A 72089-nucleotide genomic window follows, 5' to 3' on the forward strand; every position below is an offset into this window, starting at 1 on the left:
GGACTGGGTAGCGGCGGCGGTCCGGACTCCGGTCCCAACCCGGGCAGGAGGCGGCGGCGGCTGGGCCGGCCTGGCTCGGCTGGGCCCTTGGCCCAGTCGGGCACGGGGTCTCTTTTTTTAAAAAACAATAACGCTGCAACTAAAAAAATTCTAGAGAAATAAATAAAATTCTAAAAATGCCAAAACAAATTTTCACTGTCTAAATAAAATATTTAGAACAGGATGAACATTTTCTTGGCCCTAAATGCAATTTTTGAAAACGTGCATTTTTTCCTAAATTCAAATAAAATAGCAGATAAAACCAAAACAAAATCTTATTTGATTTTTTTATTAAATCCTCAATATTTCTTTATTTTTGGAAAGTCATTTTATTCCCCCTCTCAAAATTTTTATAATAGAAATAATTGAAGATAAAATAAATAAAATCAAATGACCCGATTTTCCAAAATTTGAGAAAACTCAAATATGAAAATAACGAAATCCCCAACTCTCTCCGAGGGTCCTTGAGTTGCGTGAAATTTCTAGGATCGACCAAAATGCAAATAAATATGATATGCAATGATGATCTATTGTATAACATTCCAAATTGAAAATTTGGGATGTTACAAACCTACCCCCCTTAAGATGAATCTCGCCCTCGAGATTCGGGGTGGCTAGAAAATAGGTGAGGGTGGTTCTTCGACAGATCTTCCTCTCGTTCCCAGGTGGCTTCATACTCCGTGTGGTGGCTCCACTGAACTTTGCAAAACTTAATAACCTTTCCGCGGGTGACTCGGCTGGCATACTCAAGAATCTTGACTGGTTTCTCTTCATAGGTCAAATCACTATCCAACTGAATCGCTTCCAGTGGCACTGTATCTCTTAGCGGTATATCAGCCATCTCTGCGTGGCACTTGTTCAACTGGGAAACATGGAACACGTCGTGAACTCCTGACAATCCTTCGGGCAATTCCAACTTATAAGCTACTTCTCCCATACGCTCCAAAACTTTGTATGGTCCTACAAAACGTGGCGCTAACTTTCCCTTAACTCCAAAACGCCTAACTCCTCGAAGTGGAGATACTCGAAGATAAACTTGGTCTCCGACTTCGTAAACTGTCTCCTTGCGTTTTGAATCCGCGTAGCTCTTCTGTCTGGACTAGGCTACCTTGAGCCTATCGTGAATCAATTTCACCTTCTGTTCAGACTCCTTAATCAATTCCAGTCCAAACAACTGGCGGTCTCCAACTTCATCCCACGACAACGGGGTCCTGCACCTCCTTCCATACAAGGCTTCGAAAGGGGCCATCTTCAAACTGGATTGATAACTATTGCTATAGGAGAACTCTGCGTATGGCAAATTCTCGTCCCAGCTGGATCCGTAATCTAGCGCACAAGCTCTCAGCATATCCTCCAAAATTTGATTGACTCTCTCGGTCTGTCCATCTATCTGCGGATGGAAAGCTGTACTGAACTCTAGCCTGTTACCCAAAGTTTCGTGCAACTGATTCCAGAACTTTGAGGTAAACTGGGTTCCTCTATCGGATACAATGCTCCTCGGAATTACATGCAGACATACGATCCTGGTCATGTATATCTTTGCCAAATTAGCACTTGTGTAAGTGGTCTTTACTGGGATGAAATGAGCTACCTTCGTGAAGCTGGGATGACTACCTCCTTGGAACTCCATAAAGACATACGATCCTGGTCATGTATATCTTTGCCAACTTGGCACTAGTATAGGTAGTCTTTGCTGGAATAAAATGAGCTACCTTTGTCAAATGATCGACTACAGCCCAAATCAAGTCATAGCCTGAACGAGTTCTGGGCAATCCTGTAATAAAATCCATGCCTAGCTTATCCCACTTCCATTCGGGTATTGGCAATGGATGTAGCAATCCTGCTGGCTTCTGATGCTCTGCCTTTACTCTCTGACATACATCACAAACGGCTACATACTCCGCAATATCCTTCTTCATTCCGGTCCACCAGAAAATATCCTTCAAACCCAAATACATCTTGGTATTTCCTGGGTGAATCGAATATGGTGAATCATGGGCCTCTTGCAGAATTAACTTCCTGATCTCCGGGTCATTGGGCACATAAACACGGTCTTCAAACCATACGGTATCGTGCTCGTCCTCACGAAATCCTTTAGCTTTTCCTTTGCTTATTTTCTCCTTAATATAAGCAATCTCCTTATCAGTCTTCTGAGCTTCTCTGATCTTATCCATCAAAGTAGACTGAATCTCCAATGCTGCTACATAGCCTCTCGGAACTATCTCCAAACATAGCTCACGAAGATTTTCGGCTGACTCCCTTGGTAAATCTCCTGTCATTAAAGTGTTGACATGACTTTTACGGCTCAACGCATCAGCTACTACGTTAGCCTTTCCAGGGTGATAATGCAATCTCATATCATAATCCTTGATGAGTTCCAACCATCTCCTTTGTCTGAGATTCAACTCCTTCTGCGTGAAAATGTACTTCAAACTCTTGTGATCCGTGTACACCTCACAATGGTTTCCAATGAGAAAATGTCTCCAAGTCTTCAATGCATGCACTACGGCTGCTAACTCCAAATCATGCGTAGCAGAATTCAACTCATGAGGCTTAAGATGTCGTGAGGCATATGAAACAACTCTTCCTTCTTGCATAAGCACTACTCCAAGTCCTCGATGTGAAGCGTCGCAATACACCTCATAATCCTTGGTCTGATCTGGCAAAATCAACACTGGTGATGTAACCAAGCGTTTCTTCAACTCCTGGAAACTAGCCTCACATTCCTCAGTCCATATGAACTTGGTATCCTTCTTCAACAACTCCGTCATAGGTTTCGCAATCTTCGAGAAATTTTCAATGAATCTCTGGTAGTATCCTGCAAGTCCAAAAAAACTTCGGATCTCTCCAACTGTTGTTGGCGCTTCCCAATTTGTCACAGTGTGAACCTTGGTGGGATCTACTGCTATACCTTCTCCAGATATAACGTGTCCGAGGAATCCAACTTCCTTCAACCAAAACTCACATTTGCTAAACTTGGCATATAACTGATGTTCTCTGAGCTTACCGAGTACCAAACACAAATGCTCCTTATGCTCCTCTTCATCCTTCTTAATACTAGGATATCATCAATAAACACCACGACGAACTTATCCAAAAACTCCATACACACTTTGTTCATCATGTTCATAAAATATGCAGGTGCGTTAGTCAGACCAAATGACATAATGGTATACTCGTACAACCCATACCTTGTGGTAAAAGCCGTCTTAGGTATATCCTGTTCTCGAATCTTCAATTGATGGTATCCCGATCGCAGACCGATCTTGGAAAATACCTTAGCTCCTTGCAATCGATCAAACAGATCATTGATCATCGGTAGTGGGTACTTGTTCTTGATGGTTACTTCATTCAATCCTCGATAATCAACAACCATCCTTAACGATTCATCCTTCTTCTCCACTAGAAGTACCGGCGATCCCCAAGGTGAAGAACTTGGGAGGATATATCCTTTATCCAGTAACTCCTTAATCTGCTTCTTAATCTCTTCCAAATCCTTTGCGGGCATTCTATATGGTCTTTTAGATATTGGCCCTGTGCCTGGCAAAAGCTCAATCAAAAAGTCAATATCTCTATCCGGTGGCATGCCTGGCAACTCCTCTGGAAATACATCAGGGAAATCCTTCACTACTAGTACTTCCTCCTGCACAACTCCTGTTAGGCAATTTACTTGAGTCCTTTTCGGCACATGCCGGGATACATAATTGATCCTTCTCCCTTCTGGGGTGGTAAGCAAAATTGACTTACTGGCACATTCAATGTTCCCTTCATACTTTGATAACCAATCCATGCCTAATATCACATCCAATCCTTGAGATTCCAATACTATTAGGTCTGAGGGAAATACGTAGTTACCAATCCTTAATGGTAACCGATCACACCATAGACTAGCCATATACTCTGCTCAAGGCGATGTTACTAACATGGGTGACCTAAGGGCTTGGGTTGACAGCTTATACTTATCCACAAATCCCCTAGATATGTATGAATGTGATGCACCAATATAAAAAAGAACGAGTGCAATGAATGACTTAACCAAAAACTTACCTATTACTGCATCGGGCTGGGCTTCAACCTCCTCCACATTTACGTGGTTCACCTGTCCCCTGTTGAAAGGGTTCGGCTTCTTCCCAGAGCTTCCATTGCCATTTCCATTCTGGGCTTCAGGACATTCATTAGCATAATGTCCGGTCTTCTGGCACTTAAAGCAAGTGAATTGGCTCAGGTCTCTCTTGGCTGGGGTTGATGGGTTTGTATGGTTCTGGCCGTTGTTTCCTCCATTCCCATTACCATTCTTGGTGCCATTATGATTGTGCAAGCTACCTCCTCGATGGGTATGCTGAAAATGTCCTCCCGGTCTAGGGGTAAAACGTGGCTTCTGCTGAGCTCCTGAATTGTACTTCCCTTGTCCATACTTCTTCTTGCGGTTCTCAATTTGCTGCTGCTTCCTTTCAATCATGAGAGCACGGTCTACCAACTCCTGGTAGTTGTTGAAGGTTGCTACCATCAACTGCATGCGCAACTCATCATTCAGTCCTTCTAGAAAATTCTCCTGCTTAGCTGCATCTGTAGCAATGTCATCTGGGGCATAACGTGCTAGCTTACTAAAGTCCTCCCCATAGTGGCCAACCGTCCGTCCTCCTTGGCGCAAGTTGTGAAACTCTCGCTTCTTCATGGCCATAGCTCCTGCTGAAACATGGGCAGTACGGAAAGCCTGCTGAAACTGGTCCCATGTGACAGTGTCGACAGGGAAAGTGGCTGTGAAATTCTCCCACCATGATGCTGCGGGTCCTTCAAGCTGATGTGAGGCAAACTTCACCTTTTCCGCATATGTGCATCCTGCCATGGTCAACTCCCTTGCTGTCTTGTGGAGCCAATCATCCGCTACTATCGGCTCGGTGCTACTGGAAAACACCGGCGGATTTAGCCTAAGAAAACGGGCTAAGTGATCAACAGGTGGTGGTGGTGGTGGGTTGTTGTTGTTGTTGTTGTTCCCCTCATTCTGATTTTGGACTAGCAACTGCATCAATGTATTCTGCTGCTGGATCAACTGGGTGAGCTCCGGTGGGAAGGTAAATCCGGGGTCACATCTCGGAGGCATCTGAGGGTTTAGAAAAGATGAGATTTAAGAATAGAGAGGGGTCTAGAGAGAAAACACTACCCATATGCACATGAGGCAAAAACAAACAATTCACTTCATTCAATCAAACAAGGGCATACAATCAATCTAACTATCGCAAAAGTGCTCGGACTACTATATTTACATGGTGGACTACTACTACTGTTGGGGTGGTCTACTAGAAATATTCTTCGGTTGCATACTCCATGATATCTGCTCCACCATCTACATAGTCATCATCGCTATCACCTGGATCCGAGTCGGTGTCGTCGATGATGATGTAGTCTTCCGGGCGAATCTCCTTGGGTTCTTCGTCTTCTTCTACTGGTGTAGGGCCTCAATTTCCTCTTCATAATCTTCACATGTAGCCTTGAGTTCTTCCTCCAATTCCTTGATTCTTGTCTTCGCCTTCTTCAGATCTATCATGTCGGCGCACATCTGGTTCTCCTGACGTCGAATGTGCTGGTTTAACTCCTGGATAAAAGCTGCAATTGATTTATCCTTCTTGGTGCTGATCATCTCCCAGTGCTCATCTCGGCGCCCACAAATCTGGTAGATAGTATCCTTGAGATCATTGCGGTAAACTTCTCCAATGCGTCCCATGGTGATGTGAGCTGCCATGCTCTTTCCTAGACTCCATGTTGGTGCATCAAATGAAAACTCTATGGGCTCAGTGACTGGCATGAACGTCCTTCCTGGAACTTGAACTTGAATCATCCAGCGCTCCTCTTCAGGTAAAGTGGCGTTGTAGGTTCAGGTGAAGCTTGGTACTCCTATGTTCAGATATCTAGTGACTTCCTTCAAATGACGTCCAAAGGGTGTATCTTCATCCGGTTGCATGAACTTGTTCCTTGCATCCGCCATCCTAAAAGAGCAGAAAAGATGGGAGGTCAGAAAGAGAAGAGAGTGGTAATCTAGGCTTTAGCTTAGTGGTCGTGTCCTACAATCAGTGTGTGGTCTGATACCATCTTGTAGCGACCAGACCTCAAACGGTCCAATCTCTGTGCTCAGGTGTCATCCCTGGATCAGTAATGCTGACACCACACAGTACTTGAAGGATTTATAACAGAGTGGAAATCACACACTTATTACATCGAGAGTCTCAAAAGAGAACTTATTACAATAAAAATGGCTTAAGGCCATCTAATAACGATAACAACGGAAGGCTTGGAAGATAAGTGAGTCCATCAACTCCAATGGCATCACTGAGTATAGAACCACGACCTAAAGGCAACATTAATGTTGCAGCCCGATACGGGTCAGCACATGGAATATGCTGGCAATGTAACACATAGAGAGCAATAAAAGAAAAAGGCTATTCTATATGCATATTTGGCTGGTGGAAAGCTCTATGGTTACCGTTTTGCGTAAAGCCAATTTTTCCCTACTACAAAGGAATAAATTTTATTTAACTATCATGGTAGTTGTTAATCATTGAGAATGGTTGACAGCATTCTCAATCCCAATTAAGCATCATCATTAAAACCCAACAAAATTAATTAGAGTAACATGATGAGATTCACAGGATAATCCAAGAACTAGATACTCAAGATGTCCATAACCGGGGACACGACTAACCATGATTAGTTTATACACTCTGCAGAGGTTTGCGCACTTTTCCCCACAAGACTCGATCTCCTCCATTAGGATTCTCGCACTACATGGTGTTTGAGAAACGGATGACCGAGACATAGTCTTTCAGAAGCACTAGCACCTTACGAACGGGTAGACCGTACCAACCTACGTCCCCAACATCTGCTAGTCTACCACTGTAAGAGTTCGCATGACTTAGTCAACTATGCTAGAGCCCATAGTAGCTTGTGGCTGCACACGGAAGTTTCCAGTATGAATAATCTCATGATCCCTTTGAGCCTGGGTGGCAGTCCAAAAGAAAAATAGGCAATCGCTGGAATACCCAGGTGCCTCAATCCACCTAGATGTGTATTTAAGTTGCCACCTTAGATAAACCATTAATTTAACAAACTCACATCTGTCATGGATTTCACTCACCCAATCCACTTCTACTAGAATAGCATGGCATAAAAGCAAACGTAGAAGTAACTCCCAAAGGTTTGATAATAAACAGGTAATAGGTACTACCTCAACTACTTCCCAAACCCACAATTTAATTAGATCCTAATCATGCAATGTGTGAGGATTGATCTAATGCAATAAAACTGGGTAGTAGGAGGTATGATCAAAGTGTTACTTGCCTTTCTGATGATCCATGAAACCTAGCGATTCGAAGTACCAAGCGGCGCACTCCGGGTACTCTATCACAAACAAACAAGCATACAATAAGTACTCGACTAATGCACAGGTAAAACTCAAATAAGAGATATAACCAGAAAGTTCAACTTAAGAAGTCCGGTTGGCAAAAAGAACCAAATTGAACGAAGCAACGAAAGACAAATGGCAAAAGAAACAGGCTTCATTTAATATTCTCGATTCTAGGGCAATTTTTACAGAGGCAAAAACTTGTTTGAGTTGGTTAAACCGAAATAGGGTTTTGAGACGAAACTCCGGGCGCTTGAATCGCCTAATAACGATAAACGAGCGAAAAGTTAAACTAAAACGAACATCGGATCAGAAATCGCGATCAGAAAAATCGGGGATTTAATCCGAGAAAAAGAAAAACGACGAACAGGTTAACGAAGAACGTTCGTTAACTGGAACTAAAAGATGAACGTGTTCGGTAAAAGGAACGAACGAGCGAACGCTCGCTAAATAAATAAACCAGAGAAAAACCGATTTATTATTAAAAAACGAAAACTAGGGTTTTCAAAAAAACCGAAACGGCTTTTCTCAGAAAACCGGCGGCGGCTACCTCGGCTCGGGGCTCCGGCGAAGCTCCGGCGGGGCTTCGAGCGGCGGCGGGTGGTGCGGGGCGGCGGCTCCGAGCGACGGCGGCGGCGGCAGGCGGTGCGGGCGGCGGCTGCAGTGACGCGGGCGGCGTGGGCAAGCGGCGGTGGTGTGGGGCTCCAGGGGGCTCGGCGGGGTTATTAAGGGGGGAGGCGAACTTGGGGACGCGGGTGGTCTTGGGATGCGTGTCCTCCCCGGACTCGGTGGCGGCGGCGGTCGGGACTCCGGTCCGATCCGGGCGGGAGGCGGCAGCGGCTGGGCCGGCCTAGCTCGGATGGGCCCTTGGCCCAGTCGGGCGCGAGGTCTCTTTTTTTTAACAGTAACGCTGCAACTAAAAACAATTCTAGAGAAATAAATAAAATCCTAAAAATGCCAAAACAAATTTTCACCGTCTAAATAAAATATTTAGAACAGGATGAACATTTTCTTGGCCCTAAATGCAATTTTTGAAAACGTGCAATTTTTCCTAAATTCAAATAAAATAGCAAATAAATCCAAAACAAAATCTTATTTGATCTTTTTATTAAATCCTCAATATTTCTTTATTTTGGGAAAGTCATTTTATTCCCTCTCTCAAAATTCTTATAATAGAAATAATTGAAGATAAAATAAATAAAATCAAATGACCCTAGTTTCCAAAATTTGAGAAAACTCAAATATGAAAATAACAAAATCCTCAACTCTCTCCGAGGGTCCTTGAGTTGCGTGAAATTTATAGGATCAACCAAAATGCAAATAAATATGATATGCAATGATGATCTATTGTATAAATTTCAAATTGAAAATTTGGGATGTTACTGTAACATCCCAAAATTCTAAATTTTGGAATGTTATAAACAAATAGATAGATTGATTGATTGTTTGTTTGATTGCGTGAAATTGAGTGAAATTGAGTGAAATTTGAATTCTTTTTGAAAGTTAAATGAGAGGGAATAAAAGGACTTTCCCAAACTTTCATATTTGTTTTCTGATCTTCGTGAATTCAAATTCTTTTCAAATACAAAACCCTAGAGAGAAGATGACATGACTTCTTCCATTTAAAATGAAAAGGGTGTTTGAAAAATATTTGAATTCCATTGGGAAATATTTCCAATTCAGAAACTTTAAGCAACTCAATGATTTTCATGAGAGAAGATAAAATGACTTCTTCAAATTATGAAATATGAGTTGGGAGTTTCAAAGAATTAAATTCAAAGCTCTTTTGAATTTATTTTCAATTTGGAATGTTATACATTAGATCATCATGCATATCTTATTTTCTTGCTTTTTGGTCGATCCTAGAAATTTCACGCAACTCAAGGACCCTCGGAGAGAGTTGGAGATTTCGTTATTTTCATATTTGAGAGTTTTCTCGAATTTGGAAAAGAGGATCATTTGATTTATTTATTTCATCTTCAATAATTTTTCCGGTGTCAAAATATATGAGAGAGGGAATAATATGACTTTCCCAAAATATAGGAAAAATGAAGATTTAATAAATAGATCAAATTTTTGTTTTCCGGTGTTTGTTTGCATTTTATTTGGATAGGGAAAAATGCGCGTTTTTGAAAAATTTATTTTAGGTCCGGAGAAAAGTTCATTTTGTTCGACTCATTTTTAGGAGTCGGGGAAAATTTACTTTAGTGATTTTGGAGCCCGTTTAGATTTTCTTTTCTGAGTTTTTCTGCGCGCGAAATCTGTTAAAAAAAATCCTCAGCGCCTTGGGCCAAAGGCCCAAGCCGCCGCCGGCCAATGCCAGGAGGCCATCGCGCGAGCGCCCAGGCTCCAGGGAGCCGCCGCCGTTGTCTTTTGGAAGTCCTAGTAGGACTTTTGTCCTACTCCCGTTTATTCCGTTTCTTTTTCTAGATCTTTCCTACTCCTATTCCAATTCCTTGATCCCTCCTCCAAGTAAACCCCCCCTTCCCAATATAAATACCCAAGCACCCCCACCTCTAAATCATCAAACCCAAAGCCTAGAGCTCCACCACACCCCGCGCCACGCCACCCCTCACCCGCGCGCCGCCCTAAGCCGCCGCCCGTGCCCTGCGTCACCGCCGCCGCCGCACCTTGCCGCCGCCGCCGGAGCCCCTCGCCGGAGACCTCGCCAGAGGTAGCCCCATGCCGCATCTCTTCTTTTCATCGGATCGTTTTCTTCTAATCGTTCTGATTCTTTTCCTCTCTTCTGATTCGTTTTCTAGATCGGTTTTTCGTTTCGGTTTCTTTTCCGAAACCCTAGATCGGATTCGTTTTCTGTTCCGATTTAGTTGCCTTGGACCGTTCGCCGGACCGTTCGTCCTAACGAACGCGATCACCGGATTCTTCTAGGTCAACGAACGTCCGTTCGTTTAACCGTTCTTCTTTTTCTTCTCTTCGGATTTATTCCGCGATCGCAATCGCGATCTCAGATCCGATCTTCGTTCTAGTTTTTCTTCTCGCTCGTTTATCGGAATCAGGTGATTCAAGCGCCTGGAGTTTCGTTTCGAAACCGCCGTTCCGTCTAATCAACTTAAACAAGTTTTTTCCCCTATAAAAATTTGACCTAGTTTCAACTTGCTAGAACCGAGTTGTTTTCTTCCGCCGTTTGTTTTCCGTCGTTTGTTCGGTTCGTTCTTTCTTTGCAACCAGAGTTCTTAAGTTGAACTTTCTGGTTCGTTCTCTCGTTCGAGTTTTACTTGTGCATTAGATGAGTACTTATTGTGTGGTTACTATTGTTTGCTTATGATAGATTGACCGGAGTGTGACGAGTAGATCTATCACGAGTTTTGAGTGCGAATCATCTTCATCAACATTGCAGGCAAGTTCACACTTTGATCATACCTTTTCTACAACCCAGTTTTATTGCATTAGATCAATCCTCTCACATTGCATGATTAGGATCTAATTAAATTGTGGGATGGGAAGTAGATGAGGTAGTACCTATCACCTGTATTATTATGAAACCTTTGGGAGTTACTTCTACGTTTGCTATTTATGCCATGCTATGCTTGTAGACGTGGATTGGGTGAGTGATATCCATGACAGATGTGAGTTGATAATTTTAAATGGTTTATCTAAGGTGGCAACTTAAACACACATCTGGGTGGATTGAGGCACCTGATGTCTATCAGGACTTGCCTGTTTTTTTTGGACCGCCACCCAGGCTCAAAGGGATCATAAGATCTTTCATGCTAGAAACTTCCGTGTGCAGCCACAAGCCATTATGGGCTCTGGCATAGTTGACTAAGTCGTGCGAACTCTTATAGGGGTAGACTAGCAGATGTAGGGTTGTAGGTGGTACGGTCTACTCCATCGTAAGGTGCTAGCGCTTCTGAAAGACTATGTCTCGGTCATCCGTCTTCTCAAACAACATGCAGTGCGAGAAACCAAACGGAGGTGATCGAGTCTTGTGGGGAAAAGTGCGCAAACCTCTGCAGAGTGTACAAACTAATCATGATTAGCCGTGTCCCCGGTTATGGACATCTTGAGTCTCTAGTACTTGAATATCATGTGAATCTCAACATGTTACTTCTAACTAATGTTGATGGGTTTTAATTATTTTTAATTGGGATTGAGAATGCTGTCAACCATTCTCAATGTTTCACAACCACCATGATAGTTAAATAAATTTATTCCTTTGCAGTAGGGAAAAATTGGCTTTATGCAAAAACCTTATAACCATAGAGCTTTTCCACCAGCCAAATATGCATGTAGCGATAGCCATTGTTCATCATTCTCTATGGTGTGAATTTGCCAGTACATTCAATGTACTGACCCGTTTCGGGCTGCAACGTCTCATGTTGCAGGATTATCTTACGACGAGTAAGTGATACGTTAGGGTTTCGATTTCTACACTCAACTTTGCCGTTGGTGTTGATGGGAATCCACAACCTTGTTGCTTCCGCTATTTGGACTGAGGTAATAGTATTTACGTTACTTTATACATGTGATTTACTCTGTTATAAATCCTTCGAGTACTGTGTGTGTCAGCATACCGATCCAGGGATGACACGTAAGCACAGAGAGTTGACCCATTCGGGTCGGGTCGCTACAAGATGGTATCAGAGCACATGTTGACTGTAGGACGTGACCCTAGAAACTGGCAAGCCCATAGCAAAGATTTTTTCTCTACAACTTCCCCTTTCAAAAAGATCTTTTACCTCTCTTCTCTTCTGAGCTTATTCAAAAATTCTTTTTAGTGAGACCATATCCCTTTTCCCCTTTTGACCACACGATGATTCGACTGATGAGACCACCCCAAGATGTACAAGATATCGGACAACCGAGACCATTCGGAATGAAGAGGATTTTACCATACATTATGATAATGGAAACTACAATGGTTGAAGACCGAAGACAAGTAGAATTGGAGGCTCTGAAGAATCCCCAGATTTGTATGACCTAGGAAGGCTACCCTTATGGAACTTGGCAGACTATGGAAGTTGTCAATACCCGAGATCAAGGTGTGTTGGAGAAAGACCAGAGCATGTAGAGTTGAGAACTCGAAGTTTTGTCAAAGAAACCCCAATGCAGGAGATATCAACTATGGAGAGATAGCTCATGGAAATGACAAGAGCAGAAACACGGCTATCCATGAGGTTATCGCCCGCTTATGCTATTGTCACCATGCGGAGTTAAGCATGCATATGCATGGAAGGATTGGATGGTAGAAGGCGGATGGAGCACCTATCAGCAAGAGATGAAGTTTTAACTTTAGATGGTGTATCACCAGGATCTGGAGTGTTACATCAAGAAGTTAAGATGGACATGCAGGAAGTTGTATTTGACGAGAAAGCATTTCGTGAAGAACTTAGGACCCAGAAGTTGAAGTAGCCAAGCTGGAGGAGCAGAACCTCGAGATAACGGAGATTCGTCAGGAACTAAAGGACATTAGGACATGGTTCATGCCAAGGATGTTGAAACCCAGAAGTTTGAAATGCATCTCCGGAATATTAAAGGATGTCACGAGAGATTTCACGTCAACAGAGATTGATCTGGCAAAGGAACTTGAGAAAGACAAGCATGATCGGAAGAAGCCATTGGAGGCATGAATAAGACTTGAAGAGTTTGGCGACGTTGACCTTTAGAAGACCAAACCCCTGTTATATATCTACGTTAGATGCGACGTTTGTGAGCTGTCATTTGTTTGATGTTTTTCGATAGCCACAACAAAAATCTGTCTTTTCAAAACTTTTGTTTGTATTGTTTGCATCCCTCTTCCTCTCTCATGATCTCTCTTATCTCACCCCAAAACCCATGGACCCAATAGATGATGAATGGAGATAAGCTTGTATTTTCTGGACTGATGAGTCAATTGGATACAGACCGATGGATTCAGAACATGGAGGATCATATGGAGAACAAGCCTATAGTCGGAAAGGATATGGCCCAGCATGCTCTTCAGTGCTTTGAACGAGGTGCTGCTACTTGGTGGAGGATGTACCAAACCATGAATGGATGGCAAGGAGTAACCACTTGGAAAGAATTTAAGTTGACTTTGCCAAAGTCTCAGTTTGTGTCCCAAAAAATGAAGCCTTATGGAAAGGATATGAAGAAAACTTATGCATACAAGCTTTATGGAGAAATAGGACACAACCCTAAAGAAAACAAGGATGAATGCCCTAATTGTGAAGGAAGTCACCCAGCTGAAGAATGCCCAACTAGGCAGATCACTTGTTTCTTGTGTGAAGGGACTACCCACTACCCTGCACAGTGTCACATTTACACCATGGTACAAGGAACCATCCAGCAGAAGAAAGAAGCAATGAAAGGAGCCCTTATGGAAAGTTTAGAAGAACCTGTGATGAAGGAAGATGTGGAGGACACGCCCAAAGAGGAACCAATTAAACCTTGCACCAAGTCTTGCTATTCATGTGGAGAAGAAGGACACATCTCCCAGAATTGTATGAATGGGGATCTAGTAGAATTCCCGATGGAGGAAGTAGATTATGACCCACAGGAAATAGAAGCCCTGATTGGAATGGAAGGGTCCAGAAAGAGAAACCGATTGGATTCCAGGAAGGACCTAAGTCATATCACCTGTTATAGGTGCAAGGAGTCCGGGCACTACCTCCACAGTTGCCCAAAAAGGAAGCCAAGAACCCCAGGAGGCTATATAATCACAAGGAAACCTCGAAACTTGTCAGAAGTAATATGTTTTCGTTGTAATGAAGCAGGGCACTTTGCCAGAGAATGCCCCAAGGAGAAGGAAACTTGTGCTAGATAGTTGAGTTTGCAACAAAAGAAGTGGAGTAGTAGAAGTGAGGACATTTTCCTTTATATTGAGGTGTTGAGTTGAGGCATGTAATGGAAAAACAGGAGATTGTAATCATTTGAGAATGAATAAAGTAGCATCGTTGGTACCGATATGGATTTTATGAGTTGTTACTCTATGAGGAAAGATGTTGACCATTTTTGAGGATATGAGAAATATGGTCTATAAAATATTGGAGCATTTTAAGGGTGGTAGTACCCTGTAAGAACACTTGACCCCTGGAAAAGATAAGGATACTCCACTAAGTGGATTTCGGACAAAATGAATACGAGTTTTGTCTCGATATGTGTGATACCCCAAGAGTGTGTGGGATGAAGTTGGAGACCGACAGTTGTTTGGACCAAAGGTGATCAAAGGAGTCAGAAGAGAATGTTAAGTTGATTCGAGATAGACTGAAGGTAGCTCAGTCCAGGCAGAAGAGTTATGTAGACTCGCAAACTCAAGGAGGTAGTCTATGATATTGGAGACAAAGCATGTCTTCATGTATTTCCTCTGCAAGGAGTTAAACGATTTGGAGTTAAGGTAAAGATAGCCCCGAGATTTGTAGGACCATACCGAGTTTTGGAGCGTATGAGAGAAGTGGCCTACAAGTTGGAGTTACCCGAAGGACTGTCAGGAGTTCAAGATGTGTTTCACGTTTCCCTGTTGAAGAAGTGCCATGCAGAGATGGCCAATATTCCCCTGTAAGGATGCTTGACCGCGGAAAGGATAATGATGTTCCACGAAGTGGAATACGGACTTCATAATTATAAGTTTTTACCTCGGTATGAGGGACATCCCACGAGGATGAAGAGACGAAGTACTATTGGATATAAAGGAGGTATGATGTTGGAAATATGGATCAATGGAAAACTCCATGATGAGTCTGAGTAAACATGTCCTAGTTTGGAGCCAATAGAAGGAAGGAAGACAGTACAATTGGATGGATTTAAGTATACTGGGAAAGCTAGAAGTTGGATGTTGGATTAGAGATCCGCTGCCCCGATGAAGAGTTCAAGGTTTGCAAGTGATGAGATGGGCCATAACCCACAGGCCCCAAGACCTGCCAAGAAGCAAGCACACTCTTGCTGAAGGAAAAACCCTGGAAGTGGATATACCTTTATCGATACACGATCTTATAGGAGTACCGCAAAACCTGAGAGTTGTGAAGGAACGATAGATGTTTGTCTAGCTTGCAGAATCTATGGATATATCCGAACTTGGTTCGTCAACAAGAGAAATTCTGCAATGCTTGTGAGGATGACCGAGTGTTAGAATGCGAGATTCGCTAAACCGTATACAAGGGAATGATTTGGGTGCGGGATGGATTGATCACCATACCGACTTACTCTTATTATTCGCCTTGCTATATGGGATGGTAAATCTGAGTGACTTGCCTATAGTAGAGAGACGACGATATTAAACCTTGTTTAAACCTTAGAATGGTATAAGTATTTTTTTCCCTTGTACACGGCAGTTGTTGCCAACCGTAGGTTATACGGTGAGGATCAACCCAGACCATTTCCTGCTGGAGAAACCATAAATTGTTGACCACCATGAGATATCGATAGTTGTTTAGTTTTGGCGCCAGACCCGTCAGCTAAGAAGACCCAATCTCGGAATAACCTTACCAAGAGGAAAGGACAGAAGAAATGAGGAAAAGGTTATGCCACTACTGGAAGAGCCCAGAGAAGGAATTTGCCGAGAATCTGAGAAGACCGGCCCCGTCAAGAATAAGGATGGAGTCTAAGAGTAATGATGGGACCATAACCATGTTTCCAAGGGTGGTAGCACCCCAGACCCCTTTGATGATCGATGGATTTTGAGGAGACCCCCAAACCCTAACCTATTTCTTGCTAGCCTCTCCGAATCTCGAGGACGAGATTCATTTTAAGGGTGGTAGGTTTGTAACATCCCAAAATTCTAAATTTTGGAATGTTATAAACAAATAGATAGATTGATTGATTGTTTGTTTGATTGCGTGAAATTGAGTGAAATTCGAATTCTTTTTGAAAGTTAAATGAGAGGGAATAAAAGGACTTTCCCAAACTTTCATATTTGTTTTCTGATCTTCGTGAATTCAAATTCTTTTCAAATACAAAACCCTAGAGAGAAGATGACATGACTTCTTCCATTTAAAATGAAAAGGGTGTTTGAAAAATATTTGAATTCCATTGGGAAATATTTCCAATTCAGAAATTTTAAGCAACTCAATGATTTTCACGAGAGAAGATAAAATGACTTCTTCAAATTATGAAATATGAGTTGGGAGTTTCAAAGAATTAAATTCAAAGCTCTTTTGAATTTATTTTCAATTTGGAATGTTATACATTAGATCATCATGCATATCTTATTTTCTTGCTTTTTGGTCGATCCTAGAAATTTCACGCAACTCAAGGACCCTCGGAGAGAGTTGGAGATTTCGTTATTTTCATATTTGAGAGTTTTCTCGAATTTGGAAAAGAGGATCATTTGATTTATTTATTTCATCTTCAATAATTTTTCCGGTGTCAAAATATATGAGAGAGGGAATAATATGACTTTCCCAAAATATAGGAAAAATGAAGATTTAATAAATAGATCAAATTTTTGTTTTCCGGTGTTTGTTTGCGTTTTATTTGGATAGGGAAAAATGCGCGTTTTTGAAAAATTTATTTTAGGTCCGGAGAAAAGTTCATTTTGTTCGACTCATTTTTAGGAGTCGGGGAAAATTTACTTTAGTGATTTTGGAGCCCGTTTAGATTTTCTTTTCTGAGTTTTTCTGCGCGCAAAATCTGTTAAAAAAAATCCTCAGCGCCTTGGGCCAAAGGTCCAAGACGCCGCCGGCCAAGGCCAGGAGGCCATCGCGCGAGCGCCCAGGCTCCAGGGAGCTGCCGCCGTTGTCTTTTGGAAGTCCTAGTAGGACTTTTGTCCTACTCCCGTTTATTCCGTTTCTTTTTCTAGATCTTTCCTACTCCTATTCCAATTCCTTGATCCCTCCTCCAAGTAAACCCCCCCTCCCCAATATAAATACCCAAGCACCCCCCCCTCTAAATCATCAAACCCAAAGCCTAGAGCTCCACCACACCCCGCGCCGCGCCACCCCTCACCCGCGCGCCGCCCTAAGCCGCCGCCCGTGCCCTGCGTCACCGCCGCCGCCGCACCTTGCCGCCGCCGCCGGAGCCCCTCGCCGGAGACCTCGCCGGAGGTAGCCCCGCGCCGCATCTCTTCTTTCAATCGGATCGTTTTCTTCTAATCTTTCTGATTCTTTTCCTCTCTTCTGATTCGTTTTCTAGATCGGTTTTTCGTTTCGGTTTCTTTTCCGAAACCCTAGATCGGATTCGTTTTCTATTCCGATTTAGTTGCCTTGGACCGTTCGCTGGACCGTTCGTCCTAACGAACGTGATCACTGGATTCTTCTAGGTTAACGAACGTCCATTCGTTTAACCGTTCTTCTTTTTCTTCTCGTCGGATTTATTCCGCGATCGCGATCTCAGAACCGATCTTCGTTCTAGTTTTTCTTCTCGCTCGTTTATCGGAATCAGGTGATTCAAGCGCCTGGAGTTTCGTTTCGAAACCGCCGTTCCGTCTAATCAACTTAAACAAGTTTTTGCCCCTGTAAAATTTGACCTAGTTTCAACTTGCTAGAACCGAGTTGTTTTCTTCCGCCGTTTGTTTTCCGTCGTTTGTTCGGTTCATTCTTTCTTTGCAACCAGAGTTCTTAAGTTGAACTTTCTGGTTCGTTCTCTCGTTCGAGTTTTACTTGTGCATTAGATGAGTACTTATTGTGTGGTTACTATTGTTTGCTTACGATAGATTGACCGGAGTGTGACGAGTAGATCTATCACGAGTTTTGAGTGCGAATCATCTTCATCAACATTGCAGGCAAGTTCACACTTTGATCATACCTTTTCTACAACCCAGTTTTATTGCATTAGATCAATCCTCTCACATTGCATGATTAGGATCTAATTAAATTGTGGGATGGGAAGTAGATGAGGTAGTACCTATCACCTGTATTATTATGAAACCTTTGGGAGTTACTTCTACGTTTGCTATTTATGCCATGCTATGCTAGTAGACGTGGATTGGGTGAGTGATATCCATGACAGATGTGAGTTGATAATTTTAAATGGTTTATCAAAGGTGGCAACTTAAACACACATCTGGGTGGATTGAGGCACCTGATGTCTATCAGGACTTGCCTGTTTTTTTTGGACCGCCACCCAGGCTCAAAGGGATCATAAGATCTTTCATGCTAGAAACTTCCGTGTGCAGCCACAAGCCATTATGGGCTCTGGCATAGTTGACTAAGTCGTGCGAACTCTTATAGGGGTAGACTAGCAGATGTAGGGGTTGTAGGTGGTACGGTCTACTCCATCGTAAGGTGCTAGCACTTCTGAAAGACTATGTCTCGGTCATCCGTCTTCTCAAACAACATGCAGTGCGAGAAACCAAACGGAGGTGATCGAGTCTTGTGGGGAAAAGTGCGCAAACCTCTGCAGAGTGTACAAACTAATCATGATTAGCCGTGTCCCCGGTTATGGACATCTTGAGTCTCTAGTACTTGAATATCATGTGAATCTCAACATGTTACTTCTAATTAATGTTGATGGGTTTTAATTATTTTTAATTGGGATTGAGAATGCTGTCAACCATTCTCAATGTTTCACAACCACCATGATAGTTAAATAAATTTATTCCTTTGCAGTAGGGAAAAATTGGCTTTACGCAAAAACCTTATAACCATAGAGCTTTTCCACCAGCCAAATATGCATGTAGTGATAGCCATTATTCATCATTCTCTATGGTGTGAATTTGCTAGTACATTCAATGTACTGACCCGTTTCGGGCTGCAACGTCTCATGTTGCAGGATTATCTTACGACGAGTAAGTGATACGTTAGGGTTTCGATTTCTACACTCAACTTTGCCGTTGGTGTTGATGGGAATCCACAAACTTGTTGCTTCCGCTATTTGGATTGAGGTAATAGTATTTATGTTACTTTATACATGTGATTTACCTCTGTTATAAATCCTTCGAGTACTATGTGTGTCAGCATACCGATCCAGGGATGACACGTAAGCACAGAGAGTTGACCCGTTCGGGTCGGGTCGCTACAGTTACACTGGCGCAGCAGTTTATATAGCAATGGTGGGCGGGCGGAGGGACGGACATGTGGCGTCGGAGTAGCCGCCTCAGCAACCACGTATCATTTATGTGGGCAGCAGATGGACGGACGGACAACACTTGTGTCGTTTGAAGGCGTAGCAATCGCCTGCACCGGGAAGCGGGGCGGACGGCACTGACTGTTTCGAGCGGATAGCGCGCGGAGGCGAGGAGATGACTTTACTTGGAGAGGATGACAATGGGGACCCACCAGGTCCATAGCCTCACATACGCAAGTGCCTCCTTATTATATATATATATATAAAACTATACTCCCTCCGTCTAGGTGAATAAGTCGTATTAGAAGGTGCATCACGACCTAGGTGCAAGCAGATTGGTGGAAAAGAAGAATATTTCTCTCTTCTAAACACAACATTTAATCACAGCAGTTAAGAGGATGTCTTATTAGCTACCCATGCAGGCCATCGTAATTCATAGCATGCAAAGCGCTTTTATTTCTTGCCTAATAACTGCATGGACGTGCTGCATGCATTGGTCCTTGCCCGAGCAAAAAAAAGGGAGGAAAGGGGTTTCCACTGGAGACAATGAGGCAGAGGTGGAAGCGCTCGCTGGAGTTATTTATTTTGCTTCCCCCTGGTTTCCTGACATCACGGTCCCACACCATTGTCAACCTATGTAGTACTAGTTAACAAACGAGAGAATTGCACAAGAAGCGGCCGACAGCTGGGACCAAGCAGCTCGAGCAGTATTTGTGTTTTTGAGGTGTGAGCATTAGAGAGTTTTTTGATGTTTAGCCCAGATATTAATTTTTCTCCTCTCAGCAACAACGAAAACATCGCTGCAGGTATTAACTGGGTGGGCTGTGGCCCGTCTAGCCCAGGCCAGATATCCAGCCCAGATATTAATTTTTTTCAAGCTGAAAATGGCTAGCCCGGCTATACTTTTTTTAGGAATACCCAGGCAAGGTCAAGTTGTTATTCTCCGCCCCGCTGGGCTGCAAATCTTTCCTAGGAGGGATGCATTAGGCTTAACAAGAAAATGGGCTTTAAGATATAATAAATGGGATGTAATTATAAAAACTGGGCAGTAACTATAAAAAAATGCACCAAACACGTGATTACTTTATAAAATATTATTTTTGGATACTGAAATTTTTAATTTCATTAATTGTTGTGAGCGCAATGTTTCATTAGATTTTTACGTAATATAAATTTATATTGAAATTGTATTTAATCTGACTAGAAATTTCGGGATAAAAATATTTCGGGTCCCATCAAAATGTGGGAAATTTTATTGAATTCTGTTTTGAACGGTTGGTTGAAATGGGTTGTACTTTTAACAAACTATAAATGGGTTGTAGTAAATTCCATTAGAATTCAAAAATGGGCTACACATTCGTACAAATCTCAAATGGGCTATAAGTTCTCTGCCACACACTTCTGGCCTTACTAAGTTGACGCGTCCCTAAAAAAACAGAGTTGACGCGTATGCAAGGCTTTGTCAACTTATAGTCAACACACGGTTCTAGCAGAAGTGGCCGTTGGATGTCCATCCAACGGATGCCGTGCTTCTTCTTCAATCTCAGATATTCTAGCTTCACCCGCCCAAAAAATGATTCCTCCCCCTGACATCTGGGGCGCACCATTTGGAAGCTGACCTGTGGGCCTACTAAGTTGACGTACCAAGGGCTTTGTCAACTTAGTCAATATAAACGATTCTAGGTGCAGTGACCGTACGATGTCCATCCAATGGCCGTAGTGCTTCTTCAACCTCTGGTATTCTTGCTCTAGCCGCCCAAAGCAACGCCGGTCGTGCCACCTGCTCCTGCCTCCCGTGGCCGGCTGTGGTGCGGTGGAGGCCTCACTGCCCCCTACTATTCCCACCGCTGGCCAGGCCCTGCGGCAACGGCAGCCTCACACCGCAGCCGAACGAGTGAACCCTCATACTCCTCTCCGTGTGGGCATCCACTGCCGCGTCTTCACCGGCTCCGTGTCGTCCCCTTCCTAGGCCTCGCCGTCGTCCACCGCCCTGGTGCTCTCGGCGCGGCATGGTCAACGTGGAAGGAACGACTTCCATCGGACGTGGACTGTACGTGGAGAGGCTAACAGCTGGGTCCACGGCGGCAGCAAGGTAGTGCTTCTTCAACCTCTGGTCTTCTTGCTCCAGCCGCCCGAAGCAGCACCGGTCGTGTCGCTTGCTCCTGCCTCCCGTGGCCGGCTGTGCTGCCATGGAGGCCTCACCGCTCCCATACTACTCCCACCACTGGCCAGGCCATCCCTCCACTCCACTCACCCACACCCATGTTATTTTGCGGTGACGGCAGCGCAGCCGAACCAGTGAACCCTCGTACTCCTCTCTGCATGGGCATCCACTGCCGCGTCTTCCCCGGCTCCGCGTCGTCCCCTTCCTAGGCCTCGCCGTCGTCCACCGCCGTGGTGCTCTCACCGCGGCGTGGTCAATGTGGTCAACGACCGAATTCCATCGGAAGAACACTGTACATGGAGAGTCTGACAGCTGGGTCCACGGCAGCCGCAAGGAAGTGCCTCCTTATTACGCGGAAAATAATGATTCCTCCACCGGGCAGTAGGGACCCACCGGACGGGCCACCAGTATTTTGCGAAAAAAATCGTTTCCCCCTGACTGCTGGGACCCACTGGACGGGCCACCGTATTTCGCGAAAAAAACGTTACCCCTGCTGCCAGCTCGGACCCACCGGAAGTGCCTCCTTATTACGTAGAAAAAAATGAATACTCCCCCGGCTAGCTGGGACCCACCTTGCTGGGAGGCTGACTTGTGGCCCTACTAAGTTGACGGGGACGAAGGGCTTTGTCAACTTAGTCAATATGAACGATTCTAGCTCCAGTGACCGTATGATATCCATCCAACGGCCGTAGTGCTTCTTCAACCTCTGGTCTTCTTGCTCCAACTGCCCAAAGCAGCGTCGGTCGTGTCGCATGCTCCTGCCTCCCGTGGCCGGCTGTGCTGCCGCAGAGGCCCCACCGCCCCCTACTATTCCCACCGCTGGCCAGGCCCTGCGGCGACGGTAGCCTCACACCGCAGCCGAACCAGTGAACCCTCGTAGTCCTCTCCGTGCGGGCTTCCACTGCCACGTCGTCCCCTTCCTAGGCCTTGCCGTCGTCCACCGCCATGGTGCTCTCCGCGCGGCATGGTCAACATGGTCAGGGAACGACTTCCATTGGAAGAGTACTGTACGTGGAGAGGCTGACAGCTGGGTCCACGGCCACAGCCCAGTTTTTTTGTGATTTGCCAAGTAAGTCGCTTTGTCAGGCCTGTTGGGCTGCAAATCTTTCAAGACGAGGAAAGCTTTCATTCGGCTGGCCGAGAAAATGGCCCATCAGTAATGAGAAATGGGTTGTACATTTTTAAAACACATCAAACCGGCAATTAGTTTCAAATATTTTTTTTCATTTCAAGATTTTAAATTACATTAATTTTTATGCGTGGAGAATTTGTTGGATTTTATATTGATATACATTTATTTTTAAAATCAGTTTGAATGTGAGTCGAAATTTCGGGATTAAAAACAGTTCGGACCGCACCGAAATATGCAATTTTTCGTATAATTTTTTAACTGTTGCCACAATATGGGTTGTAATGCTAACAAAAAGAATATGGGCTCCAAAGAAAACCTTAAGAATTAGCAAATGGGCTGTAAATTATTAGAAATAATGGCAGATGGGCTGTATGTTGTTTTCCACAGATTTGAGGCTTTCCTAAAAAAAAGGTTGATGCACAAGCACTGACTGTTGGATGTCCATCCAACGGCTGTCGTGCTTCTTTAATCTCTGCTCTTCCTGCTCCAGCCGCTCAAACAAGCGCCGGTGGGACTGCCTGCTCCCTCCTCCTTGTGACCGGCTGTGCTACCGCGCAGGCCTCACCGCCCGACCGTACTCCCATCGCTGGCCTAGCCATCCCTCTACTCACCCACGCCTGCTGTTATTCTCTGGCGACGGCAGACGAACTAGTAAACCCTCGTACAGTCGTACTCCCCTCCACGTGGGAAACAACTGGCGAGTCTTCCCTGCCTCCGTGTCGTCCCCTTCCTAGGCCTCGCCGTCGTCCACCGCCCTGGTGCTCTCGGCGCGGCGTGGTCAACGTGGTCAAGGAACGACTTCCATCGGACATGGACTGTACATGGAGAGGCTGACAGCTGGGTCCACGGCCGCAGCAAGGAAGTGCCTCCTTATTACGCGGAAAATAATGATTCCTCCACCTGACAGCTGGGACCCACCGGACAGGCCACTGTATTTCACGAAAAAAACGTTTCCCCCTGACTGTTGGGACCCACCAGCTACATCTTCGCACGCAAAGAAGTGCATCCAGGCAAAAAAAATGATTCGCCCCCTGACTGCTGGGACCCACCAGCTACATCTTCGCAGGCAAGGAAGTGCCTGACAGTCGGGACCCACCTGGTCGAAGCGTACATAGCGTTGTCATTCTGGTCGCGAACGTGTACGTACATACTGGTCGATGTAGAGGCGCGCACGTGTCGTAGTAGAGGCGCGCATGTGTCGTAGTAGAGGCGCGCACGTAGCATGTACACGTACGTACAGCGGCTAGGGTGCAAGAAAGAAAATACGGCCACGTATGTGTACAGACTAGCGGAGTCTCAAACGCCTACTCGCGCATACGTACGGCCAGGGCTCGTGTACATGGCTGGGTCAGAACGGAGAAACAACATCGTCGTCGTGTTCATGGGGAGGCAACGGAATGCGTCGTGTTCATGGGGAGGCAACGGAATGCGTCGTGTTCATGGGGAGGGAACGGAACGCGTGGGAGCCAACCGGCTGGGTCGGAACGGAATGCGTGGTCGTGCTCATCGGGAGGGCTTGGATGGAACAGGCGATGGAAACGAGGCCTGGCGTACCGCACAACGGAGGAAACGGACCTCCTACGTTCGGAACGGGGTCCTGTTCATCTAGAGGGGTCTGGCATACCGCAAAACAAAGGAAACGGACCTCCTACGGTCGAAACGGGGGTCCTGTTCATCGGGAGGGGTGTGGCGTACCGCAAAACGGACGAAACGGACTTGTGTTGGAGCGCTACGGTCAAAACAGGGGTCCTGTTCATCGGGAGGGGTGTGGCGTACCGCAAAAACGGGACTCCACGGGATACTGTTCATCTCCACCGTCGACCCCCTCCAGCCTCCACGAGCTACTGTTCATCCACCGTCAACCTCCTCCAGCCTCGACCTGCGACTGTTCATCCACGGGCTCCTGTTCATCCAGCCTCCACCGCGCGCTACTCCACCAGCTACTGTTCAACCAGCCCTCTCCATGGGCTCCTGTTCAACCACCCCTCCACGGGCTACTGTTCATCCTGCCCTCCACCGTCTACTGTTCATCCTGCCCTCCACGGGGTGGTCCTGTTCATCCAGCCCTCCACGGGGTCCTGTTCATCCAGCCCCAACCGGCTCAATCGATCGGGGTCCTATTCATCCACCCCCACTGTGAACTGTTCATCCACCCCCCCCCCCGCAACACTCACTATTCATCCAAAGGCAGCATCAATCGGCTTCAGTTAGCAGCAGTAGCGAAGGAATCGCTCGATCGGGTTCAGTTAACAGCCATCGATCGATCGCTCATGTTCAGAACGTGTTGCCTGCAGTGCAATCGCTCGGGTTCAGTTAGAGCCCAATGCCTCGCTCGGGTTTAGTTAGAGCCAACGCCTCGCACACACGTGCGTACATGTACAAGAGAAACGCGCATCGCTCGGCCCCCGACCTCCCACCGTAACCGGGAACTCCCCGAAATTTTCCTCGCCCTTGCTTCTACCACGGTTTTTTCCTTCATGGACGGCCCAAAGAATGTCACGCAGCTGCGTCTCCAGCCCGCCCAGGACGAAAAGCCCATTTTCTGTCATGATTTTTTGTCATAGAAGTAGGAGCCCACCACATCTATGATGATACCGGGTTTTCTCACAATTATCGTCATAGAAGTGTCATATGTATGACAGAAAAAAATTCGTTCGGCCCAAAATGTCACGGATGTGTCTTTTTTTGTAGTGTTGGTTGATTAGGACGACGCCAAATCGAGCCACCGGCCAGACACCTTTTGCCCTAGTATAAGGGGCAGAAGCAGTTCTCCCCACGGAACTCATATACGGGTCACCTCGAGTGCTCGCTTATGACGAGCTTGAGCAAGAGCAGTTGCGGCAAGACGACGCGATGCTCCTTGAGGAAGATCGTCTTCGGGCGGCTATGAGAGCATCACGCTACCCGCAAGCCTTGCGCTGCTACCATAGTCGCAAGGATCATGCCTGAAGCTTTGAGGAAGGCGACCTTTTTTTCAGCATGTTCAGTCAGCCAAGAATTCCAACAAGTTGACGCCAAAGTGGGAAGGCCCTTATCGGGTAATACGAGTCACCAGGACCGGGGAAGTCCGCTTGGAGACCGAAGATGCCATCCCAGTGAGCAACTCCTGGAACATCAAGCATCTTCGCAAGTTTTACCCATAACGCGCGGCTTGTCGGGCTCCCGGTAAGCGACCTTTTGTACAAGCTTTGCCGGCAAGGCATGTAACCCTCTGTACAGAGCCAGGCGCAAACCATGAGCATAAATAAATGAAGTGTTGGCGCCCCAAGTTATAGCATGCATGCTAGGTTAAGTCTCTTCCTCGGTTAGGGTCGGTAGTGCTTAGCAGCGACTAACCCCTAGCCTAGAGGTCGAGTGTGCGTCTTTTTGTTCTCTTTGGTTCGCAGGGCACATCTGCTGACCCGCTTGGGAAAAGGAGAATGAATCGGCGCTCCGACCCTGGCAGGGCAAGGCTGCTGTGAGCTAAAGATACGAGGGTCCAACCATGGCAAACCCAGGGTTGCCGGGGGCTGCGGATTCAGATAAGTCTTTCATCCCCTTGTTGTGTCTTTCCGTATAGAACTGGGATATGTGAAACCTCGTTTGTGTTCTTGAAACCACCATGCTCCCCCTTTTCTGTGCCCGAGAGCTACCTCCTGGGTCGGAATTTGGTAGTAGTCGTGGTGGAAAGGAGATGAACGAGGGGCCTAACCCTACTTCGCCCCTGCCTCCGCCAAGAGCGCAAGAATGGTCGACTGGAGTAGGGAAACGGCAAGGCCTGTTGCCGGGCGACAATGTTTACCTTAAAATAACAAGGATTCATCCTTGGCATGGGCCTCACTCACGCGCAAAGAACCCGGCAAGCACCCTTTTCATTAAAAACATCCCATACAGGTACAGTTCATACGGAATCAAAAACATGAGCAAGGGGATTACAAGTCTTAAAATTAACAAGTGCCCGCAGGCTTACAAAAAAATAGGTAAGGTGCCCGTAATCCCTTTCTTGTCCCTCTCCTCAGAAGATGGAGCAAGACAGCAGGAGGGCAAAAAGAACGCCTAGGTGAGGTGCGAGGAGTAGAAGGCACCAAGAGAACATCTTGGTGCCGGGGAAGGAGCTGGAAGATGAGGCAGCGGGCCGGCAATACTTGGCGAAGGCGTCGGTGTCCACGTACTCTGACTTGACGGCCCCCACCCACCTTCTTCGCCTCCTCCGGCCCTCCTACGCCAGCCGCCCAAGGAGACGACGGGAAGCGCCCCGATGGAGAGCTTGGCGGGGAAGGCCCTCGGCAGGCTGCACGACGTGGGGTGGGGCGACGCAGTCAATGGGGGACGAGGTTGACGTGACCCAGCTTGACGCTCTCGTCGTCACTGTCGCTGCCCTCCTCATCGCTACCGCTTGAAGAGGAATCTTCATCATCGGAGGAGCTCTCCATGCAACACTTCAGGCGAGTTCCGAAATTTTCAAAGACCTTGATGGAGAGCAGGCTGCCCTCCGTTAACTTGAAGTAGAGGACAAGCCCCGCCATCAAGCTGTGGATGCGAGTGAATGTCTTCCATCCGCAGCGGAGGTACATGACGTGAGGAGCGGGGAAGTCAACGTCGACCCGCGTGTCGCTGCTCCCGCAGCCCTTCATGTGCAACCAGAGGGTCTGGGGTGGATCGAGCTCCATCTCCCGAGCAAATGCAGTAGGGAGACAGAGGCGGCGACGCGGTGGCCGACGCAGCCTGATGAAGAACTCGCGGGGCTGGTCCCCGACGTGGCGCTCCATCGGGGGAGGCGTCGCTGGCGGAGGCGAGGCCGATGCACCGCCCTGTCCTCCTCTCCCCCGAGCACCACGACGACCTCGGCATCGCCCCCTCCCCCTTCCTCTCGTGGCCGGCTCTGCCACCACGAGCTCTTGTGTAGCGACCAGACCTCAAACAGTCCCATCTCTGTGCTTTAGTGTCACCCTTGGATCAGTAATGCTGACACGCACAGTACTTGAAGGATTTATAACAGAGTAGCAATCACACACTTATTACATCGAATGTCTCAAAAGAGAACTTATTACAATAAATATGGCTTAAGGCCATCTAATAACGATAACAACGGAAGGCTTGAAAGATAAGTGAGTCCATCAACTCCAGCGGCATCACTGAGTATAGAACCACGACCTAAAGACACTTTACTCGTCGTCTGAAAAGTCTACAACATGAACGTTGCAGCCCGAAAATGGGTCAACACATGGAATATGCTAGCGATGTAACACATAGAGAATAGTGAACAGAATAGGCTATACTACATGCATATATGGCTGGTGGAAAGCTCTATGGTTACAGTTTTGCGTAAAGCCGGTTTTTCCCTACTACAAAGGAATAAATTTTATTTAACTATCATGGTGGTTGTTAAACATTGAGAGTGTAGACAGCCTCTCAATCCCAATTAAACAACATTATTAAAACCCAACAAATTAATTAAAGTCACATGATGAGATTCACATGATAATCCAAGTACTAGATACTCAAAACTGTCCATAAACGGGGACACGGCTAAGCATGATTAGTTTATACACTCTGCAGAGGTTTGCGCACTTTTCCCCACAAGACTCGATCTCCTCCATTGGGATTCTCGCACTACATGGTGTTTGAGAAACGGATGACCGAGACATAGTCTTTGAGAAGCGCTAGCACCTTACGATCGGGTAGACCGTTACACCTACTTTCCCCTACATCTGCTAGTCTACCACTATAAGGGTTAGCACGACTTAATCAACTATGCTAGAGCCCATAGTAGCTTGTGGCTGCAGACGGAAGTTTCTAGCATGAATAATCTCATGATCCCTTTGAGCCTGGGTGGCGGTCCATAAAGAAAAACAGGCAATCGCTGGAATACCCAGGTGCCTCAATCCACCCAGATGTGTATTTAAGTTGCCACCTTAAATAAACCATTAATTAAAAATCTCACATCTGTCATGGATACACTCACCCAATCCACGTCTACAAGCAACGCATGGCATAAGCAAACGTAGAAGTAACTCCCAGGGTTTGATAAAACAGGTAATAGGTAGTACCTCATCTACTTCCCAAAACCCACAATTTAATTAGATCCTAATCATGCAATGTTTGAGGATTTATTTAATGCAATAAAATGGGTAGTAATAGGTATGATCAAAGTGTTACTTGCCTTGCTAATGATCCATGAATCCTAGAGACTTGAAGTAGCAAGCGGCGCACTCCGGGTACTCTAACGCAAACAAACAAACAAGCATACAATAAGCACTCATCTAATGCACAGGTAAAACTCAAATAAGAGATCTAACCAGAAAGTTCAACTTAAGAACTCCGGTTTGCAAAAAGAATCAAATCAAACGAAGCAACGAAAGTCAAACGGCGAAAGAAACAAGCTTCGTTTACTAATCTGGATCTAGGTCAAATTTTACAGATGCAAAAACTTGTTTGAGTTGGTTAAACGGAAAGAGGGTTTCGAGACGAAACTACAAGCGCTTGAATCGCCTGATTCCGATAAACGAGCAAAAAGTTAAACTCAAACGAAAATCGGATCAGAAATCGCGATCAGAAATAATCGCGGAAAATCCGAGAAAAAGAAAAATGACGAACAGGCTAACGAACAAATGTTCGCTGTCTGCGGCTAAACAACGAATACCGTTCGTAAAAACGAACGAAAAAGCGGCCGTTCGCTAATTAACTAAACCGACAAAAATAAACCGAACCGGATAAAAAAACAGATCTAGGTTTTTTCGAGGAGAAAAACCGATCGGTTTTCTTTGCGAAAACCGAGGCAACAATGGCTACCTCGGGCGGCTCCAGCAAGACGACGGCGGCGGCAGCACGGCTCTGGCGCGGCGGCGGCTCCGGCGGCGGCGAGCATGGCGGGCGGTGAGGCCAGGGGCGGCGGGTGGCGGCGGCGCGGCACGCGGATCGAGGCAGAGGCGGCTAGGGTTTCGGGGGCTGGGGCGGCTGCGGCTGGCTCGGGCCCTCGCGGCTTTAAAGGCCGGCCGGGCCAAGTGTCCTAGTCGGACACGGCCCGGTTAGGTCGGTCCGATTTTTTTAAAATAATTTGACGTGCAGAAAAAGAAAGAAAAGAAGTACTAAAGGGACTCCAAAAATCCCGAAATAAATTTTCCCCAACTTCTAAAATCAAGCCGGACAAAATGAACATTTATTTGGGGCCTAACTGCAATTTTCAAAAATGCGCACTTTTCCTAAATTCAAATAAAACAGCGAAAAACTCCAAAATACAATCTTATTTGATTTTTTATTAAATCCTCAATATTTCTTTATTCTGGGAAAGTCATTTTATTCCCTCTCACTTATTTTTTATAATTGAAATAATTGAAGATAAAATAAATAAAATCAAATGATCCTATTTTCAAAATTTGAGAAAACTCAAATATGAAAATAACGAAATCCCCAACTCTCTCCGTGGGTCCTTGAGTTGCGTAGAATTTTTGGATCAGGCCCAAAAGCAATAAAATATGATATGCAATGATGATCTAATGTATAACATTCCAAATTGAAAATTTGGGATGTTACATCTTGGGGAGGAGGAACACGCTGACGAGCAGCAACCCTCGCCGCCACTGTCGAAGGGCGAGCACCTCCTCTCGCCATGGCGGGTGGAAGAAAGAAGCGGAGGTGGAAGGAGACGGAGGATGGAAGAGTGTGGAATGCCGCCCCCTCCCCTCCTTATAAAGGGCAGAGCTGGGGCTTGGCCGCCCCACTCGACCAATCTGGTCATTGGGGGCGTAGGGAATCAGGACCGGCCCGCTGCCCCAATCAGCGACAGCCCGGTTTCCCGCCTCCACCTCCTGCCACCTGCACGAGGGACACATGGCGAGCGAGCAGCATTAAAGGGGCGGGCGAAGCAGCCGCTCCCCACCCCGTGGTCGTGGGGCACGGGCGCCTTGAAGACCACGACCCGAGTCCATCCAAGTAAATGGGTCATGCCTCTACGCCTCCCTCCTTTTATGGGGAAGGTGCGAGCTGCCTCCTCTCCCATTAACCATGATGTGACGCATGCGTGCGGAAACCGCCCCACGCATGACCCCCACATCACGCACGACCCTCCACGTCGCCTGTTCAACGCGGGTCGTTGGGAAGCGCGACGGACGAGAAGTTACTGCAGTAAAATCTGCCCCACCTGCCCGCGCACCGTTCTGGGCCTAGCCCAACAACGCATCGCGCTTATGTATGGCCCAGGCCCGGGGGCTCCTGTCGGTGTACAAAAGTAGGGGCTCTCCTTTTGACCCCTTTACTTGTGTGTGGGCGGTCAGAGCCACGCGCTGCGGCCACACTTAGCAGCGCAGAGGAGGGAAGCCGGAGAGAAGCCGAAGCACCAAGGCAAACAAGACAATGCCAAGGCCAAGGGCACAAAGAGCAGAGGGAAGAAGTAGGTTCCCCTGGCAAGACTCTTGCCGGGGCAGCCTCAGCGGCCCCGATAAGACCCTTGCCGGGGCAGCTCGCCCAACACCAGCGGAGCGCGCCACCCTTGAGCCCACGGTCTCCAACACCATCAACCACGTTGGGTCAGGGCTCGGGAGGCACCTCCATGGTGGCATGCAGATCTTTGTGAAGACAGAGAATACTCAAGATCAGATGAGGACCAGAAGACGGCGACCCTCGGCGGGATCCTAGCTGAGGAAGTCCATAAGGCCCCCGGCAAGACCCTTGTCGGGGATGATAGCAAGGCCCTCGGCAAGACCCTTGCCGGGGATGACGGCAACGCCACGGCAGAGACCCTTGCTGGGCCCCCGGCAAGACCCTTGCCGAGGGCATCTGCAGGGCCACTGCCAGACCCATACCAGCCAAGACTACCACCGCCGTTCGCATGCAGCTGCCAGCCCCAACCATCTGGACAGGCACCTGCGTGCAACATGCAACTTCCAGGCCAAATCAGTAGGCACCTGCGTGGTAGCATGCAGACCTTCATGAAGGCCCTACCGCCGCACCACCTCAGCTGCCTGCCGGTCTACATGGCACTGCGTACATCGCTAGCCTGGGCGCGTGTCGAAGCGAGGAGGAGTGGTGACGGACGAGACGGGCATTGTTCCCGTCCCCGATAAAGCTAAGGGACACCTAAGCGATGCATTAAATGCGTCTTGTCCTGTAATACAAGCGATAAGATCGCAGTACTGTAGGCTTTCCCCCCTCCTGTGTGCCACTGTGGCAGCCCCTTTTGACTATAAAAGGAGGCCTACAGTGTACTGGAGGGGGATTCGGCTCTTTTGAACGACACAACCACCATAGCTAGTTCGAGAGCCCAAGAACACTCAATACATCCACCAAAGCAGGACTAGGGTTTTACGCATCCTCGCGGCCCGAACCTGGGTAAACGATCCTCATGCTGACTGCTAATCTTGCTCTTCTCACGACCCCGCGCCGCGGCAACCGTAGTAGGGATTCTTGTGATCCCATAGGTGTGGTTTCCCACCGACAATATGGTAGATGAGCCCGGAAAAATGCCAAATTTGAACACGATGATTTGCAGGGTGTATGTTTGTCATAGAAAAAAACTCCAGGGCAAAGAACGAAGAAAATTTGGGTTCCCCTTCAATCTTGAGGATTTCCCTTTTGAAAGCATGGAACTTCCTTGGTGATGGTTCGATTTATGAAGGGCGTGCATTACAACATAAGCCAAACCTTCTCAAAATTTTACCAGTGCATGGTGAGGTCATACCATGGCACCATGCCAGGCATCTTGTTTTTTCAGCATTTATTTCATTTTTTAGTTGAAAACCCAACAAACAAACATTTGTGGTTGACTATTGCCACACATTTCATCAAAAGATCTGTCCCTTGTAAAAGGCATGAGAATTTACTAAAGGGCACGAGCATGGTTTTCTATGCCGTTCTTGTGGACCCTTTCATGCATTGATTGTTTGAACTTGAATTATGCACATTAATGCCTAGAAAATGCACATAATCCCCTAAATATGGCAAATGAACCCGGAAAAGTGCCAAATTTGGACACGGTGATTTGCAGTTTGTATGTTCATCGTAGATAAAACTCGTGGACAAAGGACAAAGGAAATTTGGACCCCCCCCCTTCAATCTTGGTGATTTCCCCCTTGAAACCATGAAACTTCCTCGGTGATGGTTTGATTTATGAAAGGCGCGCATCACGACATAAGGAAAACATTCTCCAATTTTTACCAGGGCATGGTGAGGCCATACCATGGCACCAAGCCAGGCGTCATGTTCTCCAACCATGTGTTTCATTTTTTGTATAGTTGTTAACCAAGTAAATGACGCGTTTATGGTTGACTATTGCCACACATTTCCTTGAAATATCTGCCCATTCCTTGTAAAAGGCATGAGAATGTGCTAAATAACACGAGCATGGTTTTCTAGACCGTTCTTGTGCACCTTTTCATGCATCGATTGTTCGAATTTGAATTATGTCCATTAATGCCTAGAAAATGCACATAATCCCCTAAATATTGTAAATGCGCCCGGGAAAATGTCAGATTTGAACACGTTGCATTTGAGGCGGTATGTCGATCATAGGAAAAAAACTGAATGACAAACTAGGACGGAAATTAGGATTCCCCTTCAATCTTGGGGATTTTCCCTCTCGAAACCATGGAACTTCCTCGGTGATGGTTCGATTTATGAAGGGCGTGCATGACGACATAAGCCAAACCTTCTCAAATTTTTACCAGTGCATGGTGAGGTCATACCATGGCACCATGCCTGGCGTCATGTTTTTAAGCATTTATTTCATTTTTTTCTATAGTTGAAAACCCAACAAACAAACATTTGTGGTTGACTATTACCACACATTTCATCGAAATATCCGTCCATTCCTTGTAAAAGGCATGAGAATTTACTAAAGGGCACGAGCATAGTTTTCTAGGTCGTTCTTGTGGACCCTTTCATACATCGATTGTTTCGACTTGAATTATGCGCATTAATGCCTAGGAAATGCACATAATCCCCTAAATATGGCAAATGAACCCGGAAAAGTGCCAAATTTGAACACGGTGATTTGCAGGTTGTATGTTCTTCGTAGAAAAAACTCGTGGACAAAGGACAAAGGAAATTTGGACCCCCCCTTCAATCTTGGTGATTTCCCCCTTGAAACCATGAAACTTCCTCGGTGATGGTTTGATTTATGAAAGGCGCGCATCACGACATAAGGAAAACATTCTCCAATTTTTACCAGGGCATGGTGAGGCCATACCATGGCACCAAGCCAGGCGTCATGTTCTCCAACCATGTGTTTCATTTTTTGTATAGTTGTTAACCGAGTAAATGACGCGTTTATGGTTGACTATTGCCACACATTTCCTTGAAATATCTGCCCATTCCTTGTAAAAGGCATGAGAATGTGCTAAATAACACGAGCACGGTTTTCCAGACCGTTCTTGTGCACCTTTTCATGCACCGATTGTTCGAATTTGAATTATGTCCATTAATGCCAAGAAAATGCACATAATCCCCTCAATATTGTAAATGAGCCCAGGAAAATGTCAAATTTGAACACGTTGCATTTGAGGCGGTATGTTGATCATTCAAAAAAACTGAATGACAAACTAGGACGGAATTAAGGACCCCCCTTCAATCTGGGGATTTTCCCTCTCGAAAGCATGGAACTTCCTCGGTGACGGTTCAATTTATGAAGGGCGTGCATGACGACATAAGCCAAATCTTCTCAAATTTTTACCAGGGCATGGTGAGGTCATACCATGGCACCATGCCAGGCGTCATGTTTTTAAGCATTTATTTCATTTTTGTATAGTTGAAAATCCAATGAACAAACATTTGTGGTTGACTATTGCCACACATTTCATCGAAATATCTGTCCATTCCTTGTAAAAGGCATGAGAATTTACTAAATGGCACGAGCATGGTTTTCTAGGCCGTTCTTGTGGACCCTTTCACGCATCGATTGTTTGAACTTGAATTATGCACATTAATGCCTAGGAAATGCACATAATCCCCTAAATATGGCAAATGAACCAGGAAAAGTGCCAAATTTGAACACGGTGATTTGCAGGTTGTATGCTCATCATAGAAAAAAAACTCGTGGACAACGGACAAAGGAAATTTGGACCCCCTTCAATCTTGGTGATTTTCCCCTCGAAACCATGAAACTTCCTCGGATGATGGTTCATTTTATGAAAGGCGCGCATCACGACATAAGGAAAACATTCTCCAATTTTTACCAGGGGCATGGTGAGGCCATACCATGGCACCACACTAGGCGTCATGGTTTCCTACCATGTGTTTCATTCTTTGTATAGCACGAGCATGGTTTCCAGACCATTCTTGTGCACCTTTTCATGCACCGATTGTTCAAATTTGAATTATGTGCATAATTAATGCCTAGAAAATGCACACAATCTCCTAAATATTGTAAATGAGTTCGGAAAAATGTCAAATTTGAACACGCTTCATTTGAGGCGGTAGGTTGATCGTAGGAAAAAACTAATAGACAAACTAGGACGGAAATTTGGATTCCCCTTCAATCTTGGTGATTTCCCTCTTGAAAGCATTGAACTTCCTCGGTGATGGTTCGATTTATGAAGGGCGTGCATGACGACATAAATCAAACCTTCTCAGCTTTTAACCAAGGCACGGTGAGGCCATTGTTGGGGAACGCAGTAATTTCAAAAACATTCCTAGACACACGCAAGATCACGGTGATGCATAGCAACAAGAGGGAAGAGTGTTGTCTACGTACCCTCGTAGAACGTAAGCGGAAGCATTATGACAACGTGGTTGATGTAGTCGTACATCTTCACAATCGACCGATCCTAGCACCAAAGGTACGACACCTCCGCGATCTGCACACGCTCGGCTCGATGATGTCCCACGAACTCACGATCCAGTAGAGCTTCGAGGGAGAGCTTCGTCGGCATGACGGCATGATGATGGTGATGATGATGCTACCAGAACAAAGCTTCAACTAAGCACCTCTACGATATGACCGAGGTGGATTATGGTGGAGGGGGCACCGCACACGGCTGGAAACAATCAACTTGTGTGTTATAGGGTGCCCCTGCTCCCGTACATAAAGGAGAAAGGGGGAGGCCGGCTGGCCTTGGGGCGCGCCAAGGAGAGGGGGAGTCCTCCTCCTAGTAGGAGTAGGACTCCCCTTTTCCTATTCCAACTAGGAAGGGGGAAGGGGGAAGGAAGGAGAGGGAGAGAGGGAGGAAAGAGGGGGCGTCGCCCCCTTCCTTGTCCAATTCGGACTCCCAAGGGGGGCAGCCCTAGGCCCTCTCATCTCTCTCCCACAAGGCCCATCTTGGCCCATTAGTTCCTCCAGGGGTTCCGATAACCCCTCTGGCACTCCGATAAATATCCGGTGACCCCCTGAACTCATCCAGTGTCCGAATATAGTCGTCCAATATATCAATCTTTATGCCTCGACCATTTCGAGACTCCTTGTCATGTCCGTGATCATATCCGGGACTCCAAACTATCTTCGGTACATCAAAACACATAAATTCATAATACCGATCGTTACCGAACGTTAAGCATGCGGAGCCTACGGGTTCGAGAACTATGTAGACATGACCAAGACATGTCTCCGGTCAATAAACAATAGCGAAACCTGGATGCTCATATTGGCTCTTACATATTCTACGAAGATCTTTATCGGTCAAACCGCATAACAACATGTGTTGTTCCCTTTGTCATCAGTATGTTACTTGCCCGAGATTCGACCATAAGGTATCTCAATACCTAGTTCAATCTTGTTACCGGCAAGTCTCTTTACTTGTTCCATAATGCATCATCCCGCAACTAACTCATTAGTCACAATGCTTGCGAGGATTATAGTGATGTGTATTACCGAGAGGGCCCAGAGATACCTCTCCGACAATCGGAGTGACAAATCCTAATCTCGATATATGCCAACCCAACAAACACCATCGGAGACACCTATAGAGCACCTTTATAATCACCAGTTACGTTGTGACGTTTGGTAGCACACAAAGTGTTCTTTCGGTATTCGGGAGTTGCATGATCTCATAGTCATAGGAACATGTATAAGTTATGGAGAAAGCAATAGCAACAAACTAAACGATCATCGTGCTAAGCTAACGGATGGGTCAAGTCAATCACATCATTCTCTAATGATGTGATCCCGTTAATCAAATGACAACTCATGTCTATGGTTAGGAAACATAACTATCATTGATTCAACAAGCTACTCAAGTAGAGGCAAACTAGTGACACTCTATTTGTCTATGTATTCACACGTGTACTAAGTTTCTGGTTAATACAATTCTAGCAGGAATAATAAACTTTTATCATGATAGAAGGAAATATAAATAACAACTTTATTATTGCCTCTAGGGCATATTTGCTTCAGTCTCCCACTTGCACTAGAGTCAATAATCTAGATTATATTGTAATGATTCTAACACCCATGGAGTATTGGTGCTGATCATGTTTTGCTCGTGAGAGAGTCTTAGTCAATGGGTCTGCAATATTCAGATCCGTATGTATCTTGCAAATCTCTATGTCTCCCTCCTTGACTTGATCGCTGATGGAATTGAAGTGTCTCTTGATGTGCTTGGTTCTCTTCTGAAATCTGGATTCCTTTGCCAAGGCAATTGCACCAGTATTGTCACAAAAGATTTTCATTGGAACCGATGCACTAGGTATGACACCTAGATTGGATATGAACTCCTTCATCCAGCCTCCTTCATTTGTTGCTTCCGAAGCAGCTATGTATTCTGGTTCACACGTAGATCCTGCCACGACGCTCTGCTTGGAACTGCACCAACTGACAGCTCCACCATTTAATAAAAACACGTATCTAGTTTGTGACTTAGAGTCGTCTGGATCAGTGTCAAAGCTTGCATCAACGTAACCGTTTACGATGAGCTCTTTGTCACCTCCATATACGAGAAACATATCGTTAGTCCTTTTCAGGTATTTCAGGATATGCTTGACCGCTGTCCAGTGATCCACTCCTGGATTACTTTGGTACCTCCCTACTAGACTGATAGGAAGGCACACATCAGGTCTGGTACACAGCATTGCATACATGATAGAGCCTATGGCTGAAGCATAGGGAACACCTTTCATTTTCTCTCTATCTTCTGCAGTGGTCGGGCATTGAGTCTGACTCAACTTCACACCTTGTAACACAAGCAAGAACCCTTTCTTTGTTTGATCCATTTTGAACTTCTTCCAAACTTTATCAAGGTATGTGCTTTGTGAAAGTCCAATTAAGCGTCTTGATCTATCTCTATAGATCATGATGCCCAATATATAAGCAGCTTCACTGAGGTCTTTCATTGAAAAATTCTTATTCAAGTAACCTTTTATGCTATTCAGAAATTCAGTATCATTTCCGATCAGCAATATGTCATCTACATATAATATCAGAAATGCTACGGAGCTCCCACTCACTTTCTTGCAAATATAGGCTTCTCCAAAAGTCTGTATAAAACCATATGCTTCGATCACGCTATCAAAGCATATATTCCAAATCCGAGAGGCTTGCACGAGTCCATAAATGGATCACTGGAGCTTGCACACTTTGTTAGCACCTTTTGGATCGCCAAAACCTTCTGGTTGCGTCATATACAACTCTTCTTTAAGATATCCATTAAAGAATGCAATATTTACATCCATTTGCCAAATTTCATAATCATAAAATGCGGCAATTGCTAACATGATTCAGACGGACTAAAGCATCGCTACGGGTGAGAAAGTCTCATCGTAGTCAACTCCTTGAACTTGTCGAAAACCTTTTTCTACAAGTCGAGCTTTGTAGACAGTAACATTATCGTCAGCGTCAGTCTTCTTCTTGAAGATCCATTTATTCTCTATGGCCTGCCGATCATCGGGCAAGTCAACCAAAGTCCACACTTTGTTCTCATACATGGATCCCATCTCAGATTTCATGGCCTCAAGCCATTTTGCGGAAACTGGGCTCATCATCGCTTCCTCATAGTTCGTAGGTTCGTCATGGTCAAGTAACATGACTTCCAGAACATGATTGTCGTACCACTCTGGTGCGGGTCTTACTCTGGTTGACCTACGAGGTTCGGCAGTAACTTGATCAAAAGTTTCATGATCATCATCATTAGCTTCCTCACCTACCGGTGTAGGAATCACTGGAACTAATTTCAGTGATGAATTACTTTCCAATAAGGGAGAAGGTACAATTACCTTGTCAAGTTCTACTTTCCTCCCACTCACTTCTTTCGAGACAAACTCCTTCTCTAGAAAGGATCCATTCTTAGCAACGAATATCTTGCCTTTGGATCTGTGATAGAAGGTGTACCCAACAGTCTCTTTTGGGTATCCTATGAATACACATTTCTCCAATTTGGCATCGAGCTTATCAGGTTGAAGCTTTTTCACATAAGCATCGCAGCCACAAACTTTAAGAAACGACAACTTGGGTTTCTTGCCAAACCACAGTTCATAAGATGTCGTCTTGACAGATTTAGATGGTGCCCTATTTAACATGAATGCAGCCGTCTCTAAAGCATAAACCCAAAACGATAGCGGTTAATCAGTGAGAGACATCATAGATCGACCATATCTAATAAAGTGCGGTTACGATGTTCGGACACACCATTATGTTGTGGTTTTCCAGGTGGCATGAGTTACGAAACTATTCCGCATTGTTTCAAGTGAAGTCCAAACACATAACTCAAATCTTCACCTCCATGATTAGATCGTAGAAACTTGATTTTCTTGTTACGATGATTTTCCACTTCACTCTGAAATTCTTTGAACTTTTCAAATGTTTGAGACTTATGTTTCATTAAGTAGATATACCCATATCTGCTCAAATCATCTGTGAAGGGGAGAAAATAGCGATATCCGCCGCGAGCTTCAATGTTCATTGGACCACATACATCAGTATGTATGATTTCCAATAACTCAGTTGCTCGCTCCATTGTTCCAGAGAACGGGGTTTTAGTCATCTTGCCCATGAGGCATGGTTCGCAAGTACCAAAGTGATTCATAATCAAGTGATTCCAGAAGTCCATCAGAATGGAGTTTCTTCATGCACTTTACACCAATATAACCTAAACGGCAGTGCCACAATTAAGTTGCCCTATCATTATCAACTCTGCATCTTTTGGCTTCAATACTATGACCATGTGTATCACTACTATCAAGATTTAGTAAAAATAGATCACTCATCAAGGGTGCATGACCATAAAAGATATTACTCATATAAATAGAACAACCATTATTCTCTGATTTAAATGAATAACCGTCTCGCATCAAACAAGATCCAGATATAATGTTCGTGCTCAACGTTGGCACCAAATAACAATTATTTAGGTCTAAAACTAATCCCGAAGGTAGATGTAGAGGTAGCATGCCGACGGCGATCACATCGACTTTGGAACCATTTCCCACGCGCATCATCACCTCGTCCTTAGCCAATCTTAGCTTAATCCGTAGCCCCTATTTCGAGTTACAAATGTTAGCAACTGAACCAGTATCAAATACCCATGCACTACTACGAGCATTAGTAAGGTACACATCAATAACATGTATATCAAATATACCTTTCACTTTGCCATCCTTCTTCTCTGCCAAGTACTTGGGGCAGTTCCGCTTCGAGTGACCAGTTCCTTTGCAGTAGAAGCACTCAGTCTCAGGCTTAGGTCCAGACTTGGGTTTCTTCAGTTGAGTAGCAACTGGCTTGATGTTCTTCTTGAAGTTCCCCTTCTTCCCTTTACCCTTTTTCTTGAAACTGGTGGTCTTGTTGACCATCAACACTTGATGCTCCTTCTTGATTTCTACCTCCGCGGCCTTTAGCATTGCGAAGAGCTCAGGAATCGTCTTATCCATCCCTTGCATATTATAGTTCATCATGAAGCTCTTGTAGCTTGGTGGCAGTGATTGAAGAACTCTGTCAATGACACTATCATTAGGAAGATTAACTCCCAGTTGAGTCAAGTGGTTGTGGTAGCCAGACATTCTGAGTATATGTTCACTCACAGAACTATTCTCCTCCATCTTGCAGCTATAGAACTTATTGGAGACTTCATGTCTCTCAATCCGGGCATTGGCTTGAAATATTAACTTCAACTCCTAGAACATCTCATATGCTCCAAGATGTTCAAAACTTCGTTGAAGTCCCGGTTCTAAGCCATAAAGCATGGCACACTGAACTATCGAGTAGTCATCAGCTTTGCTCTGCTAGGTGTTCACAACATCTGGCGTTGCTCCTGCAGCGGGTTTGTCACCTAGCGGTGCTTCCAGGATGTAATTCTTCTGTGCAGCAATGAGGATAATCCTCAAGTTACGGACCCAGTCCGTGTAGTTGCTACCATCATCTTTCAACTAAGCTTTCTCTAGGAAGGCATTAAAATTCAACGGAGCAACAGCACGGGCCATCTATCTACAACAACATAGACATGCAAAACACTATCAGGTACTAAGTTCATGATAAATTAAAGTTAAATTAATCAAATTACTTAAGAACTCCCACTTAGATGGACATCTCTCTAATAATCTAAGTGATCGCGTGATCCATATCAACTAAACCATGTCCGATCATCACGTGAGATAGAGTAGTTTTCAATGGTGAACATCACTATGTTGATCATATCTACTATATGATTCACGCTTGACCTTTCGGTCTCAGTGTTCCGAGGCCATATCTGCATATGCTAGGCTCGTCAAGTTTAACCGAGTATTCTGCGTGCGCAAAACTGGCTTGCACCCGTTGTATGTGAACATAGAGCTTATCACACCTGATCATCATGTGGTGTCTCGGCACGATGAACTGTAGCAACGGTGCATACTCAGGGAGAACACTTATACCTTGAAATTTAGTGAGAGATCATCTTATAATGCTACCGCCGAACTAAGCAAAATAAGATGCATAAAGGATAAACATCACATGCAATCAATATAAGTGATATGATATGGCCATCATCATCTTGTGCCTTTGATCTCCATCTCCAAAGCACCGTCATGATCACCATCGTCACCGGCTTGACACCTTGATCTGCATCGAAGCATCATTGTTGTCTCGCCAACTATTGCTTCTATGACTATCGCTACCGCTTAGTGATAAAGTAAAGCAATTACATGGCGATTGCATTTCATACTGAGGGAGTCCTGGATTAGGGGGTCTCCGGACAACCGGACTATATCCTTTGGCCGGACCGTTGGACTATGAAGATACAAGATTGAAGACTTCGTCCCGTGTCCGGATGGGACTCTACTTGGCGTGGAAGGCAAGCTAGGCAATACGGATATGTATATCTCCTCCCTTGTAACCGACCTTGTGTAACCCTAGCCCCCTCCGGTGTCTATATAAACCGGAGGGTTTTAGTCCATAGGACAACAGATAATCATACTATAGGCTAGCTTCTAGGGTTTAGCCTCTACGATCTCGTGGTAGATCAAATCTTGTAATACTCATATCATCAAGAACAATCAAGCAGGACGTAGGGTATTACCTCCATCAAGAGGGCCCGAACCTGGGTAAACATCGTGTCCCCTGCCTCTTGTTACCATCTGCCTTAGACCCACAGTTTGGGATCCCCTACCCGAGATCCGCTGGTTTTGACACCGACATTGGTGCTTTCATTGAGAGTTCCACTGTGATGTCATCATAAGGGGGGATGGCTCATCTCGTTGTCAAGGACAACATCACTTCTGGGGGAGCCCTGGCTGTAGGCAAACTCTCCGATTAGGCGGCTTTGTCATGACCGCCCGCTCGGCCATTGTGCCGACGATGACTTCTCGGGTCATCGAAAATAGCCTCCACATCGGCTCAAAATTCTCCGAGATGATGGACCGAATAGAGCTCTCCTCTTTGAACGAGATCTTGGATCGCATCACCGCTCTGGGAGTTGCTACGGACTACGATCGGATCGGGCTTAAATCCGACCAAAGGGAGATTAACTCTCGGCCGGTCACCCATCAAATAGCGGTGGTGGAGGAGCAACGCGGCGGTTCTCCCTCTATCCCAAGGACAAACTATGTCCGGATTCCCGAGCTCTCCGAGCCGGATACTCGCTCATAGGAGGACATCACCCTAACCCTGAACCTAGAATCAGGTCGCATACCGAACCCGCGGAGCAACATCCCGGAGCCCGAACTTCCAAGATCGGAAACTCCCCTGCCCCAGGATCTCAGATGGGGTCAAGGTCTGGACTTAAATCCACCCACCCACCCAGATACAAATGATCTTTCCCACATTAGGCAAGCGCCCAAGAGACAGTACATCACTATTGGGCCAGATTCCTCCTTGTAATGAACAAGGTCAAGGACTGTCGCGAGGAAGATGCAAATTCGTTCTTTTGCAAAAATTGCACAGACAAGGGAATCCTTAACGCCATAAGTCGCCGTGACATAGGAAACTTCACTGACTTGGCGGCCATAGTACGGAAATACTGTGCGATGGAAAGCGCTTGGAAAACCCAAACACAAATTTGGGACAATCCGGCTCTGACAAAATCCCCAGTCCGAACTAAAAGGGTGCACTCTCATAAGTCACCCGACTTAATTACAAAGAAGCAAAAGCCCACTACAGGGTGTGGAACCGTATTGGAGGGTTGGCTCAACGGGCCCTGTAAAATTCATAGTATGGCGGACACCATACCAACACATAGCCTTAGAGCATGTTGGGTACTCCGGCAGGTGGCCAAGAGCGGTGACGATCTCCTCATCCAAAACACCCCAGAACACCCTCCCACGGATAACAATACAGTATTAACAGTCTTCGAGACCTTCGCCTCAAATAATAGGCGTAAGCGAGCACTCCGCAGCCTTGCCGAAGTCTGCCACATACCAGCAATAAATCCATGGAGCGACACGACCATTACTTTCAATGCCAGTGATGAACCTAAATTCCAAACAGCCCGAGCACCAGTTGCTCTGGTCCTTAGTCCAATTGTGGACGGCTTTCGGCTCACTAAAGTGCTCATGGACGGCGGCAGCGGATTAAACCTCATTTATGAGGAAACTCCTCAAAAAATGGAAGTAGACAGCAACCGTATTGAGCAAAGCACCACGACCTTCCAAGGAATCATCCCTAGTCGGGAGGCACGTTGCCCCGGGAAAATCACACTAGATGTGGTATTCGGCACTCCGAAGAATTACAGGTCCGAAGAAATCACATTCCAAGTGGCCCCGTTCAGTAGCAGATACCACGCCCTTCTAGGGCGGGAGGCATTCACGATTTTTCAAGCCATACCCCATTATGGGTACATGAATCTCAAAATGCCCAGACCCAATGGAGTCATGACTTTAGCTAGTGATCCGGACATAGCACTCCGCGCCGAGAACAAAACAGCCACACTGGCCCTCGAGGCATTATCTGAAGCCCTTGTGGCGGAGGAGTTAACCGCGCTGCGCTCCACAGTGGACAGTGACGACGTGATACTAGACAAAAGATCCAAGTCCACCTCCTATAAACCAGCGGATGAAATATTCAAATTCCAAGTCCATCCAATGGACCCCACAAAAACAGCGTCCATTGGGGCACAGTTAAACCCCACCGTAGACACCGCACTATGGGAGTTCCTGCGCGAGAATTGGGACATATTCGCCTGGCATCCTTCAGACATGCCAGGAATCCCATGCAGGCTGGCCGAGCATAGCCTTAACATTCTAAAAGGGTTTAGGCCGATCAAGTAGACTCTTCGGCGTTTATCCGAACCTAAGCGACAAGCCATGGGAGATGAGCTAGCCAAATTACTGGAGGCCGGATTCATTACAGAAATAAAGCATCCGGACTGGCTAGCAAACCTGGTGATGGTGCCAAAGAAGGACAAATCCTCGCACCTATGCGTCGACTTCAAGGACCTTAATAAGGCTTGCCCAAAGGATCCCTTCCCCCTCCCTCGCATCGACCAAATCATCGACGCTACCGCAGGACACGACTCATTGTGCTTCCTCGAAGCATACTCCGGTTACCACCAAATTAAGATGGCGGAGTCCGACCAAGCCGCAACGACATTTATCACTCCATACGGCCCCTTCTGTTTCAACACAATGCCCTTCGGGCTCAAAAACGCCGGTGCAACGTATCAACGCATGATTCAGACATGCCTGGAAAAGCAGACCGGCAAAACAATGGAGGCATACGTCGATGATGTGGTCGTTAAAACCAGACACGTCGACTCCTTAATAGACAACTTGAGGCTCACGTTCGATAATCTCCGAACATATGACATTAAGCTTAATCCGGAAAAATGCGTTTTCGGCGTACCCGCCGAAAAGCTCCTGGGCTTTATCGTCTCCAGCAGAGGAATTGAAGCAAGTCCGGCCAAAATCTGGGCTCTGTCATAGTTGGCCATCCATAAGTTAACTGGATGTGTGGCGGCTTTAAGCCGCGTTTTCTCCCGACTAGGAGAAAAGGCACTCCCCCTTTATCGCCTTCTTCGGCGCACCGAACACTTCGAGTGGACGGATGCAGCCACGGCCGGACTGGAAGAAATAAAAGCCATCCTGGCCACCAACCCAATCTTGGTTGTGCCAACTGTTGGCGAACCAATGCTATTATATATAGCGGCAACTCACCAAGTTGTAACCGCAGTGCTCGTCATCGAACGAGAGATGGACGGACATAAATTCCCACTTCAAAAGCCGGTATATTATGTATTCACCATCCTCACTCCATGCAAATCACGGTACCCACATTATCAAAAGATAGAATACGCGGTTTTCATGGCATCCCGGAAATTACAACACTACTTTCAAGAGTGTTCAACTACGGTGGCCTCTGAAGTACCACTCAACGACATAATAAACAACCGCGATGCCACGGGCCGGATTGCCAAATGGGCTATCGAGCTCCTCCCGTTCGACATAACATATAAACCACGGCGAGCCATTAAGTCGCAAGTACTGGCCGATTTTGTAGCCGAATGGACAGAAGCCGAACTCCATAAAGAGTACGGCGCATACTCCAATTGGATCATGCACTTCGACGGCTCTAAAATGCTGGCTGGTCTAGGGGCTGGCGTCGTCCTGACGTCCCCCACCGGAGATACAGTGCAATACGTACTCCAAATACTATATACAGACTCCAATAACGCAGCCGAATACGAGGCCCTATTACATGGTCTCTGGATGGCAGTCTCCATGGGAATTCAACGCCTGGAGGTGCGTGGGGACTCGAACGTCGCAATATCCCAAATAAATGGAGACTTCGATGCCAAGGATCCAAAAATGGCGGCATATCGCAACGTCGTCCTCAAAATGTCAGCTTGGTTCGAGGGGCTTGAATTCCACCATGTGGCTCGGGAAAACAACCAGGCGGCGAACATCCCCGCCCGTATCGGCGCTAAACGCGACCCTGTCCCACCGAACATCTTCCTGGAAAAACTGTTTAAACCATTCGTGGTATGGAAGGGGACACCAGCAACAATAGTCCGGACCCGACCACAACCCTAGATACCGAACACTCTGACACAATCGGAGGCTCTGCCATCGAAATAACACCTTCAGCAAACGTAATAATGGCCGTTATCGCCCCGTGGACAGAACCATTCCTGGCCTACCTAACCAGGCAGGAACTACCCGAGGACCAAAATGAGGCACGCTGCATAGTGCGGCGATCTAAAGCCTACAGGGTCCACGAGGGAGAGCTTTATAAGAAAAGCACTACCGGAGTCCTTCAAAGGTGCATCTCCGAAGAGGAAGGGCAGAAGCTTTTTGTCAGAAATCCATGCCGGACTCGGCGGCCATCACGCCGCAGCCCGGGCCCTTGTAAGCAAGGCCTTCCGTACAGGTTTTTATTGGCCGACGGCCCGGGCATATACGCAGCATCTGGTCCAGCATTGCATCGGTTGCCAGCTATTAGCAAACCAAAGCCATATGTCGCCTACCGCTCTCCAAACTATCCCCATTACTTGGCCCTTTGCAGTCTGGGGGCTTGATATGGTCGGACTCCTTAAAGGGGGAACCCATAAGAAAAAATACTTACTGGTCATGGTGGATAAATTCACCCAATGGATAGAAGCCAAACCTGTCAAAACAGCTGAATCCGGACCGGTGATAGACTTCATATCTGGGGTCGTACACCGTTATGGCATCCCCCACAGCATCATCATTGACAATGGCACGAACTTTACAGCCGACGAGGTGAAACTTTGGTGCAGCAACATGGGCATCAAGCTCGATTATGCTTCTTTCTATCACCCGCAAACTAACGGTCAAGTCGAGCAAGCGAATGGTCTTATCATGAGCAGCATTAAACCCAGATAAGTGCGGTCCTTAAAGGAGTCAAACACGCACCGGGTAGAGGAGCTCGACTCCGTACTATGGGGGCTGCGGACCACGCCGAATCGCACTACCGGATACACATCGTTCTTCATGGTGTACGACGCAGAGGCGGTTGTGCCTTGCGACATAATTCATGACTCACCTCGAGTGCGCATGTACAAAGAAAAAGAGGTCGAGCTCGATCAGCAGGATAGTTTGGACGCCCTGGAGGAGGAGCGCGACGTGGCAAAGGCCCGTTCCGCATTCTATCAGTAACAGGCTCAAAGGTATCAAAGCAGAGAAGTACGGGCAAAAACATATAACGTCAGCGAACTAGTTCTATGCCTGCCGGAGAAGAAAAAGAACAAGCTCAAGCCCAAATGGGAGGGTCCCTTCATTATTGACCACGTTCTGACCGGTGGAGCATACCGTCTGCGGGATGCATCAGATAATCGACTCGAGCCAAACCCATGGAATGCATCCAGACTCCGAAGATTTTATGCCTAGCGCCGGACTCTATGTTCGTCTCCTAACCTCCATCAATTTTTTGCATATCTGTCTTTTCTCTCTTTCTCCCTTTTTACTCTCTTCAAGGCCCTTCAAGGCTATACTTGTGTCCTGGTTACACAATCTTGACGCGCTAACCGCGCTCATTATACCTGGGGGCTTCTTATACAGAAGCTTAATCTAACTATTTTCCTGGGCTTTACATCCCATACATGTGTTATTCTTCCGCATGTACCTTTTTTCGCCATTATATGCATCGATATGACTTAAGTTTTGGCCAAGCTGGGTTGCCTGGCACTTGTATTTATGCCCTACGTTCCCGTTAATTCGGCTAGGGCATAAGGGGAGCACCTCTACGATTGTTACTGCCGGGTCAGCCGGATGTGTACCTCAGACTGGGTGAAGCCAAAAGCTAGCGTTCTTAAGGGAATATATGGTCGGTGAATAAAAGATGACTTTTATCTAATTCGAAACATGCCCCCAGATGTTTATATCCTGCGTCTCTTTTCGCAGTTCTGACATGCACATTAGGGCATGCGTACCCAGGGAAAGGAACCCATAACGGAACTATTCTCCCTGGAAGATGTTTCTTACTACCTATGTAATATAACATAACTAGTTGGCTACTTGTCTGTTCAAACACTTATGACCCCTATGCCTGGTCTCCATGCATGCCCCAGTTTTTACATAACCGAGCGGGTATTCGGTGTCGGTGTTCTGGGAACGGGGGTCCCCAGACTTGCCTGCCTGCGGACTGCGGCGTGGCTCAAAGGAGGGCCCAGCACGGCCCGTCTTCACCAACACAAACCCAAGACCCTCGCGAGGGGCCAACCTCACGGGGCGGACGACGCGGAGCTTCCTCAGGCATGGCCTCGTCAGGCTGGCTCACGAGGAGGCAGAGAGATCAAGGCGGGGTACCTCACGAGGTGCCCGTGACGCAAGCCATGACGACTCAGGGCGCCAGGCGGGTGCCAGCCCGCGCAGCGTCCTCCTTCCCTCTTTGGTGCAAAGGGGGCAAGCGCAGCCGCGGAGTACCGAGGCATCAGGCAAAGGTTGCCATTTCGGTGCAACGAGACCAAGACCAGGAGGACTACGAGACGGAGGTCACCGTGGAGCCCAAGACGGCGTCATCACCAGAGCTTTGCACAGGCGAAGACTGCTTTTGTCAGGATAGCTGATACTTGCTGTCCCCCTTCAAATTAGCCCGCCATTGTTGGCTCGCTTCCCACTCAATATTTGGGGAGAGGACCAGGGCCTCTAAAAATAGGACTAGCCACCCCCAGGGTAGAGAGGATCGAGAATCAGCCAACCCAGAAACAAGCTGGGGTCAAAATCAGGGTCGGTCAGTTGGAGGAAAGCAGAGAGAGAGAGAGAGAGAAAGGTGACTGAACTCCTCCGAGTAGTTCATCGCCCCAGCCAAGAACAGACCCTCGCGAGGCTGTTCTCCCTTGTATTGTTCATCATCATCAGCCCAAGAGCAATCCACCACACCACACACTGGAGTAGGGTATTACACCACAACGGTGGCCTGAACCAGTATAAACCCTGTGTCTCTTGTGTTGTTCTTACCTTAGTTTAGATCCTAGCATGGCGGAGGGGTGCAGGTAGGTAGGGGGCGAAATCTCCGTGCGCACCCCGGTGTTCGAACCTCAAGGGTCTGCCGGAACCCGAAATCCGACATTTGGCACGCCAAGTAGGGGTGCGCCGGAATTTGTCTTCCACCGCTTCGTGCCCCGTCGCGTCGTCATCACCATGCCCGGCGACCAGGAGGGCAACCCAGACCCATCGGCGGCATGGCCCGCCCGCGCAGAGCTGCTCGCGTCAGGCGACCCCGTGCCCCAGGCAGCTCGCGGTCCGCAGGGCGCTGCGGGCCGCGGGTGACGCGGACAGGCTTCGACAGCTCTCGCACCGCGGCAGGCGCGGTCGGCAGCAAGGGCCTCCAATCACGCCGCGACCACGACACCGTACACCCGCCGGGAGCAAGCGAACTCTAGGGCCGCGCTCACGGTGGCCCGAGAGCTGCTGCAGTGCAGACTGCTGGAGGGCGGCCGCGACGTGCTGCTGGAGCGGGTGGCAGAGCTCCTGGGCTTCGCCGCCTCGGGGGCTCACCCCTTCTGCACCCAGCTCCCATCTCCAACCCAGGGCGGCCCGCGCGGGGGCCCCGCGCGCGCCCGCGGGCTCCAAGGCTACTCCAACACCAGCGAGGCTGTCAGCACCGGACCGGCGGCGGCGCAGCCCCCACTCCTTGTCCGCGAAGAAGAAGGGCTCGACGCGACCTGCGGCCCCAGTGGACAGCCGCGCTGCCACCCCGCGGTAGGCGCGTCAGGCAGGACCGCGTGGCGCGTAGAGCACTACGGCATGGCCTTCGGGGTGGCGGCGCCAGAGGAATACGTGCCCCTCATGATGGACCAAGGACACTCACACGAGGGCGAACCAGGCTCGCTCCTCAGCCCAAGCCGGGGGGACGAGGCGCCAGAAGCTGATCCCTTCCAGGAGTCTCGGGATGGTCCCACTGGGCACGCTGGAAGCAACGATTATCGGGTACCGCTAATTCTTCAGCAGGCATACGCTAACCATGGATCGCAGGAGGTGCAGGTTGCCACAGCGGGCAGCTGCCCCGCTCCCACAACCTCCTACCCCTCGGGAGGAGGGCGCATGGGGCTGCAGGAGAGGGGCAGGCATTCGACATCACCACCGCGGTGTTCTCAGGAGGTAGGCCCTCCGCCGGGGAGGTGCCCCAGGGCCTGCCCCCGGCGGAGGACCCGTGGTCGTCGGGGGAACCGCTGGCGACCACTCTACCCCATCGGCAGCGTCCTGGTTTCCGGTCATCGTTGATGGCACTAGAGTGTGGCGCAAGGCGGGGCCCTCATTTGGCGATATGAAGCAAGGCCAGTACCTGTGAAGAAGGCCCAGTGCCTGTGAAGCTCGCCGCCCCGTGACACTCTCATGTAATAATGAGTGGGGCTGTACACGCCCCGGAGTCTCAGGGGTGCCGGCCTCAGGCCCTGGGGCTCCCTCCCACGCCTAGTGGCAGCACTTAGCTCTGCGCTGGTGAGAAGACGTCCAAGACTAGACTAGGTGCCGGACGCAGCCTTTTGTTTGCTTTCGTTGCTCTTCCCCTTGGTTGTCGCTTTCCCCCGTTGGATTCAAGTTGGATTCGAATTTGAGATTTGCGTGTGTTCGGGGAAGGGGTGCTTAGTCTCGTTCGAGCAATTTCTCGCGTTTTGGTTAGCACTTCGCCTCAGCCGCCTCCCCTCGTGAGCCCCTCGCGAGCCGGGTCAGGCCTAGCTTGCGCGCAGCCCAAATTGCCGCCGCCGCGTCCTCTTAGGAGGGTGTTTTACTACAGATCCTACGGATTCAATCAGGGGACACTCAGGACACCACAACCCCCCGCGGGCTGCCTCAGGGCCAGCGCGGAACAAAGGTATACTAGCCGACCAGCGCGTCGCTTAAGCCAGCCACTTGGCGTGGGCGCATGGGCGATGTAGCTTCTACTAATACGATAAACACAAGTTTTACATGAGGCCCCCCCCCTCCAAAATGCTCTCACAGTCATCAGGCCAAAACCTAAGTTCTATTCATGCAGGGTAAGGAAGCAGGAAGGATGTACAGTCAGTCAGACGAATCCCCCAATGCGTCCTCAGGAGCACCACCTAAGCCGTTGCTGGCGTCGCTGAACTCGCCATCGCTGTCCGCGTCACCGCCAGCGGTGTCAGGGCCGCCCATCGCACCGCCCTCGTCGGCCGCCACGATCGCATCATCGTTGTCTGAGGCGAAGGCCCTGATAAGAGCGTCCACATTGTCCTCCACCCAGTGCGCCAGGTCGCCTCGGACAGCCTGGGGGACTGGGGCGATGGCGGCATCAAAATCAAAATGGGGATCCATGTTCCGGAGGTGACTGAAGACGCGGGAGAAGGCGCGCCTGAGCAGGGCGCAGCTCCTCTCCTCCACCAACCTGTCAGCCCTGGTCGACCGCGCCTCCAGCTGCGTCACCACATCAGTGAAGAACTGGAGATTGCCCGCGTAGTTGATTGCGTGCGGCTCGCCGACGGCCTCCTCGCAGATGTTGCCCAAGGCCGCGTTGGCTCTCTCCCGGAGAGTGGTGAGCATGGGGCCGTGCTCATGCTCCAAGATCCGCCGCTGACGTATCTTATCCGCATTATGATGCGCGACGGCCTCAGCCTCCTCCACCCGCTGGCGAAGAAGGAGCACCTCAGCCTAGGAGGTGGTTAACTCACCTTGCGACACCTCAAGGGCGGCTCGGGAAGCATCGGCCCGCCGCGCCGCCTCCTCCAGCTTGGCCCTCAAGGCGGCAGTCCTGCCTTCAGCTTCGGCCCGGATCAACCCCAGCTTCTCTTCAAACTCGTGCTCGAGGTTCAAATGCGCCATCGCCACTCGACGTCCGACCTCCTCCAGGACGCGGGCTTCCTGTGCAGCAACATCATCCTCCTCCTGCGTCACCAAGCGCTCCCTCGTCTCCAGACGCTCGTACTCGTGGGTACGTTCGGCGGCTTCCAGTGTCAGCGCCTCCTCATGCTTCTGGAGCTCTGCTGAGTCGCCAGAGGCCACCTTCATCGACGCGAGGGCTGCCTCGCGCAACTCCACCTGCTCCGCCAGTGAGTGGCACCAGGCCAGAAGCTCCCGAGCCCGCTCCTCCGTAGCCGTTCGCCGCCGGTCAGCTTCCCGAGCCTCCTCAGCGGCCCGAGACCGGGCCTCCTGAGAGGCCACAAACAACGCCTTGGCATCTGCTTCATCAAGATCATGCTGACGGCGTGCAAGGGCGATGGCGCCCTCCAGCTCACGCCTGTCTACAGCCAGGCGCGGGCCCTCGGCCTCAAGGCGCGCGTCCTCATCAGCAAGCTCATCACCAAGCAGGCTCACTGCGTCAGCCGCCCTTCGAAGGAATCCTTGGCAGAGAGCGCGACGCTCCCGAGCGCGCTCGAGCACGTCTTCCACACCATCATCCGCCATAAGCAAGCGCCGGGGGCCGCGAGTCAGCACTCCCCCTCCGGGCTGGGGGCTGGGGGCTAGCACCCTCGCGACGGCCGGGCACGCCGCATTAGATGCCCGGCCTGGGGCCAGCCCGTCCTCAGGAGAAGAGTGCAGGAAGCGCCTCAGCCAATCGCAGTTCATGACCAGGCGAGAGGCCCATGGCAGGCTGGCTATGCCACGAGAAGGCCCGCGGAGGAGGATCGCGAGGTGCGCGGGGCCACGGTGCGCCTCGGGATGGTTCGCCTCTTCGATCGCCCTCACCACAAGGGCTCCGCTGCTCGGAGCGCTCGAGGACGGTGGAGGGGGCGAAGCCAAGGGGGACGGCTCCTCAGCCGTCTCCGCAAGCTCGGCTAGAAGGGGCCTGCAGAGCAAGGGTCAGTACAAGTAACAGAAAGATCGAGAGCCGGGAAAGGAGAAGGCTTACTCATCAATGGCGAAGTAATTCCTACGCTTCAGCATGCGACAAGGGTAATCGTCACCCAGGGCCTCCCTTCTCTTCCGAAGAGCCTCGAAATTCACGCGGAAGCGGCCCAGGAGTTGGGCGCATGGATCAACCTTCGACGAAGACGAAGCGTCAAGGCGATCTGTGGCAGAGGCACCTGCCTCATGTGCGCTGCCAATCGCCTCCCCAAGAGACGCAGCTGGAGCCTCAGGGGCCCCAGTTGCAGGCACTGAGCGCAGCTGCTCGCCACCCTCAGCCTCAGCGGTACGGGCCCCAAGAGCTGCTTCCTCGTGAGCCTCGCCCGGCGCTGTCACCGCACCGGGAGCCCCCTTGGCCTCTGGCGCCTCGTGCCTCCCTGCTCCGCCACTCGAGGATGAGTCACCTTGGCTGACTGGAAGGGCAGTCACCACCACTGGGTTCTCGCAATGCCCCTGAAGGCTGGCGGGGCGCGGCCCCCACTCATCAAAGACAGGCATCTGCTTCACAAAGTCGCCCCTCCTCTGGCAGAGGTACAGCAAGGCCCCTCCCTGCCGGACGCTGCCGGGGTTGGGGTCCCCGGCCAGGGTCAAGAGCGCCGTCCTCAGCACCTCGGGAGTCAGGTCCTCTTCCTGGAGCCTCATACGATCCTCGCACCCACGGAAGGCCCACATCCGGCAAGAGTGGCATTGAAGAGGAGCAACACAGCATAGCAGGAACTCCTTCACCACATTGGGCGCTGTCACACCAAGCGACCTCAAGAGCGCGAAGCGGCGCCAGACGAAGACGAGCCGGGGGCTCTCAAGCGTCTCCTGGCCCCAGCCCGAATTGGGGACGGCAGGTGAGGTCGGCTCCAATAGCAGGGGGCTGGGCACCCCTGCATCCACATACAGCCACCGCTCGCAGAACCCAACCGCGGGCAGGGGGAGCTTGAAGTCAATCCGAGAGGCCGCCGTCTCAGGCACGGCAACGAAGCTCACGCAAGCCCAGCGTTGGGTAGGGTCGACAAGATGCAATGAGAAGAAGTGGCGCAGCAAGGCAACCGAAGGAGGGATGCCCACCATAGCTTCGCAAACAAAGGCGAAGACCGAAAGGAGGGTGATGGATTCAGGACCCAGATGCATCATGTGGATCTGATAGTGGGAAAGCACGGCGTTGAATAAATCGGAAAAGGGGGGAACCAGACCCGCCCACAGGGCGTCGGCAAGATACGGGACCTCGGTGGCTGTCCTGTCGATGGAGAAGTGGGACGCGGGCCAGGCCATCGTCCTCCCACATTCATTGAAGATGGTGGCCAGAGCCAAGCTGACCTTGCCCAAGCCCTCGGCGGGGGCCACCGACGGCGGCGGGCAAGGCGGAGAAACGGGTTTCTTCCCTCTCCCCTTCTTCGTCGGAGCCATGGCGATGGGAAGGGAGGAGCGAGGTTCGAGATTGAGTTGAAAACAGAAACCGGAGTTCGAGCGAAGGAAGGACAGAGGGCGCTCGAGCGATAAATGGGGAACGGCTGTGTACGACTACGGGTCCGCCTAGCACGGCGCAAGATAAGGAGGGCGTGGGGGAACAGTGCCGCCCACGTCCAATCAACCGCCACGCGGTGCCCAAGGCCGCAGGCTGTTAGGGCCCGCAGCGCTTCGCTCTTGCCCTTCTGCCTCCCTGCACGACCAAGCCCGGGCGCGCCTTAGGCCCGGGGGCTACTGTCGGCGTTCTGGGAACGGCGGTCCCCAGACTTGCCTGCCTACGGCCTGCGGCATGGCTCAAAGGAGGGCCCAGCACGGCCCGTCTTCACCAACACAAACCCGAGACCCTCGCGAGGGGCCAAGCCTCGCGGGGCGGACGACGCGGAGCTTCCTCAGGCACGGCCTTGTCAGGTTGGCTCACGAGGAGGCGGAGAGATCAAGGCGGGGTACCTCGCGAGGTGCCCGTGACGCAAGCCATGACCACTCAGGGCGCCAGGCGGGTGCCAGCCCGCGCAGCGTCCTCCTTCCCTCTTTGGTGCAAAGGGGGCAAGCGCAGCCGCGGAGTACCGAGGCATCAGGCAAAGGTTGCCCTTTCGGTGCAACGAGACCAAGACCAGGAGGACTACGAGACGGAGGTCACCGTGGAGACCAAGACGGCGTCATCACCAGAGCTTTGCACAGGCGAAGACTGCTTTTGTCAGGATAGCTGATACTTGCTATCCCCTTCAAATTAGCCCGCCATTGTTGGATCCCTTCCCACTCAATATTTGGGGAGAGGACCAGGGCCTCTATAAATAGGACTAGCCACCCCCAGGGTAGAGAGGATCGAGAATCTGCCAACCCAGAAACAAGCTAGGGTCAAAATCAGGGTCGGTCAGTTGGAGGAAAGCAGAGAGATAGAGAGAGAAAAAGGTGATTGAACTCCTCCGAGCAGTTCATCACCCCAGCCAAGAACAGACCATCGCGAGGCTGTTCTCCCTTGTATTGTCCATCATCAGCCTAAGAGGCAATCCACCACACCACACACTGGAGTAGGGTATTACACCACAACGGTGGCCCGAACCAGTATAAACCCTGTGTCTCTTGTGTTGTTCTTTCCTTAGTTTAGATCCTAGCATGGCGGAGGGGTGCAGGTAGGTAGGGAGCGAAATCTCCGTGCGCACCCCAGTGTTCGAACCTCAAGGGTCTGCCGGAACCCGAAATCCGACATTCGGATACACTCCGGACTGTCGGGTCCAGAGGTCGAAGCAAAAAGGTCCGCCATGACAAATGATTTACAATCTGGCTAGGGACATTACATATGTCACTTGAACTACACTGTCGCTAAGACTGATTCAATTCTTCTTCTATACCATCCAACAGGCTGTCTAGCCTACAGTCCTGTTGGGAATACTTTGCGGCTAATTCTACTTGATCATACACTAAACTGACGGGGATCTCTTTCCCATCGGGCCCCACAGGTCCGACCTCGGCCATGTGATTTGGGTCTGCTTTGGTATATCGTGTCTTCACCATAGCCCAGGCTTCCCTTGCACTTGTAGGCAGGCTAATATCTTCCATAATCGGAAGCGCCGCCGCGCTCCCTTGAGCTTCTCTATAAGCTCCCCCATGCCTCCTGGCGGGGACGCGGATGGCCACAAGGCTTGGGCAATGCCCTGCATCACCTGCCGAACTTGCTCACGCAATTGTGAGAGCTCTGGTAGAAGATCACCCGAAGACAGGGCATATCCTCCGCGGGATGACCCGTCAGCATACCTGCAGACATAACGCTGTTAGCCGGCTTCTTCGCCGAACTCCTTTAAAAGTTCGTTCAAGCACTTACTAAAAATGCCGCGCTGAAGCCGTTTATTCTCCTTCATGGAGTCCGCAAGCTGGGCTCGAACATCTTTCAGTTCCACGCCCAGCCGGATATTGGAGTCTTGGAGATCATTTTTCTCCTGCCTGACTCATGTCAGCACGCGCTCGCCAGCGTTTCGCTGTCAATCATCACGTGCCGCATCCGCCTCCACGGCCTCCGGATTCACTCCGGGGCCACCTGCAACATCTATTGTTAGGTTTGCATACATGTCGCATACTACCTGGTACCCGTATTCTTCGCAATAGATACAAGTGTTACTAGGGGGACCCTTCTTGGACACCTTCATCGCGGGAACAACGGCCCCTAGCTGGGCCTTGCACTCGTCCAGCTCTTGAGACAATTGGGAATTCTTCTCTGTAAGAACCTGCCCAAATAATGATCCTTAAACCAGTTGCGTCAATTGTTTCAAGTCTTAGGGGCTATTGATACATATAATCGTCAGATTTGCTTACATGTATATCCCTTACATACTGGTATGTGGCTCTGGCTAGACCATTTTGAGCAGCACGGATGTACGCGTCTCCGGAATTGAAGGCATCAAATGCCTCTGGTGAGAGACAAGCGTCACGGAGTACGACCCGGCGACGCCTGTGATTCATGGCGCTCTCCACTTTGGAATTTGTAGAGGATAGTCTGTCCGCATCCTTTGTAGGAGGATCAGCTGGCGTCTGCCCCACGTGAGCTTCCTCCTCCATGTCCAGCCCTGGAGCCCGACTGGTCGAGGCGTGATCGGCAACCTCTCCGGATATAGTCCGGCGAGCGTTTTTTTTGCTAAGAAACATGGACGTCATATATTTTAAGTAAGACGACAACCACGGAGTGAGGTTTTGCATCATACCTCTGTGCTGGCGTCTCCATCCTGACCGCCTTCCTTTTTGGCCTACCCGGCTTCGGTGCCTCTTGTTGGCGAGTTGCTGCGGGTTCGGCACGTGTAGGATCGAAAGTATGTCTAGAGGGGGGGTGATTAGACTACTTGACCAAATAAAAACTTAACCTTTTCCCAATTTTAGCTCTTGGCAGATTTTAGCTATTGTAGGACTAGTCAAGCAATCATCACACAATTCAAGCAAGCATGCAAAGAGTATATTGGCCGCGGAAAGTAAAGCATGCAACTTGCAAGAATGTAAAGGGAAGGGTTTGGAGAATTCAAACGCAATTGGAGACACGGATGTTTTTCCCGTGGTTCGGGTAGGTCGTGCTATCCTACATCCACGTTGATGGAGACTTCAACCCACGAAGGGTAACGGTCGCGCGAGTCCACGGAGGGCTCCACCCACAAAGGGTCCATGAAGTAGCAACCTTGTTTATCCCACCATGGCCATCGCCCACGAAGGACTTGCCTCACTAGCGGTAGATCTTCACGAAGTAGGCGATCTCCTTGCCCTTACAAACTCCTTGGTTCAACTCTACAAACTTGTCGGAGGCTCCCAAGTGACACCTAGCCAATCTAGGAGACACCACTCTCCAAGAAGTAACAAATGGTGTGTTGATGATGAACTCCTTGCTCTTGTGCTTCAAATGATAGTCTCCCCAACACTCAACTCTCTCTCACAGGATTTGGATTTTGTGGAAAGAATATTTGAGTGGAAAGCAACTTGGGGAAGGCTAGAGATCAAGATTCATATGGTAGGAATGGAATATCTTGGTCTCAACACATGAGTAGGTGGTTCTCTCTCAGAACATATGAGTTGGAATTGTGTATGTGTTCTGATGGCTCTCTCAACGAATGAAGAGGAGGTGGAGGGGTATATATAGCCTCCACACAAAATCCAACCGTTACACAAAGTTCTCCAATCTCGGTGGGACCGAATCAACAAACTCGGTCGGACCGAAAAGGTAAACCTAGTCACCGTTAGAAATTTTCGGTGGGACTGACATGCAACTCGGTAGGACCGATATGGTTAGGGTTTGGGCATAACGTAATCTCAGTGAGACCGATTACACAAACTCGGTGAGACCGAGTTTGGTAATAAGCTAACCAGAGAGTTGGTCAGGTATACTCGGTGGGACCGATTTGCTCTTTCGGTGAGACCGAAAAGTTACAAAAAGGAAACAGAGAGTTTATACTGCAATCTCGGTGGGACCGATTCGCTCTTTCGGTGAGACCGAAAAGTTACGAAAGGGAAACAGAGAGTTTGCAATCCCATCTCGGTGAGACCGAGATCCCTATCGGTAGAACCGAATTTCTAGGGTTTGGCAGTGGCTTATGACAAGTGAAACTCGGTGGCGCCGGATAGAAAGAATCGGTAGGACCGAGTTTGCCTTAGGGTTTAGGTCATATGTGGATATGGGAAAGTAGTTGAGGGTTTTGGAGCATATCACTAAGCACATGAAGCAAGAGGCTCATTAAGCAACACCTCATCCCTCCTTGATAGTATTGGCTTTTCCTAAAGACTCAATGTGATCTTGGATCACTAAAATATAAAATGAAGAGTCTTGAGCTTTTGAGCTTGAGCCAATCCTTTGTCCTTAGCATTTTGAGGGTTCCACTTTCACATCCATGCCATGCCAATCATTGAGCTTTCCTGAAATAGTCATCTTGGAATAGCATTAGCTCAATGAGCTATATGTTGCTATGAATTACCAAAACCACCTAGGGATAGTTGCACTTTCAGCACGGCGTCCCAAATGCCTTCCCTGTAAAACACCATATGTGTACGGTAGGCGAAGTGCATAAAAGGGGATCCTTTTGGGGAGCTGGGACTTTTGGTTTTTCTTACGTGCGACACAGGGCGTAGTCCGGGATAGTCAGCCGTTATGGCCACCATGGCGTCATCACAGCTCAATTAGTGGAATTGCCTGTCTATCAGCTCCACAAATATGTCCGGATCCTCTTCGAGTCGGGGATCGAGGGCCCGGCCAGGGTCCTCTGGTTGTGGAGGTGGGCTGTCGAACTCCCTTATAGCTTTTCGCAGTTCCTGCCGTGAAATGGCAAGGTGAGTATCTACGACGAAGAATGCGGGAAGGATGGGAGTAAAGAGGTACAACTCACCTAGCTTGGAGGGTTGTACATGGAGAATCCATCCCGTGGCTTGATACGGATGAACTCCTCTTCCTCTCCCTCAAACAAATTGGACATATTTTTTGCTAAAGCAGCAGCGGAGTCCGGTCCCTTACGCCCGCAACGGGTGGAATCATCTTCCCCGTTAAAACACCACAGGGGGTGCCCTCGATATTGAAGTGGCTGCACTCCCCGCATTATGCATATTGACATAACTTCGATTATTGTCAATCCTGATTGAGCCAGCGCTTTAATCCGGTTCATCAGGTAAAGGACTTCTCCGTTGTCTTCCTCCTGGGGGCTCCGTGGACGCCATCTTCGGCGTTTCTTCAGAGGAGCATTGTTGAACTCAGGAAGACCCCGCCGAACAGGGTCTGGAAGGGGGACGTCCTCCATGTAAAACCACTTCGAAGGCCAATCTTCGGACGTCTTCTTCGGAGTACCGGACAGGTATCCGGTCTCGGCGATGCGCCATATTTCGGCTCCGCCGACCTGATAAAGTGACCCCTTCTGTGTGCGGGGCACCAGGAAAAATTACCTTTTCCACAGCTCAAAATGAGCCTCGCAGCCCAAAAATAGCTCACAAAGGGCAACATAACCGGCGATGTGTAATATGGAAGCAGGGGTGAAATTATGCAGTTGGAGGCCGTAAAACTCCAGGAGCCCACGGAGGAACGGATGAATTGGAAATCCGAGTCCCCGTAGTAAGTAAGGGACAAGGCATACCCGTTCCCCCTTAGAGGGACTGGGAAAGCTCTCCGCTTGCTCCCCGCCATTATAGGTGGCGAGCCTGGCTCGGACGGGGACCATATACGCTAGAGGGAGAAATCCCTGGGTCTGCAGCTCTACTAATCAGCTGTGCGGGACAGAGCACCTCTCCTGATCACCAGGCTTAGGGCTACGGGGGCGGGAGGAGGAGCTGTGGTGGCCGGCCATAATGGAATGGATTTTTTTGAGCGCGCTCCGATGGGTTCTCGCCGTGGGAGGATGGTGTGGATTGGATCTAAGAATCCCCATCCCTTTAATAGATGATTCATTTACCTGGCTAGGGGGGCGAATGTAAAAACGCCCTGGCTCCTCGCATTTGCTCGACGCGTGGAAGATGGCCCTTATTGGGCGCAGAGGCCAAGAAGTCCTACATTTATGGGAGCCGGACACTACTTAGCAGATATTCAGGATTTGGAGAAGAACCCGCCTTGCAATGCCAAAGACAATACTGCGCGCCGGACTCATCGTCATTGAAGCCTGGTTCAGGGGCTACTGAGGGAGTCCTGGATTAGGGGGTCTCCGGACAGCCGGACTATATCCTTTGGCTGGACTGTTGGACTATGAAGATACAAGATTGAAGACTTCGTCCCGTGTCCGGATGGGACTCTACTTGGCGTGGAAGGAAAACTAGGCAATACGGATATGTATATCTCCTCCCTTGTAACCGACCTTGTGTAACCCTAGCCCCCTCCGGTGTCTATATAAACCGGAGGGTTTTAGTCCGTAGGACAACAGACAATCATACTATAGGCTAGCTTCTAGTGTTTAGCCTCTACGATCTCGTGGTAGATCAACTCTTGTAATACTCATATCATCAAGAACAATCAAGTAGGACGTAGGGTATTACCTCCATCAAGAGGGCTCGAACCTGGGTAAACATCATGTCCCCTTGTCGGATTTCGGGCTCCGGCAGACCCTTGAGGTTGGAACACTGGGGTGCGCGCGGAGATTTCGCCTCCTACCTACCTGCACCCCTCCGCCTTGCTAGGATCTAAACTAAGGAAAGAACAACACAAAAGACACAGGGTTTATACTGGTTCGGGCCACCGTTGTGGTGTAATACCCTACTCCAGTGTGTGGTGTGGTGGATTGCCTCTTGGGCTGATGATGATGAACAATACAAGGAAGAACAGCCTCGCGAGGGTCTGTTCTTGGCTGGGGCGATGAACTGCTGGGAGGAGCTCAGTCGCCCTTCTCTCTCTCTCTCTCTCTCTCTCTCTCTCTCTCTCTCTCTTTTGCCCTCGGTCCCCCTCCGATGTTGGTGGCTGGTCCTATTTATAGAGGCCCTGGTCCTCTTCCCAAATATCGAGCGGGAAGGGAGCCAACAATGGCGGGCTAATTTGAAAGGGGACAACTAGTACTAGCTATCCTGACAAAAGTAGTCTTGGCCTGCGCAAAGCTCTGGTGATGACGCCGTCTTGGGCTCCACGGTGACCTCCGTCTCGTCGTCCTCCTGGTCTTGGTCTCGTTGCACCGAAATGGCAACCTTTGCCTGATGCCTCGGTACTCTGCGGCTGCGCTTGCGCCCTTTGCACCAAAGAGGAAAGGAGGACACTACACGGGCTGGCATTCGCCTGGCGCCCTTGGTCGTCATGGCTTGCGTCATGGGCACCTCGTGAGGTACCCCGCCTTGGTCTCTCCGCCTCCTCGTGAGCCAGCCTGACGAGTCCGTGCCTGAGGAGGCTTCGTGTTGTCCGCCCCGCGAGGGTCTTGGGTTTGTGTTGGTGAAGATGGGCCGTGCTGGGCCTCACTTCGAGCCACGCCGCAGGCCGCAGGCAGGCAAGTCTGGGGACCCCCATTCCCAGAACGCCGACAGTAGCCTTTGGGCCCAAGGCGCGCCCGGACTTGGCCGTGCAGGGAGGCGGAAGGGCAAGAGCGAAGCGCCGCGGGCCCTAACAGCCTACGGCCTTGGGCGCCGCGTGGAGGTTGATCGGACGTGGGCGCCTCCACTTCCCCATGGCGCCTCGACAACTGCACGGATTGGACAAGTGCCTGCATGCAAAGCGGGTCATAATTACCTGCGATCGTGGGGGCCGTTGGTTGGCCATCGCCAGCTATAAGTATGGACCGGCGCGCGCCCTTCCAGTTCGTCCTCCCTTCCTTCTCCTTTTTCTTCATGGCCCCGTCGAGGAGGTTCTCGGCCGCAGAGAAGGGGAAGGCTCGCCAGGTTGAGCCCGCCTCTTCCCCGCCCAAGCGCGGCCGAGGGCGCCCTCGCAAACATCCCGTGGCCACCACGGTGGCTCCCCGCGGCCGCGGAGGCGATCTTCAGTACAGCGACGGACGGATTGCTGCGCCCGGGGGGCGCGCTCCGGCTGCGTGTCCCCTTAGGCCGTGCTCTCGCGCTACTGAAGTGCTGCCGGAGTTCGTCGTGTGGTCGGCGGAGCCGATTAGCACCTGGCTTCCACTTCCTCGCTTCCTCCTTGGAGAGCTCCTGGCCGGCGCCCCGTGCGGCCTCTGGCTCCAGGCCGACGGCTGTTGCAGCCGGGCCTCATGGGTCTCACTGGAGGTCTCCACGGCCGGGAGCCTATCCCTGGCCCGCGGTTGGCAGACGTTTGCCCGCGCTCGTGGCCTGTGCCGTCGGTGCACCCTACACTTCAAGTTCGACGGCGATGCCACCCTCTACGTGAGGGTGTTTGGGGAAGATGGTCGCCGCGCAGGGTGTTGCCCCGAGGGTGACGACCGCAGCTGGGAACCCAGCTCCGGCGATGATGGAGAGGCTAGCGCTCACGCGGCTGGCGGCGCTCGGGGTTCCTCAAGCTTCTCCGGTTCTTCTTCAGGCGGTGACTCTTCTAGCGGTGGCCACAGTCAGCCTCCACGCCATCGTATCTGCTTGGGAGGTGGCAACGTGTCCGCCCGCCGTCACGCCCTGGTGAAGCGCGAGAGGTAGTCCGCCTGAGCTCCGGAGGCAGCTCGGACCTTCCCTGTGGGCCAGTGTGAGGCGAGCTGCACCAGATTTGTCCTTTCTTTTCATTTTTCCTGCATAACAAAGACAGTAGCGTGGAGCCCCGCGGGGGCGTGTTTGGGTTATTGCTGTTAATCATCATTTTGCTTTCGTTATTGTACCTTCCGGCTACGCGCCCGCGCGTGGATAATTCTCGGCCCCGGCCGTGGGGGCGACCGACCCAGGCCCTTTGTTTGTGTCGCGGTGCCCATGGGGCACGGACTGGAGGGGTGCTCCTATGATGGGCCCAGGTCGCGAACCCTTTGAATGACCAGGGTAGGAACACTCGCGAGGGCGCTCGACTGCCCCCTCGCGAGGCCTTGCACAAGAGAAATCGAGGTAGGAGAGCGAAAAGACGGAGAACCACAAGCCAAAGACGGCAACAACTTCAATAAAACATCGAATGAGAAGGAACGAGCCAACTGCGGAAAGCAAATGAAAAGCCGCGTCCGGCACCTAATCTAGTCTTCGACGTCTTTTCACCAGCGCGGAGCTAAGTGCTGCCACTGGGCGTGGGAGGGAGCCCCAGGGCCTGAGGCCGGCGCTCCTAAGACTCCGAGGCATGTACAGCCCCAACTCATTATTACGTGAGAGTGTCACGGGCGGCGAGCTTCACAGGCCTTGGCCTTCTTCACAAGCTCCGGGCCTTTTCCAAAACGCGATAGCTTCATAGGCATTCGCCTTCTTCACAGGCTTCGGGCCTTTTCCAAAACGCGATAGCTTCACAGGCATTCGCCTTCTTCACAGGCTCCGGGCCTTTTCCAAAATGCGCTAGCTTCATAGGCATTCGCCTTCTTCACAGGCTTCGGGCCTTTTCCAAAACGCGATAGCTTCACAGGCATTCGCCTTCTTCACAAGCTCCGGGCCTTTTTAGGGGTAGAACCTCTAGAGGTGCTGGATGTTCCATGCGTTCTGGACTGGCACCCCCTGCTGAGTCTCCAAGCGCGCGGAGCCGGGCCTGGAAACATGAACAACTTTGAACGGGCCCTCCCACATGGGAGAGAGCTTGTGCAGCCCCTCCCTGGAGAGAACCCGCCTGAGCACGAGGTCTCCTACCTCGAGAGTTCTGGGTCGGATGTTGCGGCAGTGATATTGCCACAGTGCTTGTTGGTACCTCGCCGCTCGTAGCGTGGCTTCTCAGCGACGTTCCTCCCGCAGCACGAGGTCCATCCCCCGCATGGCGTCCTGCTGCGCCTCGGCGAACGCCAGGACCCGCACGGAGCGACATCTGACCTCGTGAGGGAGGACCGCTTCGGCTCCGTAGACCAGGAAGAACGGGGTCTCTCCAGTCGGCTTGGTCGCGGTTGTGCGGACGGACCACAACAAGGACTGAAGCTCGTCGTACCAACCTCTGCCACAGGCCTCCAGCTTCTTCTTGAACGTCCTGGTCTTGAGGCCCCTCAGGACCTCCGCGTTGGCTCGCTCGGCCTGGCCGTTGCTTCGGGGGTGCGCCACCGAAGCGTAGCATATCTGCGTTCCAAGGTTAGCACAGTATGTTTTGAAGGTGAACTGCGAACCGTTGTCCGTGATGATGCGATTCGGCACCCCGAACCGGCTCACGATGCCCTTGATGAACTTGACCGCGGAACCCGCGGGAATGGTGCGGACAGCCTCTACTTCAGCCCACTTGGTGAACTTGTCCACGGTGACGTAGAGGTAGCGGTAACCCCCGGGCGCCCGAGGAAACGGGCCCAAAATGTCCAGCCCCCAGACTGCGAATGGTCATGAAAGGGGTATAGTAAGCAAGCCTCCTGCTGGCTGATGGATCTGCTTGGCGTGGAACTAGCAGGCCTCACAAGCTTTCACTAGTTCGACGGCGTCATTGAGCGCGGTGGGCCAATAAAACCCACTGCGGAACGCCTTGCCGACGAGGGTCCGTGATGATGAATGATGTCCACAGTCTCCGCCGTGTATATCTTCCAGCAGTTCCTTCCCTTGCTCCCTGGAGATGCAGCGCAGGGATACATCGTTTGGCCTCTTCCGGTAGAGCTCTCCATCCTTGATGCAGTATGCCGTGGCCTGGCGTTCCACTCGCTCCGCTTCCTCCTCCTTCTCCAGCAGGGCCCCTTGCGTTAGGTAACTCCGGAGCTCCGTGATACAACATCCCTCCTTAGGTTCCATCGTCAGGAGCAGGCGTGCTCCTGAGGCCGGGCCACAGGTCGGAGCCCCTGAGGCAGGTGGCTGGGGGAGCTCCTCCCGGGGCTGAGCTATGTTCGATAATGACGGCAGGGCTGAGGGCTTGAAGAGCCGCTCCTCGAAAACGCTAGGCTCCTGAGGTAACTGCCTGGACGCCCGTTTGGCGATGTCGTCGGCCTCCTGGTTGGTGCCACGGGGCACATGCTGCAACTCCAACCCCCAGAACTGCTTCTCCATCCTGTGGACCTCCGCTAGGTAGGCTTCCATGTGCTCATCCTTCGGCTCGTACACCTTGTTGGAGAAATTGACAAGGAGCTGCGAGTCGCCCTTGATGGTGAGGCGTTTCAGCCCCAGGGCAGCTGCGGCCTTCAAGCCCGCTATTAAACCTTCATACTCTGCTATGTTGTTGGAGACCTTTTCACCTTGCTAGAAGCAGAGCTGCACGCCGTAGTAGACCTTGTCCTGAGTGGGTGAAATAAGCACCGCCCCAGCCCTAGCGCCATGCCTGGAGAACGCCCCATCGAAGTACATGACCCAGCCTTCTGGCACTTCACTTCCCTGGGACAGGGACCGATCCTCGCCGGCCTTGAGGCCTGGCGCCTCCGTCCATTCTGCCACAAAATCCGCCAACGCTACTCCTTTGATGACTCTGTCGTGCTGAATTCGAGCTGAAACGCTTGCAGTTCTATGTTCCACTCAGCGAGCCTTCCAGCTGAATTAGGGCTCCTGAGCACTCTCTCCAGGGGGTATGATGAGACGACCTTGATGGGGTGACCCTGAAAATAGTGTCGCAGCTTGTGCGAGTCCACCAGTAGTGCGAGGAGGAGTTTCTGAGGCATGGGGTACCGCGCCCTTGCATCCCGCAACACCGTGTTGACAAAGTACACTGGGTGCTCAACGAGGTGGGGTGCGTCAGTGCTGGTGGCTCCCTTCGTAGACCATGACGCCTCTTGAGGCAATGAGGCCTCCTGATACTGGCCATCTGGGAGAGGGGCCCCTTCCGCCTCCGGTGCGCCCCTCTGCGACGGCTGATCCTCCTCAGCCGCGGTGGCAGTTTCTGCGGGCCTTCCTTGTCACTGTTCCGCCTTGTTCCGGGCTGCTACCGCGGTTTTGATTCGGCGCTCCTCTCTGACTGCCACCAAGGCTGCGCTGGCGGAGTAGGGAGTGGCGGCGAGGTAAAGCACCAGGGGCTCTTGAGGGCGCGGAGCCACCATGACCGGTGGGCTTGTCAGGTATCTCTTGAGATCCTGGAATGCCTTGTCGGCCTATTTAGTCCAGTCGAAGGGCCCCTTTTTCTTCATTAGCTAGAAGAAAGGCAGTGCTCGTTCCCCCAACCTGGAGATGAAGTGCCCTAGCGCGGTCACGCGCCCCGTGAGCTTCTGCATTTCTATGAGGGTCTTTGGCGGGCTCATGTCTTCCACCGCTTTGACCTTCTCCGGGTTAGCCTCGATGCCTCGGTGGGGCACGAGGAAACCCAAGAGCTTGCCCGAGGGGAATCCGAACACACACTTCTCTGGGTTGAGCCGTAGGTTCACTGCGTTGAGGCTCGCGAAGGTTTCCTCCAAGTCTTGTATCAAGGTCCTGGCCTCCCGAGACTTTACCACAATGGCATCGACGTAAGCCTCAACATTCTTCCCGAGCTGCGGGCCCAAGGTGATGTGCATTAGCCGCTGGAAGGTCGCTCCTGCATTACGCAGCCCAAATGGCATGCATGTGTAGCAGTACGCTCCACACGGGGTTAGGAAGGCTGTCTTCTCGACGTCTTCTACCGCCATCTTGATCTGGTGATACCCAGAGAATGCATCCAAGAAGCATAACAAGTCGCATTCCGCAGTGGAATCAACGATCTGGTCGATGCGGGGGAGCGGGAACGGATCTTGCGGGCATGCTTTGTTGAGTTTGGTGAAGTCGACACACATGCGCTCCTTCCCTCCCTTCTTTGGCACAACGACAGGGTTGGCCAACCAATCCGGGTATCGGACCTCGCGAATGACCCCAGCGGCTTCTAATTTGCGGGTCTCTTGGATGATGAAGGCCTGCTTTTCTATGGACTGCCGCCTGGCCTTCTGCTTCATAGGGCGAACATTGGGGCATACGTTGAGATGATGCTCGATTACACCCCTAGGGATCCCTGCCAACTGGTCAGGCTCCCAAGCGAATACCTTCTTGTTTGCGCGCAGGAACCCGACTAGGGCCTTCTCCTGCTCGGGTTCGAGGTCGGCGCCTATGGTGAAGGTGGCGTTGGTGGACCCGTCCTCATCGACGGGTATCTGCTTGGTTTCTGCCTTGTCTTGGGTGAACAACTGTTTCTTCTTGGCGGGTGCAGCCCCCTTGGGCCCGGGGGTCTCCAAGTCGGCGGGTTGTGCCAACGCCGCCGTCTTGAAGGCGAGCTTGAGCGCCCGCAGTGTGTCTCCGATGTCCCCATGCACAGTGAGGACACCGCTGCTCCCGGGCAACTTCATGAGGTTGTATGCCGGGTGCGTCACGGTCAAGAACTGGGCCAGCGCTGGGTAGCCGAGGATGGCGTTGTAGGGGAGGCCGATGGGAGCAATGTCGAAGTCGACCAGCTCCGTGCGGAAGTTGTCGTAGGTGCCGAAGGTTACTGGGAGCCCGATCTGTCCCAAGGAGCTGGACGACTCGCCCCCAACGCCTGAGAAGGGCCGGCTGGGTTGCAGCCGTTCCAGGGGTATGCAGAGGAGGTTGAAGGCCTCGACCGAGAGCATGCTGAGGCCCGTGCCGCCATCAATGAGGGTCCTGGTGACGGCCACCTGGTAGATGGTGGGGGTGCACAGCATGGGGAGCGCACCCGAGCAGGCCGAGTTGGAGGGGTGGTCCTCCGAGCTGAAGGTCAGGCCGGTCTTGGGCGCCGCCCGGTCCAGGGGAGCCCCCTGCTGCGTGGAAGCGGCGCTGACCCGGCGGATGAACGGCTTGATGTGGTGACTTGTAGGCGGCGCCTGCGAGCCACCCAAGAGGGCCGCGATGACCGGGGGTGTTGGTGCAACGCGATGGGCGGGGGAGAGGTTGCAAGGCTCCATGGGCGCGCGGAGCGCGCGGGACGAAGAACCAGCTGGGCTGAGCGAGGGAGTTGCAGTGTGGCCACCTTGCCGCATGGACAGATGCCGGGACAATGCTTGCCGCTCGTCCCCCGCCGGGCCGGTGGCGGCGTTGACGGCAGGTGACAGGGAACGGTGAGGATGCCCGCCGACAGGGGCCGTCTGGGCGACGCGGGAAACGAGCGCGGCCCGGCGCTCGGTGCGGGCCCGACGAGCTTCAGACATGGGCGTGATGGTTGGAGGAGAACGGGGTGGTGGAAGACGAATCCTGGCGCACCCCTACCTGGCGCGCCAAATGTCGGATTTTGGGCTCCGGCAGACCCTTGAGGTTCGAACACTGGGGTGCGAGCGAAGATTTCGCCTCCTACCTACCTGCACCCCTCCGCCTTGCTAGGATCTAAACTAAGGAACGAACAACACAAAAGACACAGGGTTTATACTGGTTCGGGCCACCGTTGTGGTGTAATACCCTACTCCAGTGTGTGGTGTGGTGGATTGCCTCTTGGGCTGATGATGATGAACAATACAAGGAAGAACAGCCTCGCGAGGGTCTGTTCTTGGCTGGGGCGATGAACTGCTGGGAGGAGCTCAGTCGCCCTTCTCTCTCTCTCTCTCTCTCTCTCTCTCTCTCTCTCTCTTTCTTTTGCCCTCGGTCCCCCTCCGATGTGGGTGGCTGGTCCTATTTATAGAGGCCCTGGTCCTCTTCCCAAATATCGAGCGGGAAGGGAGCCAACAATGGCGGGCTAATTTGAAAGGGGACAACTAGTACTAGCTATCCTGACAAAAGTAGTCTTGGCCTGCGCAAAGCTCTGGTGATGACGCCGTCTTGGGCTCCACGGTGACCTCCGTCTCGTAGTCCTCCTGGTCTTGGTCTCGTTGCACCGAAATGGCAACCTTTGCCTGATGCCTCGGTACTCTGCGGCTGCGCTTGCGCCCTTTGCACCAAAGATGAAAGGAGGACACTGCACGGGCTGGCATCCGCCTGGCACCCTTGGTCGTCATGGCTTGCGTCATGGGCACCTCGTGAGGTACCCCGCCTTGGTCTCTCCGCCTCCTCGTGAGCCAGCCTGACGAGTCCGTGCCTGAGGAGGCTTCGTGTCGTCCGCCCCACGAGGCTTGGCCCCTCACAAGGGTCTTGGGTTTGTGTTAGTGAAGATGGGCCGTGCTGGGCCTCCCTTCGAGCCACGCCGCAGGCCGCAGGCAGGCAAGTCTGGGGACCCCCATTCCCAGAACGCCGACACCCCTGCCTCCTGTTACCATCCGCCTTAGACGCACAGTTCGGGACCCCCTACCCGAGATCCGCCGGTTTTGACACCGACACATACAATAAAGCGACAACCATATGGCTCCTGCCAGTTGCCGATAACTGTGTTACAAAACATGATCATCTCATGCAATAAAATTTAGCATCATGTCTTGACCATATCACATCACAACATGCCCTGCAAAAACATGTTAGACATCCTCTACTTTGCTGTTGCAAGTTTTACGTGGCCGCTACGGGCTGAGCAAGAACCGTTCTTACCTACGCATCAAAAAGCACAACGCGGTATAGTGATTGCTTTTTGATCTTCAGAAAGAACCATGTTCATTGAATCCGATTCAACTAAAGTTGGAGAAACTGACACCCACCAGCCACCTGTGTGCGAACCATGTCGGTAGAACCAGTCTCGCGTAAGCATACACGTAATGTCAGTCTGGGCTGCTTCATCCAACAATACCGCCGAATCATGAATCAACTAGTGACGGCAAGCAATATGTATATACCCACGCCCACAACTCCTTTGTGTTCTACTCGTGCATATAACATCTACACATAAACCTGCTTGGATGCCATTGTTGGGGAGCGCAGTAATTTCAAAAAAAATCATACGCACACACAAGATCATGGTGATGCATAGCAATGAGAGGGAAGAGTGTTATCTACGTACCCTCTAGACTGTAAGCGGAAGCATTACGACAACGCAGTTGATGTAGTCGTACGTATTCACGATCGACCGATCCTAGCACCGAAGGTACGACACCTCCATGATCTGCACACGTTCGGCTCAGTGACGTCCCACGAACTCCTGATCCAGTAGAGCTTCGAGGGAGAGCTTCGTCAGCACGATGGCGTGATGACGGTGATGACGATGCTACCGGAACAGGGCTTCGCCTAAGCACCGCTACGATATGACCGAGGTGGATTATGGTGGAGGGGGCACCGCACAAGGCTGGAAACAATAAACTTGTGTGTTCTAGAGTGCCCCCTGCCACCGTATATAAAGGAGCAAGGGGGGAGGCTGGCCGGCCTTGCGGCGCGCCTAGGAGAGGGGGAGTCCTCCTAGTAGGAGTAGGACTCCCCTTTTCCTATTCCAACTAGGAAGGGGGAAGGGGGAGGAAGGAGAGGGAGAGATGGAGGAAAGAGGGGGCGCTGCCCCCTTCCTTGTCTAATTCGGACTACCAAGGGGGGGTGCAGCCAGCCCTAGGCCCTCTCCTCTCTCTCCCACAAGGCCCATGTTGGCCCATTAGTTCCCCCGGCTGTTCCGATAACCCCTCCGGCACTTCGATAAATATCCGGTGACCCCCGGAACTCATCCGGTGTCCGAATATAGTCGTCCAATATAGCAATCTTTATGTCTCGACCATTTCGAGACTCCTCGTCATGTCCGTGATCATATCCGAGACTCCGAACTATCTTAGGTACATAAAACACATAAACTCGTAATACCGGTCGTCACTGAACGTTAAGCGTGCGGACCCTATGGGTTCGAGAACTATGTAGACATGACCGAGACATGTCTACGGCCAATAACCAATAGCGGAACCCGGATGCTCATATTGGATCCTACATATTTTATGAAGATCTTTATCGGTCAAACCGCATAACATTTGTTGTTCCCTTTGTCATCAGTATGCTACTTGCCCGAGATTCGATCGTCGGTATCTCAATACCTAGTTCAATCTCGTTACCGGCAAGTCTCTTTAATCATTCTGCGATGCATCAACCCGCAACTAACTCATTAGTCAAAATGCTTGCAAGGCTTATAGTGACGTGTATTACCGAGAGGGCCCAGAGATACCTCTCCGACAATCGGAGTGACAAATCCTAATCTCGATCTATGCCAACTCAACAAACACCATCGGAGACACCTATAGAGCACCTTTATAATCACCCAGTTACGTTGTGACGTTTGGTAGCACACAAAGTGTTATTCCGGTATTCGGGAGTTGCATGATCTCATAGTCATAGGAACATGTATAAGTTGTGGAGAAAGCAATAGCAACAAACTAAACGATCATCATGCTAAGATAACGGATGGGTCAAGGCAATCAAATCATTCTCTAATGATGTGATCCCATTAATCAAATGACAACTCATGTCTATGGTTAGGAAACATAACCATCATTGATTCAACGAGCTAGTCAAGTAGAGGAAACTAGTGACACTCTATTTGTCTATGTATTCACACATGTACTAAGTTTCTGGTTAATACAATTCTAGCATGCATAATAAAAATTTATCATGATATAAGGAAATATAAATAACAACTTTATTATTGCCTCTAGGGCATATTTCCTTCTGCCATACCAGGGCACCATGCCAGCCGTCATGTTTTTCAAGCACATATTTCATTGTTCTATAGTTGATAACCCAGTAAATGACATGTTTGTGGTTGACTCCATTGAAATCTCTGCCCATTCCTTGTAAAAGGCTTGAGAAATTACTAAATACCACGAGTACAGTTTTTCAAGACCGTTCTTGTGCACCCTTTTCATGCACCAATTGTTTGAATTTGAATTACGTGCATTAATGCCTACAAAATGCACATAATCCCCTAAATATTGTAAATGAACCCAGAAAAGTGTCAAATTTGAACACGGTGATTAGCAGGGTTTATGTTCATCGTAGAAAAAAACTCATGGATGAAAGACAAAGGAAATTTGGATTCCCATTCAATCTTGGTGATTTACTATCGCACACGGTTCATCTCTGTCGCCTCTGCGAACCGTGTGTGTTCACTCACACATGCAAAAGGAAAAGAAAACCCTCGCCCACTTCGTCCCCACTCACTCACCGCGGACTCCTCTGCAACACTGCACCCTAAGCTAGACGGCTGTTGGCGGCGGCCGTAGGTCGCGCTCCAAACGGCACCGGATTTCACC

The sequence above is a fragment of the Triticum urartu genome, chromosome 6A, assembly GCF_056163025.1.
Source record: "Triticum urartu cultivar PI428250 chromosome 6A, HENAU_Tu73, whole genome shotgun sequence".
Classification (NCBI taxonomy): domain Eukaryota; kingdom Viridiplantae; phylum Streptophyta; class Magnoliopsida; order Poales; family Poaceae; genus Triticum; species Triticum urartu.